Source organism: Gastrolobium bilobum, unplaced genomic scaffold (assembly GCF_033153095.1).
Source record: "Gastrolobium bilobum isolate Gb01-03AN ecotype WA unplaced genomic scaffold, APGP_CSIRO_Gbil_v1 utg3161, whole genome shotgun sequence".
Classification (NCBI taxonomy): Eukaryota; Viridiplantae; Streptophyta; class Magnoliopsida; order Fabales; family Fabaceae; genus Gastrolobium; species Gastrolobium bilobum.
The window spans coordinates 711588-783676 of NW_026899561.1; the positions used below are offsets into that span (position 1 = coordinate 711588).

Here is a 72089-nt window from a genome sequence, read left to right on the forward strand (position 1 = left end):
CTGCATAACCGGTCTAAGTACCCGCTCGGACCGGAGAACTCACCGGGTCACCGAGTCCCGGGTCGACCCGACCGGTTCGAGCCGAGTTTTAAAACATTGGTAAAAACTAACAGTGTGTTACTTAATTTTACTATCAGACATCAAAATAATTCTTGATGTAACATTTTGCTTCAAAACTATCAAACATGTTAGTTTATAAGAACAAATATGTTTTCAATCTCAAGCGTGATTCTTAAAAAGAACTTGGTGAAACTTAACAAAGGACTAAGGGTGCATTGTAAAAGCTCAAGACTTAAAATACAGTCAAAAGCGCCACACACTCTCACCGAAGGCCCGGAGCAAAATTAATTTGTAACTTAATATATGGTGATTAATTAAACAACTGAAACTTCAACAATAGTTAGGTAGTTGTTTTCCCTTGCAGGCACAAAAACTATATCCACATATTTTACTAATAAATTAATTTTCAAATATTTTTTTTTAGAAGTAGGTTATACTTACAATTTTTTTACCACCTCTTATAACCATATCTTAACACTGTTGATTTTCGTCAATCAACGGTTATGATTTTCACAAATTAAATTCATTAATTAATTATTAATTCACAATAAATAATAATTATTGATTGGTGGAAATCAACATTGTTAAGATATGGTTGTAAGAGGTTGTAAAAAATAAAATAAAAGAAATATCTAGAAATGATGATAATAAAAGAAATATCTTCACGACCATTGTTGGTCTTGGTCATGCTTGAAGTGACGAAACCACGAGTAACTGCCAAATATGATATTCTGGTTTCTTCATTTTCTTTGTTGCCGTCAGGCTCAAAGGTGCTATGATGACTGATGAGTGATGGCCATCCCCACTTTCCATGTGTTCCCGCTCTTCTCCGTTTAGTGGCTGATTGTGGAGCACCGCGTAGAGTGCCTGTCATTTTCTTTTTCTTTTTCTCTTTTTTTTTTGAATAAAACACATAATCAATCATGTCCAAGCTGAAAACATGCGCTTCATGGCGCGATTAACTCTCCTAGAGTAAATTATTTTAGGGAAATTATACTCTTATTTTACCTTCTGACAAACTTAAAACCTTACCGAAATCAAGTATATACTATTTACACCAACTTTTTGGTAAGTGCCGGTCATTTTTTCAATTCATATAAATGTACTTAGCACACAATCATGACACTTTTTTTTTTCCCAAAACCTGAAAAGGGTTTGTGAAATAATAGGGATTATGCCATATCCAGGAGAAAAAAAATTCTGTATTCTTATTTAGAAATTATATATTATATAATTATTTAAAATATAATTTCTATTGTAATTTTGTTATTAAAGATTTTTAATCCTATATAAATGAATTAAATGGGACTATAGAGAATTTCACAAATCCTTACCGTTGTGTTTGGTTCGCATGTGAGTAATTGAGTTCTCCACGTTTGGTTGAGGAATTACTCAAAATTTAGCAATCAAAGTTCCTTCCCCAGCTATGTGCGTTTTAGTGTAAATGAGGGCAATTTCTACTGTTGAAGAAACCCTTTTCAACCATGGTATTATTCAATAATACCGGACAACTTGAAAAGGGGACAAAATTTTTGAGAAAGTTACCCCTCATCACTCCATCTTTTCACTTCTTACGACTTAAAAGCACCACCAGACAAAATTATTTCCCATTGAAGCACCACCACGAACTGATACTAATATATTCACAAACCAATTAAGTTTTCAGGCAAGAAAGCTAAAGACTTTAAAACAAAAAAATACGGGTTCACATATGAACAGCCATACCTATGGCTGATATTTTAAATGCATAAAAATGAGTTCTAAAGTCTTGAAACTCAAATTTGGTGCACAAAACCGTCACCATACACAGATAACAAACCAATAACAAAGTCAAAAGCATCACTACCAGGTACCACAAACACAAAATCAGAAACTTCCAATCAAGATTAAAACTTTTCATATAAACGAGTTTTTAACAAATACAGGGTTATTTCAATTGGGGTTCTTTTGTAATTTGATTAAATTTTTTCATCTATATTTTATCTTCAACCAAACACACATTCAGTAATTTAACTCAATTTTTCTGATAAAATTTTGCCCAACCAAATAACATTTTTTAAACTTTCCTATATAACTCATTTTCCCCTCAGATACCTAGTAATTATATTTTCCTAGCGAAAAAAAATTTCTCCCGAACCAAACACTACCTACTAATATTAAGAGTTAAAAGTCGATTAACATGTGAAGAAATCTTAAAAAAAGAAGAAAAAAAATGGGCAAACAAACCCTAAATAGAAGATAACTATTACCCAACAAAATTCATGGAGAAAAGGATATGCCACCGTCTTAATTTCGTCACCAAGAGGAGTCAAACCATCGTAATTCCGTGTGCAACTTTTTTTTCTCCACACACTTTTGGGAAATAATTTCCACATTTTATTTATGCCTACCAACATTATCTATATAAATCCACCCTATGTATACAGGGTCCTGCATAGCCCCATCTCTGCCATCATTGTTGAACCACAAAACAACAGCAAAGAGTGCTTGATCTCTAAATACAACAGGGAAAATGGTGGTAGCAGAGTTCACAAGTGGTGGTCTTGGTGACTGGAGAAGAATGAAGAGCTTCACCTACCACGTTCTCACAGGCCGTTGGTTCATGGTGTTTGCCTCTCTACTAATCATGGCCGTTGCTGGGGCAACCTATATGTTTGGTTTATACTCTAACCAGATCAAAACCTCTTTGGGCTATGACCAATCCACTCTCAACTTGCTCAGCTTCTTCAAAGATCTTGGTGCAAACGTTGGAGTTATATCCGGGTTAATCAATGAGATAACTCCACCTTGGGTGGTTCTCTCAATTGGTGCTATTATGAACTTCTTCGGCTACTTCATGATATGGCTTGCCGTCACTGGTCGAATTGCCAAACCCCAAGTTTGGCAAATGTGTCTCTACATTTGCATTGGCGCAAATTCACAGTCTTTTGCCAATACCGGTGCTTTAGTCACATGTGTCAAAAACTTCCCAGAAAGCCGTGGCAATATCTTGGGCCTTCTCAAGGGTTATGTTGGTCTAAGTGGTGCCATTATCACACAACTCTACCATGCTTTCTATGGTGACGACTCACAGTCTCTTATCTTACTCATTGCTTGGCTCCCTGCAGCTATTTCCTTCCTTTTCCTCCCAACAATTCGGATATTGAACACACTACAAAAACCCAACAAGGAACTCAAAGTTTTCTATCACCTTTTATATATCTCACTTGGCCTAGCTGGGTTTCTCATGGTATTGATCATTATCCAGAACAAGCTGAGTTTTTCAAGGATTGAATACATTACCGATGGCCTTGTGGTGTTTTTCTTACTTCTTCTCCCACTTGTTGTTGTATTTAGAGAGGAATTCAACCTCTGGAAGAACAAAACCCAAGGTTTGACCGATCCATCTCAAGTGAAAGTAGTCACTGAAGTTGTTCCATCTCCAAATATGGTTTTACCATCCCAGCCAGAACCAGCTACAACTAGCTCGCAGAAGAAAAGTTCTTGTTTGGCCAACGTATTCAAACCCCCAAACAGGGGCGAGGACTATACAATTTTGCAAGCCCTGTTCAGTATTGACATGTTGATTCTGTTCACCGCAACAACGTTTGGTGTTGGGGGAACATTAACGGCCATTGACAATCTTGGACAGATTGGGCACTCGTTGGGATACCCGAAGAAGAGCACAACCACCTTTGTGTCCCTAGTGAGCATATGGAACTACCTGGGACGAGTAGTTGCTGGTTTTGCATCAGAAATCTTCTTGACCAAATACAAACTCCCTCGTCCCATAATGCTTACTCTAGTTATGTTTCTCTCTTGTGTTGGCCATATTTTAATTGCCATTGGTATCCCAAACTCTCTTTACTTCGCTTCAGTGATTATTGGGTTTTGTTTTGGAGCTCAATGGCCGTTAATGTTTGCAATCATATCAGAAATATTTGGCCTTAAATACTACTCCACGTTATACAACTTTGGAGCCGTGGCAAGCCCTGTTGGAGCTTACATACTAAACGTGAGAGTCGCTGGTTATTTGTATGATAAAGAGGCTTTGAAACAATTGGAGGCTAAGGGACTCACGAGACAAGCAGGGAAGGACCTAACTTGCTTAGGAGTCCAATGTTACAGGATGTCTTTTATCATAATTGCAGCATCAACGCTGATTGGGTGTTTTGTTTCGTTCATTTTGGTGCTAAGGACTAGAAAATTTTACAAAGGTGACGTCTATAGAAAGTTCAGAGCGGAACTTGAAGCAGCAGAGACTCAGATGGGGAGTACCAAAAGCGATAATATTTTGTTTGAAACAGAAGACCATACAACCTTAAGTGGCACTGGGGGTACTCCCGCCACCACATGAGGCTCAGAGGAATCAGATAAATACAATGTAAAGTGACGTGTGTTTAAGACATAATTACACTTGATCGTGTAAAATTATTAATAAATAGTTACGTGTGTCATGTTCTCTAGATAATATAAATAGTAAAGCTGCATGCAATGAAGTGTTTGATTAAATTTTGGTATTCCAGTATTTGATACACATTGGAGTATTTAAAAATATTAATTGCTATAATTTTAATCATAATTTTTAACTAAAAAATACTTTAAAAAAAAAAACTAAGTACAAACAAACGAGTGAAAGACTTGTTAATGATAGGAAAACGCACTGCTTGAAGGAGTGGACTACGTTTATGCGGCATGCCATATGGGTATTTTTTATTTTATTTTTTTGAGATATTCCAATCAAATCATCGCAAGTTCGATTCGGGATGGATATCAGGATTATGACTTTAAATCTCTTCAAAGACGATATCGAAGAAGATCAAATACATAGTCTTACCCCAACTACTCAATTCTTTGACACCAACTGAACTACAATCATTTAATACAATATGGGTATTTAATTGTTGTGAGCGCTGATTTGTCTAAAAATAAATGTGAAAAACCAAGATCCTGTAGCTGTTGCTATCGTATTCCATCATTGTCTGAACTCAGAATATTTACACGTGTTCAGTTATAATAAAGTTTTGAGAAAATTATTTTCTCTATTTTATATTTCGTATAGATATTAAACATTTAATGTGGCATATATTTATCAATTTCATTCCTTAAACCTGTGATCAAAATTCTCACGAGTGGCAAGTGTGTCGTGCATCTTTTTGCACATTCTGACATGCACCACCATTTGGTGATGACCCGTTGTAGGAATTCAAGTCAAACCTCAATGCAACATGCCCCACACTGATTTGACGGAAGTTAACAAAATAAGAACGTTTGGCGAGAAAGTGAACCTCGCGCTATTCCAATACACCTAACATGACATTGACAAAGATCACGAAGACGAGTAACAAGATCAAATATTATAGCCTCACTCCGCGTGCGTTCGAGGCTCATCACTGATCAGCCACAAGAAAATTGCAGTCACCAATCAAGACTTGGTAGTTGGTATTGATAAATGATAATGACAAAATAATGTGGATGGGACCAAAATTATGACATTGATAACACATCCATGCCAAGCCGTGCGGGGAAGCTTGGTTATGTATGGACAAGATAATGATGCTCGGTACTATCAGCATTTTCTAACCACATGCTAAATAAATACAACACGATACTGCTTACTTATTATTATTATTATGAATTCAATATATCATGGTAATACATTTTTTCTTCTAATTTTTCCCTTTTTTAAAAAGGATATAATTAAAATTCCTTAAACGTATCACTTTAAAGATAAGGTCTCTCTTAAATACCATCAGGATTTAGTATATATTTAAAAAAGACGCACATTAACTGGCCAAGATTGATTCCCCTTTCCGTTCGTTTTACTCATTTTTAGCCAATTGAAAACCAAGTGTAGTAGAATTGATTATTGTTTTATTCCCCTTGGCATCGTAATGACGATATTATATTTCCATACACAGGACCCTTGACTTATGTCTATGCACATATTTCATGGTTAGATTAAAGGCTTGAATTGAAAATTTGAAACGCATTCTCAAAGTAAAGCCTCCTGGTGTAATAGTTTTCGTCGTTTTCACCCAGAGGATGCGTCCCAAAAATAAGGTCTATAGGAGATAAGAGGAATACATTAAATATGGTGAATTGGTGTCGATTTTAGGGATGCACAAAATAATTGGTTCATTTGCTCCGCCCTTGACCTAACTCATAAATACCTATTTTTTTTTTGAACTGAATTTAATACTGACCCACTTTATTTGGGTCAGATTTTAGACCTGACTCATTTAATAATTAACTCATTAACCCAAAACTTGACCCATACCCATTATGTGAAAAAAAAAAGAAAAAAAAATCACAATTACATTAAAAGAAAAGTTTTAACGTAAAACAATTACGTCAAAATTTTTTACGGAAAATATTTCCACAAAAAAATTTTGCAAAAAATATTTTCATCGATATTTGTGACTAAAAACATTTCTGTAAAAAAACTTTGACGAAATATTTTTTTTGTCAAATTTTTTTACAGAATCTAAATTTCGTCAAAGTATTTCACAAAAAAATATATTCATCAAAAATTTCGACGAAACACATTTCCATCGAAATTTTTTGACGGAAAAAATTTCATCAAAATTCTTTACAAATTTCAAATTTCGGCGAAAGTTTTTGATGAAAATATTTTCGTTAAACTTTTTGACAAAAAAAAAATTTCGTCGAAATTTTTAGCGAAACACATTTCTATCGAAAATTTTCGACTAAATATTTTCGTCAAGTTTTTTGATAAAAAATATTTCCATCAAAATTTTCAACGGAACACATTTCTGTAAAAAAAATTCGTAAAAATTTTTGACAAAAAATATTTCGATAAAAAAATTTGACGGAAAAAATATTCTGTCAAAATTCTTTAGAGAATCTAAATTTCGTCGAAAGTTTCGAATGAAACATTTCCCTCAACACAATTTCCATCGAAACTTTTGACGGAAACTAAATATTTGTAAAATTTTCATTAGAGAAAAAATTTCGTCGCTTTTCGACAAAAAGTATTCTGACGAAAAAAGAATTTTGTGACGAAATTTTTGTCATTTGCAACGTAGAAATTTTGACGAAATTTTGTGAGGAAACCAAGTCAGACTCACTTCAGAAACCAAGTCAGGTCAGATCTGATCCAGTTCTGAACTAGTTCAACAAAATCTAAACCAAGTCAGACCTGACTTGGATCAAATTAAAGCGGGTCGGGTAAAAATACCTGACCTATAAAAATCAAGTTGGGTCAAGTCGGACAAAAACCTGACTCGACCTGACCCATGCACAACCCTAGTCGATTTCCCTAATTTCGGATGCAATTGTGACGGGTAATGACATGTCGTTACTTTAATTTCTGGGCAAAATATCTTATCGCCCGTGGTAAAAAAATTTACACTCTATATCATGAAGGAGATTAGTCTCATCCAAATGAATGGGGATATATCTGAAAAACCAATAAATAAAAATTAAAAAAATTAATATCCTTGAATTTGGTAAGATCAAAACTTGTGTAGTTGTCTATCAATGAAGTAGTGAGATAAGCCTTTTCAAATATAACAAGATACTATGTACACTGTAACAGCCCGTTGTACACCGGTATTGTTAACATTAATATGATATTAAGCGCAGTTACAATCACAGCAATTCATTTATAAAAATGCGAATAAACTTTTTACGATTATTACGCGAGCATTTAAAACAATAAAAGCGTAATAATTAAAAAGCTGTGACCGTAACTGAAAATTTTTGCGGAATACTTATTTTAACTACTTTTAATTCTTACTTTACTTATTATAAGTTACTAAGGAGTCCCCATAAACCCACTTAGCCAATTACTCAATTTTACGTTTTTACTTCTTTGAACATGGTTCAGTAATTAATTTTCTGCGAACACATCGCTCACAACCAGACCTTCTTCTCAGTTTATATTTTTTTTTCTTACTTAATTCCCTTTCTAATAAGCTATCACACGCTATGATCGGAGCACGTTTGCTCCGGATATCGCCGTTTGAAGTTGGATAAGCAAAACAGCCAACCAACCCCAAAACAGCTCAAAACCTCTCTCACTCCTCGAATTACTGCAGAAAATTCACTCATCCAATTGCTCTCAAATTTTTATTCTACAAACTAGACACCTCAATGTTCGATTTGATATATCATACGCTTAATTTGACCAAGAAATGAAGCAGGAATAAAATTCCCAAAACTGGACCAAAACAGCCCCCAAGTGCAGGGCAAAACAGGGCAGTTGTGTTCACTGACTTCCACAGGGCTGCGCACAACCTATAAAATTCTAATATTTTTACACAATGTAGGGGACATCTCAAGCTTCAAAACGGCGTATGGCACGTCCCTATCGGACCTCTATGGAGGGAGATATGCTCTCCCGAAGTTCACCTAAAATCTGCCAATTCTACAGAAAATTCGCCAGAGTTTCCTTTGTTTTTCCTTAAATCCCCAAATTTACATAAGCTTGCTAATACCACAAATATACCTAATAATCCAATGGGTGGCACACACAAGGACCAGCAATGCCTTGGGGCTCTTACAACCCACAATATACAACAATTTCATATCATATACAGTAGTATACATACATGATCCATAACTCTATATATATCATATCAAAAAGGTGGCTCTGTGCCATAACTACAACATCCTACATCAACCTACATAAACATAATACATCACAGTGTCACAAATATATACAACAGACTCCCAAAATAAGCAGGCAACATCTATGCTCAGATCTACTCATCAACCACGGGCCTCTTGCCCCGAGAACGATCGTCAACTGCTGCGATACCTGAAATATGTCCCCATAACGCGGGGTGAGAATGAATCTCAATAAACTTGGGGTTTATGGAGCAGTCTCCACCCAAGAGTCCACTTCCTGCAAGAAAATATCAAGTACCAAGACATAGATAACACCATATAATCCATATTAGAATTTATGTATCATATATCTTTTCTGATAATTCTCATTTATTCTTATAACGTACTTTCTATTAATCTTAAGTATGTTCATGTCTTATGTATAAATAAGGCTTTCATCTTATATTCGTAATATCGTATCACATTCAATAGCATACTCATAATGATCAGAGAACTAAAGTTTCCTCGGCTATACCTTATGTATACCGTGATCATATCCATAATTGTTTCCTCTGTTCAGAAACCATAACTACACCTCCAAGGCTTTATTTCATTGAAGATCATATCATATTAACTTATCATAACATAAATAATATCATATGCATGCACTATATGAATGCAACTACGCAAAGTATCAATATTAACAACAATTATATCCATACGGAAACCATAATCGCCACTGATCATGGCGGAACAAAAAGGCTGAGAAAACTCCTAAACCGAAAGCTTACCTGTCACCTCTTTCCTGCTGCTAACTTGTTATTTAATACGCTGTACACTTGGTTGTCTCCAAGTTGTTCGTCCACCTACTTCGTTTGATTACACTCTGTTACCGTATATATAAAAGTACCATTAAGTTCCAATGAAACATACATTACTTGAAATCCAAATAATTATATTTCATATGTTAATTTCATAACCAACTTGACAATTTTATTTCCCTTGACAACTCATGCCATACCACAAATCTACCACTTAATTTATACTTCATAAATTAAACCCTCAACTAGTTAATTAACTTACCCTTTTTATAGTGGAATTTCATACACTTTAACATAGCTTCACATATCATAACCCACTTGAATCATACTTGATTATTCTAGGCAAATGCTATTAAACATTCACTTTAATTGAAACCACATAATCTATGCCCATTATTTCTTTATGGTCGAAGCCTATATATAACATAATACACAATTCTTTTGTTGTCATGTTTAACCAATTAGCTTAATTCACATGCAACTATTCTTGACATAGAATTTCTATTAACTTGACCTAATCAACACCACATAATTTAAACCTCACATGATCGTAAAACTTCTTTCAATGATCATGTATTTATTTGTTCCCCAATTTTCATTAAACCTTGTATTAATCCACACTAACATATACCATGTAGCTATAAACCACATTAAGTCACTTTAAACCATCTCTAACCTTCTTTAATGCAATTTCCACATATTAACCTAATCCTAACTCACAAGGTTACATCTTTGTTTTAAGTGAAATTCTCACAATCCAAATTATCAATACTAAATCATGATTTATAATTAACATTTATGTCCATCAAACCTCAACTTACACACTCATTATCTTAATTAGCCTAATAGGCATATAAATGGATCCAATGACCTTTTTATCCTTTTCTCTCAATTAGGAAATATTCCATATTGATATATCATATCAAGTGAACACTAAACAACATTTAAATATCAAGAAACTCAATTCCAATGCTATCCATTCCATGTAGTCCGAATTATGACAACATAGATTTTTATAAAACAAAAATTTTTCTATCCTTTTTAGTCACTTGTTTATCATTTATTCAAGTTCCAATCATCATTAACTTAATGAACAACCAATTAATAACTTCAAACCCAAAAATAGGCCATAAAGCCAAGACACCTCATAGAGAGGTAAAACGTGATTCATTTCCAATTTAAGCCATAGAACCGTTATATAGCTCAAACACATGAATCTTTAATCTATCATGATCTTATTATAAACCCACAAATTCACTTCCACACACATTATCATTCTTAGGGAAGATTTGCCTTAAATAGGATTACACTACAATCTTGTGACTCAACATCATTTTCTTCATTTAAATCATCCTTAGGTCACTTAAATTTTGGTAGTTCTATTTAGGCATTTTATCAAACAAGTGATTTGCATAATTCACCACTACATGGCTGATTTGTTCTTTGTATATACAAGGTTCCTCTATTTTTATTTTCAATAATTTCATGCATAACAAACTTCAAACAACATAACAACTAATCTTCACACATATATCTCATCAAATAGTCAATATACAACCCAACAACAACAGCCCCAACACCCATCGTAGACTAATTTCCATTCACCATAAATAAGATATATTACCTTCTTTAGCTTCTCACACAACTATTCATCAATTTCCAAGCTTTAGAAGTGAAGAAGACCACTTGAAACCCCTTTTGACAGCATGTGTATCGCATTACAGGGAGAGGATTTTCTCACTATAGAGAGTTTCTTTCAATGAACTACACCTAGGGATATGTTAACAACATCGTAACCTTTACTTTCTATGAAGAAACCTAAGTAGGAAGATGACTAGAAAACAAGTTGCACTCTTGCCCTTTTCTTTCATAGAGGTTCGATGCACATGGAGAGTAGAAAAGAAAAGAATGAGCTTGGGAGGCCAACATAAGAGGGCTGTCGACTTATGGGGCTAGAATAGCAAAATATATGTATTTTATATCAAGTTCCTTTTTGACTTATCCACATTAATTCTTATTGACTAACTTAAACCACTGGGACCTTCTTTTTTTTTAAAAAAAAATAACGTTAGCTGCACATTAAGGGATAAAATGAATAAAAGAGCATGAAACACAAAGCTAAATGTAACTAAATTAATATTTCTTCTACTTAGTAAAACTTTGACTTTTCAAACCTTATTCTTATTGGTTCAACTATTTGTAACTTTTATTGGTTACTTAAAACACACAATTAAAAGAATGTAGCATGGAATGGAATGCTACAATGAAAAACACAACAACTTAATAGTCTTAAAAGAACTAGATGATTGCATTTTTTTTAAAGCTTTTTGACCTTTCACCACTTAAATGGGTACCTATTAGTCTCACCAAAAAATAAACTACACGGGCCATTCTAATTTCATAGCACAATGGGCTTCACCAAAAATTCATGTGAACACCAATAATTTAATAACCAATCCACTAAGTTTAAAGATATCTCATAACTTGTTAATTCACACAAGTAATTTGACCTATTTAAAATTCCCTATTAGTTGATATTAAATCAATTCCAACTTAAATAAATAAATCTCTCTACACATTATTGGATCAAATTAAATTCACATTTATCCCACTAAATTTACTAGATAAATTAATTAAATCATCTCATTCAAGTTTCGACTTAATTTTGCTAAACTATAAAATATCCCTTAATTCCCACTATATATACTTTTTCATATTCTAATTCATATTTCATAATTATATCTAGGTCATATTAGACTTGTCTAACATAAACTGTATATTCCCATTAATTATCATGAACCCACATTATTAATTTTGTTGATTCATATAATTTATTTAACATAATAGTACGTTTAAACAAGTATTTATAACTCAACGATAATCAAATTCTAAGTAAATACAAAATTTTAATGAAATATTACTTTTTAAAATAACAAATAAAGATCAAATTAAAGAAAAAATAAAATCAAAGAAAGATAACAAAACTTTCAAATAATAAATTGAAATATCATAAATTATCGTAATTATTTTAAAGACAAAATTAAAAAACTATCAGAATAACAATAAAATGATAAATTATCCTGTATTTTTTTTTTTGGAAACAATTATCCTGTATTTTAAAAACAATCACTCAAGTTCTGTACTAGATTCTTATCCATACATGACACGTCTTCCATCATTTCGATGATGCATTTACAGGGTGAATGGACGGAAGAGTGACCATTTTGCCACATTTGGCAAAAAAATTTACCAGATTGTCACGCCAATAGTAAATTTTGCCAGAATGCCACGCTGCACCCTTAGCCGTCGTTGAAGAAGTCTGAAAATATAACTAATTCGCATTATCTTATCTTAACTCTTAATTATTTTCAGACTTCTTCAACGATGACTAAGGGTGCAGTGTGGTATTTTGGCAAAATTTACTGTTGGCGTGGCAGTTTGGTAAATTTTTTTGCCAAGTGTGGTAAAATGGTCACTCTTCCGTGAATGGACTGGGTGTCAATGGGGTACTATTAAAGGATTAAATTGGAATTTGATATACTTATTACACCTATATGTAAATAAATTTATGAATTATATTATAAATTAGGGATAACTTCCAAAAAATAAAAAATAAAATTTCCCTAATTTTTTTAAAGATTAAACCATGATTATCTTAATCTATAAATTTTATGTGACTATAAAAAATAATGTAATGCCAGCAAGGTTATAAGGACAGACTTTTTATATATTTTTTCTTGCCAAGATATATAGAATGGGCCTTCTTCTTTACGTCAATTAAATTAACATAATACGAGCAACAATATTGGACGTACAGACTTTCAGACATTAGGAAGACCGCAATTTTGATACTGATCAAAACCATTTACATTTGGACTGATTCTGTGATCTTTCTCTACGCAAATAATTTGATACAGCTTTAAGTGTTAGCAGCTTTAACCTATTGAACTTCAATGGAACAAGGTAAGGGGTATACTTGCAAGACACTCTGACGTTTAAGTCAGATTTGATTCAAACAGGTCTCTTCATATAGAAAAATATATGTACCTTGGGTTAACACATGAATTTATAGCGTAGAGATGACCAGTTTTGTGGAGAGATGTTTCCCAAGTTGGTTGCAAGTTGTGAAGCAGCAAGTTTTTCCAATTGGTTATTATGGGTGATTGAGATAAGCTTGTTGCAGAAGTGTCTTGGAGGTGAAATATACTTGGAGTGAAGTAGGCTTGAAAAGTTTGTGGAAAATATAGTAGCCTTTGTTGACTTGTCCTTTCTTAGTGATGAAGACTTTGAATGTGAGTTTCATATTAATTTGGGCCTTGTATTTATATTATTAATCCATATCAGAAGTCCCCCAGCTCGTTATTTATGCTAAAGGCATGAGTAGCGAGATGTATAAGTTCGCGGGATGATTTGTCTTCTTATCAACCAGGAAGATTCATTTCATTGTTCTTTTATTTGCACTATGGTATGTATTTTGCTAGTGCTTCAAAGTTTTCTCAATAATCATTTTTATCCTTCACCTTACATATACTTTTCATAATTCATATATTTGTGTACCTTGATATTTTGCATTCTCGTGGTTTTGATGCCGCTTGTGTGATTTTTTATGTCACTTTTGGGCGAAATGGTTGGAAGTCTTTTGGCATCTTGCTATTCGGGACTCAATGTCATATATTTGATATCGATTGGTTTGCACTTGATGTCATTTACAAACTTAAGGTTTTAACAAGTTAAGGTTTTACCCTTAATATTTTCTTCAACTTAAGGTTTTATCCTTAAGATTTTCTTCAACTTAAGGTTTTAACCAGTTAAGATTTTACCCTTAAGATTTTCTTCAACTTGAATTTTTAACTTTTTTAGGCTTTACCCTCAAGTATTGCCTGGAGTTTTTAACCTTTTTAGGCTTTACCCTCAAGTACTGGTACGAGGGTTCAGGTGCCTGCATACCATATTTTCTCCACCTTGAGTTTTTAACATTTTTAGGCTTTACCCTCAAGTGTCTTCAAACCTAAGCTTAAGAGTTGTAGGCATTGTTGGAAGGTTCAAAAGAGCTTCATATATCTCGCTTGTGCATTAGAACCTGCAATCTGTATGGATCTCAAAGAATAAAGTCATATCACTTAAGAATAATAAAAATGAGATTAGTTTAAATCAGTTCAAGATAATTCATAATAACTTTGTAGATATCAACTGTAAAATTTTCTAAGTTTATCTGCTTTCCAGGCAAGATTCATGTCTTCGCCTTTCATCATTCATGGATCCTTGCAATCTCTCATGGATTTCAATGCAGAGACATTCAGGAAAAGTTTAAGATATTTCAAGATAAGTCATATAACCTTGCAGATATTTAACTATAAAACTTGCGGAATTTATTTTCATTCCTAGTGTTCATATCTTGACTGTTCATCATTCATGGATCTATACAGGCGAGATTCATATCTTCTCCTTTCATCATTCATGGGTCCTTGCAACTTTCATGAATTTCACAGTAGAGACATAAAATTGTCAAAGTAAGTCAAATATATATCACGATTTTTTTACGTGGTTATCATGCAAGTTATGTAATTCTCGCAAGAAATATGATCGCAGTTGTGATTCAAGCAGTCATAATAACTTCTGTCAATATGCTATTTGCTGCTTTCACAATGTAAAATTCATAGAGATTTAATACATGATAGCGTGTTAAGCATTTATTTCACGTTTGTCATAATTCAACCCTTGTAGCAAAAGTAGGATGATTCACAAGGATGATTCATGTACCTAGGATGTGGTCAGATTAGACTATATCAATTTCAAAATGTTAATTTCATAGACATCTATCTGATGCCTTTTATGGTAATCCTCCCTTTCAAGTGACATTCACTGATCCTCGTTGTCTGATACATTAAATAGTAGGGATTAATTATATTATATTAGTGGGGGTGGACCCTCTCATTAAAATTTCACATGATCAAGTCATGTTAAGTATTTGTTTATCTCTCTCTTTAGATGCATTAAATAGGTAGGGTTTAATTTTCACTAATGAAGAAAGAGATAAACTTAAAAATTTCACACCAAATTATGTGAAATTTTAACATGCGAGGTCAATTCCCACAACATTTATACAAAATTTTAACATTGTTATTTTCTTCTACCACGCTACAACTTCAAACTCATCATTCTTCACTCCCAATGGGGAAAATTTTAGAATAGAGCATGGTGCTCTCGGAGCACCAAAAAAGCTCTCCAAGGGAGAAAATATTCAGTGCTCCAAGACCATCAATAATTGGGTGGTCCTTTTCCTAAAATGAAAAAAAGTAGTTCCGATTAAATCTCTTCCTTTTTCTATTTTTAGAAGGGGACATAGTGCTCCAGGACCACAATAATTCGATGATCCTTTTCTCAAAATTCATAAAAGATGTTCCATTTAAATCTCTCCTTTTTTCATAATCTCTCCCAATACCTCATTTTTTTTATTTTTAAAAGGGAGTATAGTGCTCCATCCAAAAGCGAAAATTTTCAGTGCTTCAGGTCCACCAATAATTGAGTGATCTTTTTTCCAAAATTCCAAAAAGTGGTTCCACTCAAATTCCTCCTTTTTTTTAATAATTCTCTTGCAATCCCTCCCATTTTCTATTTTTAGGAGGGATGGCAGTGTTCACGGAGCACCAAAAATGTTTTCTAAGGGAGAAAATTTTTCGTGCTCCAAGACCACCAATAATTGGGTGGTCCTTTCCCAAAATTGAGAAAAAAATTGTACCATTTAAATACTTTCTTTTTTCATAATCCCTCCCCTTTTCTATTTTAAGAAGGGAGTATGGTGCTCCAGGAGCTCCAAAAAAGCATTCTAAATGAGAAAGTTTCAGTGTTCTCTGACCACAAATAATTTGGTGGTCCTTTTCCCAAAATAGAAAATAGTGGTTCCACTTAAATAAATCATTTTTTCATAATTCCCTCCAAATCCCTCCATTTTCTATTTTTAGATAGGAGCACGGTGCTCTCGGAGTACCAAACTAGCTCTTCAAGGGCAAAATTTTTTATTGCTCCAGAACCACCAGTAATTAGGTGGTTCTTTTCAGAAAACGGTAAAAAAAGTTGTTCCATTTAAATCCATCACTTTTTTCATAACTCTATCTCAATCCCTCCCTTTTTCTATTTTTAGAAGGGAGTATGGTGCTCCCGGAGAACCAAAAAAGCTCTCCAAAAGAGAAAATTTTTCAATGCTCCAGAACCACCAACAAACGGGTGGTCCTTTTCCCAAAATTCAAAAGTATGGTTCCATTAAAATCCCTCTCTTTTTTCATAATTATGTGTTAATCCCTCCCTTTTCCTTTTTCTAGATAGGAGCCGTGCACCAAAAAAGCTCCCCAAGGGAACAAATTTTTCGTGCTCCGGACTAACAATAATTGGGTGGTTCTTTTCCAGAAATAAGGAAAAGTGAATCCATTTAAATTCCTCCTTTTTTCATAATCATCTCCCAATCCCTTCCCTTTTCTAAATTTAGAAGAGAGCATGGTGCTCCCGAAGCACCAAAAAACTCTTTAAGGGAGAAAGTTTACAGTGTTTCAAGATAACAAATAATTGGGTGGTCTTTTCCCAAAATGAAAAAAGTGATTTCATGTAAATCCCTCCATTTTTTCTTAATTTCCTCCCAAACCCTCCTCTTTTCTATTTTAAGAAGGGCGTATAATGCTTCCAAAGCACCAAAAAAGCTCTCCAAGGGCGCATAAAGTGCTGCCATTTAAATCCCTCACTTTTTCTTAATTCCCTCCCAATTCCTCCATTTTATATTTAGAAAGGAGCATGGTGCTCCCAAAGCACTAAAAAAGCTCTCCAAAGGAAAAAAAAAAAAAAACTTTCAATGCTCCAAGACCACCGATAATTGGGTGGTCCTTTTCCCAAAATGAAAAAAATGGTTCCATTTAAATTCCTCATTTTTTAATAATTTCTTCTAAATCTCTGACATTTTCTATTTTTGGAAAGGAGCATGGTGCTCCCGTAACACAAAAATTGCTCTCCAACGGAGAAAACTTTTATTGCTCCGGGATCATCAATAAATGGGTGATCATTTCTCAAAAAGGAAAAAAGATGTTCCATTTAAATCCCTCCATTTTTTTATAATTGTTTCTTAATTCCTTCAATTTTCTATTTTTAGAAGGGAAATACTACTCCCGGACCAAAAAAGCTCTCCAAAGGAAAAAGTTTCAAGTGCTCTTGGACCACCAATTATTTGGTGGGCTTTTTTCCAAAAAGAAAAATGTGGTTCCATTTAAATTCCTCATTTTTTCATAATTCTTTCCCAATCCCTTTCATTTTCTATTTTTTGAAGGGAGCATGATGTTGTCGTAGCAACAAAATAACTCTCCAAAGGATAACATTTCCAGTGATCCAAAACCACTTGTAATATGGTGATCTTTTCCCTAAAAGGGAAAAAAGTAGTTTCGTTTAAATCCCTCCCTTTTTCTACTTTTAGAAGGGAACATGGTGCTACGGGAGCACCTAAAAAACTCTTCAATGGTTAAAATTTTCGTTGCTCTAAGATAATCAATAATTGGATGGTCCTTTTCTCAAATTGGAAAAAAAGGGTTCCATCTAAATCCCTCCCTTTTAAAAAAAAATATCTCTTGCAACCCCTTTCCTTTTCTAATTTTAGAAGGGAGCCTAATGCTCCCCACGAAAAAAGCTCTCTTAGGGAGAAAATTTTTAGTGCTCCACGACGACCAATAATTGGGTGATCTTTTTCCCAAAAAGAAAAAAGTGGTGCCACGTAAATCCCTCATTTTTTTCTTAATCCCTCTCCTCCAATCCCCCTTTTTTATTTTTAGAAAGGAGCATAGTATCACTGAAGCACCAAAAAGGCTCTCTAAGGAAGAAAGTTTTCGTTGCTTCTGGACCATCAATAATTGGGTGATCCTTTTTTCAAAATAAAAAAGTTTTTTCTTTTAAATCTCTCCCTTTTTTTTCTAAATTCTCTCCCAATCAATTCCCTTTTTTATTTTAAGAAGGAGCATAATGCTCCCAGAGCGTCAAAAAGACTTTTCAAGGGAGAAAATTTTCAGTGCTCCATGATCACCAAGAATTGGGTGGTCCATTTCACAAAATGAAAAAAAAGTGGTTACATTTAAATCCCTCCTTTTTTATAATTTCCTTGTAATCTCTCCCATTTTCTATTTTAGAAAGGAGCATGGTGCTCTCGAACATCATAAAAGCTTTACAACAGAGAAAAGTTACAATGCTTCAGGACCACCAATAATTATGTAGTCCTTTCCCAAAAAGGAAAACAAATTCCACTTAAATTCCTCCATTTTTTTCAAATCTCCCCTTTTTTCTTCTTTTAGAAAGGAGCATGGTGTCCGCGGAGCAACCAAAAAACTCTGTAAGAAAGAAAGTTTCTAGTGCTACAGGAACACTAATAATTGGGTGATCTTTTTCCCAAAATGGAAAAAGTGATTCTTTTTAAATTCCTTATTTTTTTCACAATTCCCTCGTAATCCCCCCTTTCTATTTTTAGAAGGGAGCTAGATGCTCCTGGAGCACCAAAAAATCTCTAAATAGGAGAAAATTTTCAGTGTTCCAGGACCACTAATAATTAGGAGATCATTTTCCTAAAATGAAAAAAGTGGTTCAATTTAAATCCCTCCCTTTTTCGTAATTTCTTCCTCATCCCTCCCTATTTGTATTTTTAGAAAGCAACATGGTGCTCTCAGAGAACCAAAAAAGCTCTAAAAAGGAGAAAATTTTCAGATATCCGAGACAACCAATAATTGGGTGGTCCCTTTTTACAAAATGGAAAAAAATAATTTCATTTAAATCCCTTCATTTTTCGGAATTCTCTACCAATCTATCCCATTTTCTATTTTTAAAAGGTAGCATGATGCTCCCAGAGCACTAATAAGCCCTCCAAGGGAGAAAATTTTGCGTTCTACATTACCAACGATAATTTGGTGGTCTTTTCCCAAAATTGAAAAAAAAAAGTTCCATTTAAGTCTCTCCATTTTTCATGATTCCCTCCTAATCCCTTCCTTTTTCTATTTTTAGAAGGGAGTATGGTGCTCCCGGAACACCAAAACAAAAATTAAGGGAGAAAATTTGCAATTTTTCAAGACCACAAATAATTGGGTGCTCCTTTTCCTAAAAAGAAAAAAAGTGATGTCATTTAAATTTTTCATTTTTTCATAATTTTTTTCCTAATCCCTCCCCTTTTCTATTTTTAGAAGGAAGCATGGTAATACCGAGTGCCAAAAAAGCTCTCTAAGGGAGAAAATTTCAAGTGCTTCAGGACTTCCAATAATTAGATAGTCTTTTTCCCAAAATGAAAAAAAATTATTTCAATTACATCCCTCCATTTTTTATAATTTCCTCTCAATCCCTTCCCTTTTTTATTTTACGATGGGAGCATAATGTTCCTGGGGTTCCAAAAATGAAATTACCAATAATTGGGTGGTCTTTTTCCCAAAATGAAAAATATGGTGCCATTTACATCCTTCTTTTTCTTTTTTTAATTCCCTCCTGCTCCCTCCCCTTTTATTTGTTAGAAGGCAGGATGGTGCTTCCGAAGCACCAAAAAAAGCTCTAAGGGATGAAGTTTCCAATGCTTCAGGACCACCAATAATTAAGTGGTTTCATTTAAATCCCTCCATTTTTTTAAAATTTCCCTTCGAATTCCTTCTCTTTTCTATTTTAAGAAGGGAGCATAATGCTTCCGGATCTTAAAAAAAGCTCTCGAAGGGAGAAATTTTTAGTGCTCCAAGAGCACCAATATTTGGGTGGTCCTTTTCCAAAATGGAAAAAATTATGCTTTTTAAAATATTCATTTTTTCTTAATTCCCTCCCAATCTCCCCCTTTTTATTTTTAGAAAAGAGCATGGTACCTCTGGACTACCAATAATTGGACGATTCTTTTCCCAAAATGCAAAAAGGGCTACATTTAAATCCTCCCGTTTTAATAAATTCCTCCCAATTTCTCATATTTTCTATTTTTAGAATGTAGTATCGTGCTCCCAAACATCAAAAAAGCTCTACAACCAAAAAAAATTCATTGATTCAGGACCACCAATAATTGTGTTGTCTTTTACCAAATGGAAAAAAGTTTTTCACTTAAATCCCTCTATTTTTTCATAATTTTCTCCAAACCTCCTATTTGTGTATTTTTAGAAGGGAGCATAGTGCTCGCGGAGAACCAAAAAAGCTCTCAAAGGGAGAAGTTTCCAGTGCTACAGGACAACCAATAATTGGGTGAATTTTTTTCTAAAAAGGAAAAAGTGATTCTTTTTAAATCCCTCATTTTTTTCATATTTCCCTCCCAATCCTTCTTCCTTTCTATTTTTAGAATGGAGTATGTGTTAATAGAGCACCAAAAAAGCTCTAAACAGGAGAAAATTTTCAGTGCTCTGGGACAACTAATAATTGGGAGGTCATTCTCCCAAATGAAAAAAATTGGTTCAATTTAAATCCCTCCCTTTTTCGTATGACGTTCCCCATGCCTTCCCATTTCTATTTTTAGAAGGCAGCATGGTGCTCACAGACAACTAAAAAAGCTCTAAAAGGGAGAAATTTTTCAATTTTTCGGCACCACCAATAATTGGGCGATCATTCCCCAAAATGAAAAATAATGATTCCATTTAAATCCCTCCATTTTTTCATAATTCTCACCCAATCCATCCCCTTTTCTATTTTTAGAAGGTAGCATAGTGCTCCTGGAATACTAAAAAAGCTTTCTAAAGGAGAAATTTTTTTGTTCTACACGAGCACCGATAATTTGGTGATCCTTTTCCCAAATTTGAAAAAAGAGATTCCATTTAATACCTATTCCAATCTGTTTTAAAACAAATTAACCCACCATATCTTGCTTTTGAAGGTGGGTTAAAAATCGCATCCCACTCAGTCCCATCCCCACCTGCTCCACCAACCTGTCTATATATTGAAAATGTGGTTTTTTTTTTAAAAATACTTTGTGTTGCCTAAAAAAATAATAGGTATTAAATTAAGAGCAAAGAGGTATAAACAAATCAATTATTAATGTTTTATTAAAAAATACTACAGGTCAACTTGCCTTCAGTGGCGGAACCACTTAGTAATCAGTTGGTGCCTTGGCACCAGCTGGTTTTCAAAAATAGTAAATATATTCTTTAAAAATCATAGTACATTCTTGATATTAGTTGAGTTTTTTAAAATGGTACAACCTTGACATTGATTGGGCTCTATCTAATTGAATTTTTTTGGCACTAACTGAATTTATTTCCTTGCTTCACCACTACCTACCCTGGGACGGATTCATTTCATTTTGACCTAGACTTCTATGAGCTACATTATAATGGTTTATGGATTGAGAATCTAAACTCAACCCACTATATTTAACAATTAAATGGTCAACCGACGGATTTAACTCTTTTACCCCTATAAAAGTGAGAAAGAGTTTACAAAGCTGCATCATCGCCATTATTTACATTGCGCATTTACCTTTTAGGGCATTTTACTTCTACGGAGTGAAGCCTCGTACGCCACAAAACAAAGGTAATACAATTGTTCACAAATAATATAATATTGTTTATTCTGTTATTGCATGCCATTTTACTTGGTAAATGTTATATACCAGCCAATTTGTACTTATTTTTTTGGATACAAGCCAATTTGTATTCTGTCTCAATCTTGCTTCGGATTTGCATATCTTTTTAGGGAAAAATATTTCTGCAGTTAATGCAGATAAGTTATCTGCAATTATTCCCAAAACGATGTTGTTTTGATATTGAAATCTTAAAAAATTATAAATATAAAGACTATTATAACCCTGAAATAAATTAAAATTACAAATACACCATGATTTTCGCCCCAAAACGACGTCGTATTGAGCTTACTGCAGATAATTTATCTGCAGTAACTGCAGAAAAAGAGAACCCATCTTTTTATTTGTAAATAAATAATAAAAATGTTGCATGGAAATTTTAAAATTTTTACTATTTAACTGCGTAGACCTCAAAATGGGTAAAATGAGATCTTAGGAGTTTTCAAGTGTGCGTTTATCTAAATAAGATAAAACTTTCTCATACTATATAGTTGTATGAGAAGAATACATTTTTCTACACACATTAAATATATGGATCCCATTAAAAAGAGAAAAGGGAAATTTTTTTGATGAAATGAAACTCATATATTTATCAAGTGTAATAAAAGAAATTCTTTTTATATAACTTGAGAATTCTTTAAACGTAAATATAATATATGGAAGGATACTCCTGCTAGAGAATCTAAATTAAACCAAACAAGAAACCTTACTCAGCCGCTATACAAAAAATTTCCACTTTCAATATTCTCTTTACTAGTTCACTACGACTTCCTGAACATTGTGGACAAAAATTTCTTACAGATGAATATGGTAACACTAAGGGTGTGCATGGCAACTATTCTATTCCCTAGCACTGTTTCTGAAAAGAAACAATTCTTTTCTATTTATATGCCTTGTAATAGTTTCTGAGAAAAAAAATGTGTTTGATAACATGTTCTATTTTTATTCCGAGAATGAGAATTGTGTTTGATAACACAAAAAATAAGATAATAAAAAATAATTTCTGTTAAATATAAAAAAATTTCGGATCATCACTTTCCTTTCCATATGGTGTGGTGGTGGTGGCGGCGGGGGGCATGGTGGTGGTAGTGGTGGGGATGGTGGTGGTGGTTGTGACGGTAGTGGCTGCGACGATGGCGGTGGTAATGGTGGAGGCGATGGTGGTAGTGGTGGAGGACTGGAGGTGACGGTAGTGGCTGCGTCAATGGTGGTGGTTATGGTGGTTGGTGGCGGCAACAATGGTAGCAGTGGCATGGTGGTGGTGGTGGCAGTGGCTGCAGCGGTGGTGGTAGGTGACAGTGGTGGTGGTGATGGTGGCGGTGGTGGCGATGACGTGGTGATGGTTGTGGCGGGGGATGTGTAATGGTGGCGATGGTGGTGGTCGTGACGGTAATGGCTGTAACGATGGTGGTGGTGGTTGGTGCGGCGGCGGCGACGACAATGGTGGTGACGGTAGTGGTTGCAGCAATGGTAATGGTGGTTGGTGACAGTGGTGGTGATGGTAGTGGTGACGATGGGGGTGGTGGTAGTTGTGGCGATGGGGATGGGGATGGTAGCAGTGGCGTGTGATGTCAATGGTGGTGGTGACGGCAGTGGTTCTGATGATTGTGGTGATGGTTTATGGCGGTAGTGGTGGTAATGTCAGCGGTGGTAGTTATGGTGGTGGTGACAGTGGCATGGTGGTAGTGATGGGTGGAGGTGGTGGTAATGATGGTGGTGAGAGGTGGTGACAACAGAACTAGTGGTACGATGACGGCAGCGACGAAGGTGGCGGCAGTTGTGTCAGGTTGATGGTGGTGGTGGTGAAGATGGTAGAGGTGGAGAGTGATTGAGAGAGATAAGTGTTTCTCATTTTGTGCCCGGGAACAAAAAAACAGAAATTTTCTGACTCTTTTTTCTGCTCCCCAGCACAAAAATTAAACCGGTTCATCCCGGGAACAAAAAAATAAACTGATTTTACCAAACGAATTTCCTATCATTTATGTTCTCAAGAACAGAAATTAAAAAAGAATTGATTCCGAAAAAGTTGTCATGCACACCCTAAGTACAAAAACTTATATAAAGAGTTTTCTATTTAAAGCTGTTAAAATTAACTTAAATTTAAGCAAAAAGTTATTAACAACAACTTATACGTTAAAAGTAATTTTTAATAAATGTAAAATATTTTTTTCTTTTGTTTACTACTATCTATGTACTAAAGTTAAACTGATAAAACCACATGCATCAAAAAATAAAAAATTACATAAAAAAGTCATATATATATATATATATATATATACACATAAATATCGGGTTCATCTAATCTTCTGTTGCATGAGAGAAGATTTCTCATATTGTATACACAGATATAGTGAGCCCGCCGCCATTTACAAAAAAGAGGAAAAAAAATTAAAAAAAGAGTGTCATGGTCTTCAATAAGTCTATTGGAGATAAAACTACTCTTATGTTGCATAAGAGTAGCTTTTCACACACACACATATATATATAGAAAAAATAAATCTTATGTTGTAGTAGAATTCTAATCTCACGCCATAGATACATCAAGTGTGGGACCCATCTATTTAAAAAAAAAACAAAAAACAAAAAACAAAAAAATGAGTGGCACATTTTTTTATGGTGTGTGTAGGAAATGTTTGTTTTCTCATGTAATATGAGAAGAACAAACCCTATATATATATATAGAGGTAGGATCCTTTGATATCTCATTTGAGAGCCGTTAGATAAAAAAACTCAATGGTGTCACATGCTTACAAATCAGAGTCGTTTATCTTTTTTGATCTAATGACACTAAGATGAGGTGTCAAATTTTAAATTTGACTCTGGTGTCAAAGGATCCTACCTCATATATATATATATATATATATATATATATATATATATATATATATATATATATATATATAACCTATTAATATATAATTGTTTTAATTTATTAATTGCTTAATAATGAATAAAAAACTTATTTAGACATATATAAACCCATTAATATATAACTGTTTTAATTTATTAATTGCTTAATAATGAATAAAAAACTTATTTAGACAAGAATGTGTTGTAAAAGTTGTTTCCGTGATGTGCTTACTCAACCTAACCAGTAATCCTTATCAATATTTGGTCATCAATTATACTTTGATCATCTTCAACATCCATTTGAAAATAGAACACTATTATGGGATGTTTAGTAGAAAGAAATTTTTTAAAATTATGGGAAAGTGAGATTGAGAATTTGATTTACCCACATTTGATACGAGGATTATAATTTTTTTTAAGGAAAGTCGGATTCCCAGGATTCGTGTTTATGAAGAAAAAATTTATCTTAAAATACCACCAAATTGGTGGTATGTTGAGATTCGATCCCATGTGATGAGAATATTTAATTTTATTGGGACATAATTAACCTCAATTCACATTTCCAGCAATATTTTACAATCAACCAAATATAGCGGGCTTTTTGATCACTATAGCCTTTTTTTAATAATTAATTACCAAATTGACCATATTTATAAACTATTTCAAAAATTTAACCTCTCTAGAAAACATAACACCAATCTGTCCATGTTTGACCGTTGACCATAAAGCCTACCTAGGTACACCATAACACCATTAATATATACCCCTCTCTACCCGGGTAAATAATTCAAACATTTTTTTAGATTCAAGAAATATACCCGGGTAGGGAGGGGTGTACCCGGGTAGGTAAAGAATTTCAAAATATACCTGGGTAGGTAGGGGTGTACCCGGGTAGGCTTCATGGTCAACGGTCAAACAGGGGCAGATTGGTGTTGGAGAGGTTAAATTTTTAAAATAGTTTATAAATAGGGTCAATTTGGTAATTAATTATTAAAAAAAGGCTAGAGTGGTCAAAAAGCCAAATATAGCGTCAAGAAAAATTAACCCAATATTTCCATAAATATTTTAGCCTTCCAAACAACTTTTTGGTAACATTTATGGGAAACTCACTTTTCGACCATATTCCCAGGAATCGTGATTTCTGGATAAAAAAATTTTTCTCCTTTGTCAAGCATCCCCTTAAAGTCACATTTATGAGTTTAGGGAACTAAATTTTCACGTCATTTGTTAAATGCATGTACTATAACATATAATTTTTGGGAAAAATTACTCTTATATTGTAGGAGATTAGTTTTTCTTCCTACATACTTTTCAAAAATTATGTTGCATTTTGTTTTTCTTTTTAAAATGATGGGTCCATCACTATATATGTGTGTGATAGAAGATAATTTCTCTCTTACAACATGAGAAAAGATAACCACATCATTTATTATGCTTTTAATGCTACGTTCTCTTTGTACATTAATTTACCCTCTAAACAAAGTATTGATTTTAACTTTATACCTACAGCAAATTATTTTGTAAATTTTTTATTTTTGTAATTAATTCGCTTAAACTTAGACTTTTAGTTCCTCAAATTTTTTATTACAATTGATGCTTTTGGATATGTTTGGTGCACAAAATATTATAAGGCCTGATAATATAAAATCTGATAGTATAAGATCTAATTATATAAGGCCTAATTAAATTTTAATATTATCCAACATTTGATATAGTATTACATAAGATAATATATTATATAAGATAATAGTATTCAATATTTGGTAATGCACTGTAAAATATGAAACAAGATAAAAATAAATATTTTTGACAAAAATACCCTTTAATAAAGAATTTATATAATTCTTTCAAATATGTCATATTGTCTTATTTTTTATAAAAATCTATCAATCGACATGTTCAAAAAGTATATTAATTATTTTAGAAATAAAAATCACCAATATTTATTAAAAAAAAAGTTCATAACTACTATATATATTGAATTAAAAAATCGATAGGCATAAAATCAAATATAAGGCCCGTTGACTGCAATTCAAAATAGTACCATCAAGATTTGAAAACCATTTTCCTTTTACTTTGAATTTATGATGTCGTTGATGATAGCAATTGACAATTTTCATCTTTTGGAACTGGTGGCTCATCACCTAAATGTCATTGTATAGTTCCAAGGTGTTACCAATCATAATTTCTTGCATCATTCGAAAAAGTACACTATGATCTTGAATGGACTGAATGCCTTATTATGCAATTCTGAGCTTGTATTCATTGCATAGGAAATTTAGCAACTTGTTTCATTTGATATTCTAACCAAGATTAAGTTTTCCCCCTCCTTTCTAAGACCCCTTTAATGCTTGTCAAGTATTTTGGATTTGTAATTGAACTAAAACTTTTGCTTGCAGATTGTTATAAGTGTCTTGTTAATTGCTTTATTTGTTGTTCTTCATAGCTCTACTGAACATTTGTCTATTTAGTTCTTGTATCAGGTTGACCTAACAAATAATCTCTGCACTAGCATATAAGATATGTAATTGCGTATTTGATGTACAAAGTATGAAGAGATATATTGGACAACTTTTCTGGTGTCTATAAGTTGGCTTCTGAAGTTGTACTTATTATTGTGTTAAGTGAGTGTGTGCCTACATATGTGTCTGTTTTGTTTTAGGGGTTATAACATGGTTGAGTTATGTAACCTTTATTTATCTTCGTAAGGAGCATTTAAATTATAGCATGTTGTTAGGAAAAAAAGATCAATATTGAAAAATTATGCTAAACAGTTTAATCCTCTTTACATTGAATATTCCTTTCATACATTAAAATATAAAGATAGTCTGGAGGCAAGACCTGAATGAGCTAATGTTAGTTTACATGGAACCACTAAAGGCAAGGACTATTGTTTCTGCTTTAATAGTAACAAGTTGGCATAAATGAAGAAATATGAACTAAAGTAACAGAATCAGGAAGAACAAATGTATTTCCACCCACCACATGGAAATATGATCCAAAATTTAGACTCTCCATTAGTGTTACTAAAATTATATTATAGTCTATATTATTCTTTCCATTGTACAAAACAGCTTATCCATCCGCCTAGCTACTGATCATAAACATAAACACTTTCAAAAGAGCTTCAGCTTTGAAGGAATGCTTCCTATTGTTGCCTGAGGGCAGTGACGGAGCTAGTCTCCCAACTCAGCTAGGGCTAAAGAGAATTTAGTTGGTGTTAAATATTAAAACATGGAAGGTTATTTAACCACATTTATTTAGCCACGTTTAAAACGTGGCTAATTTTTCAAAATAAGGCACCCTCTCCACCCAAAGTGACCCAAAGTGGCTCGACCACTGCCTGAGGGGTACTGGGCTTGGTAAACCAAGCGGTATAGAGGAACTGCTTATGAGCCCCTACATGGTTGCCAACAAGACGAAGCTTTTGTCTCTCTCTCATCCATCTCAACACTCTTTTCATATGATTCTTGCTCGTCAAATCTTTCAACCCAACCTCCTAAAAACTTTGAAAATGATGATCACTCAACAAGTCAATACAAATCCAAGACATGTAAAATTTTATAAGATTCATACGGATTTCAATAATCTCCAAGACTAAGCAAACCAGAGGGTCTATTATAGGGAGAAAAATTAGGTTGCTTTCAACATTCTTATATTCATCTTCTCCTCAACCTAAAAAGTTGAAAGATTTAGGCTCTGTTTGATTTCTGTTTTGCAAAACAGTTTTTTAGTTTTCAGAACAAAAAAACTAAAAAACTCGTTTAGTAAGACATGTTTTGTAAAAAATATTTTGAAAACTATAACTGCTTTTTTGTTTTTAAAATCAAATTTAGAGAACATGTCTGACTTGTTTTTGTTTTCTGTTTTGATTTTTAACTTTCGAAAAGAAAAAAATATAAAAAATAATTGTTTTCATAACTATTTTACAAAACAGTTTTAAGAACAAAAAAACCAAAACACAATCAAAAGACCCTTAATTTTGATCATTGACACTATCGATATCCCATATGGGTTCCACTATTTTCAAAAATAGAACAAATTTACTGAAAGTGAACATCAACAAACCTTAATTACCGCTATGCTACGATAATTGACAATGTACCTTGACACGTTTCCAGATGTTAGGACCAGTGATGGGATCATGTTCTTTAACGACATAAAAAGGACCTTTGCATTTGTGTTCCTCTGCTCTGGCGGTATTTTGAGGACTATAAGGCGCGTTTGGTAGAGAAATTTTTTTCTTTTTGTCCGGAAATCTCGATTTTTAAAAATATGATTTTTATATTCAGTTTATGATAATATTCAAAAATTAAAATTTTTAAAAAAATCAGTTTTCCGAGAATTCTACAAAATGATGCGTGCCAAACGGCCCCTAGGTTCCATCTTCTGCTTCAATTTCTTCGCTAAACATCTAATCCCTGTCCCGAACATTTCTTTCCTATCCTCACCTCAACTGAAACAAAACCCAAATCATTATAGGGCTTATGTTTTCTTCTGCAGCAGGAATTGAGATTTTTTTCCTGCACTCACAGCAACAGTGTCCATTTGTTTTTTTCTTTTTGTTTTTTTAATTATAAAGTTGGCTCCACATAAAAAATTGTCTCACTCACATCAGATAAGATATTTCCAGCAAAATAAGATAACTATTTCCCATCATTATAACTCTCTTCTACAAACATATCATATTACTTAATATCTATGAATGGATATGAATCAACATTATATTCTAATGTTTTCAAATTAACTAAAATCCCTTGGCGTAATCTCATTTCACTGGGCCTAATTAAATAATACATCATTTTAGTATGTATTAAAAAATTCTGCTGTATAATTTATATTATATAATAGTCAATTAAGAAGGTCATTATATATAATATATGCTTATACTATTGGATCTTATATATCACAGTATATATAGACTATACAACTTAATGCTAAAAATTGTTTGGATCAAGGAAAAAATAAATATCATCGTGTTTAGCGTCAAAACTATGAAAGAGAATTAATTACAAATAGTTATTAGATAAATGATTACAGTACAACTGGATAAGTTGTTAACATTAAATTTTCAAGAAAATTTGGTAGAGACCGAAGATTAAAGGGGATAGGATCTGTTTACAATTTTTTTTTGCAATTACATTAATGTAAGACCGGTCGTAAACTGTGTGATTAATGTAAGACCGATCCTACATAGTGTAATTTGTAATAGTTTGTAAACAAAAAAATTTGTAAATATAACCTGCCATAGATTAAAGTAAGTAATTTACAATTTAACCTAAAAATAATAGTCAATTTTTCTTTGATACCTTTTATCTTTATGAAGTTACCAATGTTATTGAACTAATAACAAATATTTAACTGCATATCATATTTAAATGAAATAATGTTCGTAAATACATATTAACCACTAGTAATATCCTCGTAAAAAATAAAGGTATCGAAAAACCTTCCTGATTATGTTTTATTTCATATATCCTCGTAAAAAGCTCGTGAGTTGATAGGACGTTTTTTTTTTTAATATGATAGTGATTAGTGACATGCAAATTATCAAAGTGTCTAGCCGGTAGCGGTGTTAATCCATTCTTAATGACTTATTTTATGCAAACACGTTTTCGGGTGGTGAGTAGCAGTAGCACATATTAACGCTCATACTCCCCTTTTGAGAAAATTAATAAAATTAACACAAGATTTTAAGAAATTATTGAAAATAAAATATTAATGAATGAGTTATTATCATTTTTTATTAGCTATTCAATTTATTTTTATTTTTATTTATATCTGACCCTTGTATGTCTCTAATCATAATTGGTTACTAAATAGTGATAACAACTTTTAAACAAAATTTTAACGTTGCTGTTTTCTTCTGCCACGCGGCAACTTCAAACTCCTCATTCTTCTCTCCCAAGGCAACGTATGCTACACACTGCAATCACACTCGGGCTTTTGCTTCAAACATCTCTCATTTCTCACTTTAATCCATTTTCTTTCTTTAATTAACACAGATTGAATTTAATGGGACGAGTTTTTATCATTTTTTTTTTTTTTTGCGAGTAAATAAATCTATGGACTACAAAGCACCGAGTAACAAAATAAACAAATAAAAGAGAAAGTAAAGAAGCTAAACGAAAAAGCGATTCTTTGTGTTGAAAAAAAAAAAAAAAAAAAGCAAACAAGCTCAACGAAAAAGCAGCTGAATTTGAATTCAATATTTCAATTGACAATTTGGATGACAAAAATGCTCGTCAAACTCAAAGAATCACTGTTTCTAAAATGGATTATTGTAATCTATAATCCTTTCCTTTCATTTCCATTACTATATGCACCTCTCTATCTTCCTTAATTCTCCCCCCAAAACTTACGTCTCTGTATCTGCCATTCCTTTTATCGCCGGAAAGCATCTCCGACCGATCAACCACCGCCATTCCGGTGATCGCACTCCGATGATTTGCCGCTTTGATCCTTTCGGAGAACTTTGCACTGCAGCACCCGATCCTCCTCCTTTGTTTTCTCAGATCCACTGTCGTTTTAGCTGTGATGCGAAAATTGAGGGAGGAGAAGCATTCATGGATTAGGGTTAGGGTTTCTAGCGTTCTCAGATCCTTTGTTTTCTGAATTCGTTAGCTTAGGGTTAGGGTTTGTAGCATTCTCGAAAATGTTCAAGAGAATCATGAAGGGAGGGCAAAAGAAGCCCTCCAAGTCGGAGCCAAACGATGCTTTTGGTCCCGCCGGGAACAACCACGTCAATCCGGAGGTGGCGGTGGCGGCGGCGGTGCCTCCTCCTTCCGCCACCATGGAACCGCTTCCTCTATTCCGCGTCGTGGCGGTTTCCGAGAGGCAGAACCTGTTCCTTCGGAAGTTGCAGATTTGCTGCTTCGTGTTGGATTTCTCGGATACGCTAAAATCGGTTCGGGAGAAGGAAATCAAGAGGCAGACGCTAATGGAGCTGGTGGATTTCATTCAATCAGGTTCGGGGAAGATAACGGAGAATTGCCAGGAAGAGATGATCAGAATGGTATCGGTGAATATTTTCCGGTGCTTGCCGCCGGCGTCTCACGAGAACACGGGGCAAGAGAGCAACGATCAAGAAGAGGAGGAACCGTGTCTGGAGCCAGCGTGGCCACATTTGCAGCTCGTGTACGAGCTTCTCCTCAGATACGTTGTTTCATCCGATACTGATACCAAAGTTGCAAAGCGGTACATTGATCATTCTTTTGTGCTGAAATTGCTTGATTTGTTTGACTCTGAGGACCCCCGTGAGCGCGAGTATTTGAAAACTATCTTGCATCGTATATATGGCAAATTCATGGTTCATAGGCCATTTATTAGGAAGGCAATTAATAATATCTTTTTTCGGTTTATATATGAGACGGAGAGGCATAATGGTATTGGGGAGCTTCTGGAGATTCTTGGGAGCATCATTAATGGTTTTGCGCTTCCCATGAAGGAGGAGCACAAGTTGTTTCTGGTGAGGGCGCTTCTGCCTTTGCATAAACCTAAGCCCGTCGCTATGTACCATCAGCAATTGTCGTACTGCATCTCTCAGTTTGTTGAGAAGGATTACAAGCTGGCGGATACCGTTATTAGGGGTTTGTTGAAGTATTGGCCCATCACCAATTGCCAGAAGGAAGTTCTCTTCCTTGGGGAACTGGAAGAGGTGCTTGAGGCCACACAAGCTGCAGAATTCCAACGCTCCATGGTTCCTCTTTTCAGACAGATTGCCCGCTGCCTCAATAGTTATCACTTTCAGGTTTGTGGTAAACTGTTTTTCAAGATGTTGCGTTTGATTAATACAAGCTTTTTTTCTTTTTCGATTCCTTTATGTAACAAATTGGCAATGCTTCTTGTTGAATTGTTTCTTTCTCTGTGAGGATACATCTAAACTAGTCCCGTATATAGTATAATTAGCTAAGGGTATTACAAGGTTTGGATGCCTAGTTAGTAAACTTCAATATCCTCCAAGTCTCAAATTCTCTGTGATTGTATTGAATCCAATATTTTTAGTTTTGTGGATAGTTCGTTGTAGTTTTGCATCTTAATGATGTGTCAGTTGATGGGGAAAAGCAAAAAAAAATTATATTATTTCATTATCTATTTATGTGGGAAGATACATTATGTTCTATCTCACTTAATTGTATTCAACCCTTATGTACAGAAATGCAAAATTAGTTATTTACATGCACATACTTTTCTCACGTACTGGGGTCAGGGGTTATAAATTCATTTTTTTCTTCTTCTTCTGCTTGAAAGCTTAGTGTTGAACTGGTAAAGTTAGCCAGAATTGAAATTCAACTGATGGTTATTTGTTTACCTTTAGTTTATGAAATTTATAAGTGTATATTGTATCTTTTAAATGGTTAAAAAATCTTGCATTAGTAAAAAAAGATTTTATGGTTAATGTCTTATGTTTGCAATTGTATTGTAAATTTTCTGTTTAATAACTGTAATAGGGAATTTGTGGTTTGACTTATGCACTATTTAAGAAATCTCTGTTATAGATATGTTTCTTTCTTAATATCACCATTATTTTTTTATTTTTTTTGGTGAGGTAAATGTGATGATATTTTAAGAGTGATGACAAAGCTGAAGGTTGACACTGAATTTTGATTTCAGCAGAACTGGTTTTTATTTTTAGGGTCAACTGCACTTTTCCTTCTGATTAAACTCACACTTCACAATGTCCGTCGTGATGTAAGAAATTGAAGACATTCCTGTATAATTTAACATGATCATTTGTAGTGTCTCCTGTCCAAATCAGGGATTAACTTTGATGGCACGTAATTCACGTGCAAGTCATATGACCAATGGGCTGGGAACAAAAAAACCCTTAATGCACTTAATTCCTGGAAAGTTACACATGCTTCCCAATGCATTGTCATTTATGTCCTCTATTTCGTCCTCAAGGAAAGAGGGGGAATATTTCGAAAGGCATAATCTGTACTTATAAGCTGACTGGCATCACCTGACATCTTCCTATCCACAAATTCACCCACAAAAGAAAGACTGGCCTTTTATGAGAATGGTGACTCAAACTAGTAAATTTATATACCTTTCAATTTTAGAAAGCCCGAAAACTGATATGGCTGAGCTTTTAATATATTAGAATCTAATGTTTGCGGGTTTGGCACATTCAAATCATTGAAACCTAATGTGATAACATTTTAACCCATGTTCTATATTATAATGCTTTTGAATTTAAAACATTTGTAGGTGTCTGTTCAAAATTCTTACGTTGTGTATTGATTCAATTTCTTTGCTTAAAGAATTGTTCCCTTCTCTTTTTCATTGAGATCATTATGCTGCAGTATCAGCTTTTATATTTTCATGTGCAGATAAGTAATTTACTCCGTTGCATCATGTCTCTCAGTTTAAAAGCAATTGATGCATATTTGTCTCTTGGAAAAAAATTCTAGATTCTACAAGTTTGTCCTAATATATAATCTTTTTTATTAACGTGACTGGATATAAGGCTTGTGAAATTTAAGTTTCCACCATGGGCTGAAAAGTGGTTCTTCTTTGACATTAAATATCTCTTACTTGTTAAAATAAGAAATATATTAAAGAAGAAAATGAAAGAAGAAACCTATGAACGTGTTTGGTTGGTTATTTTGTTCTCATATTTAGTTTTCACTATTTCCTTAACAATATTTTGAAAATAGGAAATTGAATGAATTGAAAACAAGGTAGCATTTTTGTAATTATAATGAAATCATATCAAATGAAAATTAAAACAAGAAAACTTACCAAACATGCTATAAAAATTCAAAATCATGAAAAAACAAGAGAATCACATACTAATCAAATCTCACCAGTCTCTTTAGATGTCTAACTTACAAACCCCTTAGTACCTGTTTGGATATGAGTGAGAAAATGAAAGTAGGATTTAATATGTACCTTACCAAGGAATCTCGAGTCCACATTCTACCTAGGCTTCAAATATTCTGATTGTCTGCATCAATTGGAAATTTCTGTCTTTAAAATGAATTGGTAGTTTTTGTTACATTGCTAAATATCAGCACAATGCTCGGGAGAAAGAATTTGATTGAATAGCATTTCTATGGATATGCCTTGCATACCGTCTTGGTACTGCAGCTTGGCAGTAATCAATGTTACCAGAAAGCTACGGAGAACCATGAGGTTTTTATTATTAAAAACCTCTATATACCTTCAATGCTCTTATTTCCTTCATGGACACAAAAGTCGGGTGATACTTTGTAAAAATGAAGACACGGAGGAAGGAGTGAATCTGTTCTCCTGTTTCAAGATTCCAAGCTCATTATAACTTAATTCCTTCCTATTTTCAGCTTTCCCAAATGTGGTCCTGGTCATTAATGATAATTTGAGCATAAGTCATCAGATCAGGATAACTTTAAAGGGTTTTGGCACAACCTTCTAATGCTCGTGGAAATGAAAATAGTGTGCATTTGCCATAATATGGGTTTCTCTGCTTAAGGAAATTTAAGGTTATTTTCATTTAATTCTTTCAATACGGTGCTTTTCCCCCTGGCCTGCTGTCAATATGGCCTTTAGTCATTACAACATCCAGGATTTTCTACAGTTTCGTAATATTTAGATTTAAAAAATCTGAACTGGTTTTGTGAATATCTTTGGCAAATCTATTCTTTCAAGTCATAATCAGCATACTGAATTGAGAATCCTGATCGCTTGGAATGTTTCTTTTTCTTTTTTCTTTTCCAAATTTATAAATCTTGGATTATATTTCATGGTTTGTTGATGTAATTGGTTTGAAATCATCCCATGAGAGTCTATGCTTATGCACACTTTCAACGCAGGTTGCAGAACGAGCCCTCTTTTTGTGGAATAATGAGCACATTGTCAGTTTAATTGCCCAAAACAGAACGGTAGTATTACCCATAATATTTGAAGCATTGGAGAAAAATATCCAGGGTCATTGGAACCAGGCTGTTCACGGGCTGACAGTGAATGTTCGGAAAATGTTCCTGGAAATGGACGCGGAATTGTTTGAAGAGTGCCAGAGGCAGTATGCAGAGAGAGAGGCTAAGGCCAAAGATGTGGAAGCGCAGCGGGAATTGAATTGGCAGAGACTGGCAGATGCAGCTGCGCAGAATGGTTCAGATATGGTCACAGTTTAGCCAAATTACTTTACTGTCGTAACTGGGAGTGTGAATTGGATAGGTGAAGATTATATATGCTCCTCGCCATTTTGGTGCCATTATTTATTAGTTTCTTTCCTGCCTGCTTAATTTATTTTTCCTCTTCATTTTCTCAGTTGGATAATCAGCAAGTTGAATATAGCAGTGATTAATGTAACTTAAAATGTATTGGACGTTGTTAGCAATGTCTGCGGATTAAGAATCTTTTGTGAAATATTTTCTTGTATTTTTTCCCCTTACAGAGAGAAATATGGAAATTTTCTTTTCCTTCTGGAAACTAGACAAACCTTTTTGTTTATTCTTGATTGGAAGCATTCTGCAGTAAAACCGTAAAAATCCTGGCCAAGGTCGGTTGTGGAAAGGGCTGGGCTGAATATCAGTATCACCTTGATTTAGTGGCATACTATCTGTTTATTTATATAAAAGCCAAAACGAAACGGTTCCTGATCTCTGAGCAGTGTTTGTTTGTCTTCCGTTCAATAAACTTGTTCAGCTTGAATTCAAGTCAGTTTTCTGCTGTAAAAGTAAAAGGGTGGGGGTCATTTGCTGATTGATGCTAAATTTTACCTCAAATCTCAAGAAATTATACAAGTTATGGATGGTTGACTTCAATGGGAATGCATTATTATAAATGTGTTTGGGATGTTTAGTAGAGGATAAATTTTTATGTGTTTAGGAGGGTATAGAATTATCTTGAGAATGTTAAAGCTTTTATTTGTCAACGGGGATAAGATATCTTCTGTGAGTCTAAAATAATGTCGTTTTGAGGTGGAAATTAAGTATTTTTGTAATTCTAATTTATTTTATGGTTATATTAATCTTTATCATTATAATTTTATAATTCCAAAACGATATCGTTTTGAATTCACTTGAGATAATTTTATCTCGAGTGATTGGAAAAATATTTTTTCCTTTTTAAAATAATTTTATATTTACAATTTAACCTTTTGAAATTTAATAATATGTACTTGAATCTTAAATTCATAAAATTAACATCAATTCAGTTATTTTGAAAGAATAAAGTGAAAAAAAAAGGATTGAATTAATATAAATTTTATAAATTTAAAGATTTATTTATATACATATAAAATTCAATTAATTATGTTGGTGACAAAACGACATGCCGTGCATTAGATTGGACCAAGCTAAAAAGAAAAGGATTAAATTAAGAATAGAGATGGGGGAAAAAAAAAATTCAATATTTCTGTCTATGAGAGCCTCATGCACTTCATCTATCATATGTGCTTGTGAGGTGTGAAGGAGAGGAGGAGGAGGAGGAGGAAGAAGAGATTAGAAAAGGTTATACTAAGAAAAAAGAACAAAGTGGGAATGTCGAAGAAAGGTGGAGGTGCCGCTTCGTTTCAAAAGGATGTCCCATGGAGAGCATCGTCTTCTTCTGTGAAGCCAGTACCCAAAATTCACCAATCTCCAGTTCTTCGCATTTCCCAGACACCCTTTTCCGATTATGCCCTCTACACAATGAGGGTATCTCTTTTGCTATCTGCTTTTCACTTTTCATCAATGATTTTGTTGCATCCTGCACTAGTTCATTAACCAGGTTTTTTTTTTTTTTTGGGATTTTTGGAATTTCTCAGAATCCGGACCCTATAGGGAGTGGTTTGGGTGAGGAGGCCATAGTGGAAGCAGCTGGTCCTGACTGCATCGTACCAGGCCAGATTATGCCCCTCAAACTACTTGGCGTCAAGGTCCTCTTCTTGTTCTTGCTGTTCAATTTTTGTAACTAAAATCAAATTATAAGAAATCTAACTAATGAAATGTTGGTTCTTATGATATTATTAAATGTTTTCTTTTCATTTGATTGCTTTCTGTTTCAGTAATTAGAAACCAGATATTAACCTTATTGATTGTGTAGGATCAATTTGCATGGAATTAGCTCCTTTAGTGTGGAATTAGTTCTCATGTTACTTCGTATATTCTAGGACCGATTTGCATTACCATTTATCCTTTTAAATGCTATGTGGTGGTTGCTTCATTTGTGGCATATTTTTCTCACATATGCTTGTATCAATCTTAGTTTTCCTTTTCACGGCTTCAATTTTGCTATGATACCAATTCCACTATTTTGAAGTGGACATTTTTATCTGTGTTATGTAGAGCTAGAACATCTTAAATATTTTGCCAAATCTTAATTGATAATTATCTTGATATGTGAAAAAATATCCTTAGATGCCAATTCATCTCTCATAACATCCTGATTTCTACTGAACTCAATTTTGAGTTATTGTCTATCAAAAGCTCTCCATTAGAACATGAAGAACAGGAAAAGTATGCTCCTGTTTCAAAAATGTCCTTCAAACCTGAATGCTTCTCTTCGTTTCTTCTGAAGCAACCAAAAGTTCATAAATATCTTTGAAAAACACAATGTGTTATGGAGTATTTTCCTGGTCAGAATCGTTATTCCATCTCTTTGCTTGCATGCCAAATCCCTTTTTGCTGCACTTTTTATATGCAAAATATTATTATAACCGGACGTTGTTAGCTTGAGCTGGTCTTGGCTTTAGACAGAGCATGCACACTCACATTCATGCCATTAAGCCTTGTGTAATGTGCATTTATCAAACATTTTATTCTTTAAGATAATTCTATTTTTTTTTTTATAAAAATGAAGTTAATTTTCATTTTAACTCTCTTGCTACCTCAATCCTTGCATTCATGCCAAATGGGCCAGAGGCAATGGATCTTTGCCCTGTTTTGGAATTAAAAGTGTTTTATGTTCATTAATGCCAAGCTTTCCTTCTCACACCATGTGTTTTCACGTTTTCCCCCTTGGAGTTTATGTTTACATTTGTCTAATATTTATGTTTCTCTTTTGGGGTATTGCTCTTTAGAAAGATTATGTTTTTGCAAAGAAATGCAGTTTAACATTTTTCTTTTCGGCTTCTTGTTTGGACAGGTCTGGCCTATCAGTGTTGACCTGAAATTTTTGGAACCAGTTGGGCGAGAACTTAAGATGCTTGGGAAGGTGAAGTCCTTTTTATATTTTTCATGCACGCAAGTGAAAAGATTGGCCTTTCTTGAAGTTGAGCTTAATGAGTTCATTGCATTTGATATTTGATGAATCGTTTAATAGAATACTGAGTTACTTACGTATTTGTCAACCAATACACTGCATTCAAATCCTGAATTTGAATCCAATTTATTTGTACATTAACTTGCAGAGAGAATTAGGAACAATGAAAACTGTTGCTACTAGCCACATATGTGCCCTTATACTTCTGAAAATTGAGATGACAATGATTTGTATTGCACTGTTAAAACAACTACGTTAATCATTATGAAATAATTGTGCTGAAAGATATCTATATGCTGTTTATTATATAAGTACTGCCTTCTTTGTCAGACCGACCAATAGTATTTTAGTGAGTTGAATTCTGAAGTTACAATGTTGCTATGATGCATGATGTGGTTCAAGGTTTGCTTCACCGGTCTTTTACTGTAGTTTTGTGCAGACATAGCTAGAATGCATAAACCGATACTCTTTTGTTGCAAATTTTGTCTAAAACATCTTGTTCCTGGAAATGCCTGGAATTGGTCAAGCGCATTCTTGGTGCTCCTGGTGAACTAGTTGAACCAAAAATACATAAATCAACTCTAATCTTAAATATCACGGTAGCTTATGTTTGGATTTATTTATCTTGCCTGGTTGCTCTTATTGCTGATTTATAATTTGTCTTTATTTTATTTTATTTTTTTCATATTAAAGGTTTATATGTCCAGGTGAGACATTGCAGTTCTAAATATGCGATGAACTGTCATGATTAATGCAGTTGTTTTTCTACATGCAGTTCATGGATGACGCTGTGGATCTTATGAACAAATCGTTCATAGAGCGTTGATAGTACGGCCTATGTGAAAAGATGAAGCAGCAGCAATTTGAATTAAAGAGACCAGAAGTATAGGCAAGCCGAGTGACTGCAACATTTGGCTCATTTTGTATTTAGTCTTGCTTATATTTTCCCAAGCAGCAGCAATCTATAGTTTTGTTCCGTACTTCCCCCGGCCCCCTTTCGTTTATGCTAAATAAGAGAATATTTTATAAAATCCGATGTTTTACTTTTTCGTCTGCATGCAATAATGCAGTTGGTTGCATTACTTGGATTGAGAAACATAACATAGTTTGAACTGTATGTTGCTAGTGCACTGCACTTCTATCCTATGCTGCCTTTTCCTTTTGGATGGAGTTCAAGTTTGAGATGTGTTTGCAATTCCAAATAAGATGAAACTATATGAGGATTTTCCTCCTTGTATCCCGCACCACTTAAAAATTGTTCATATGCCAAACCGTCATTACTCTGATATGAACTTCATTGATGATGGGCAAAGTGGACAGCCCGCCTCACCTCGTCATCAAACCGCCAAAAAATGAATCAGTCCGTCCCACCTCACTTTTGAAAGTGGGCAGAAAAACTCAGCTTGTCCTGCCCCGTTTGGCGGGTTGGACAGGTTGGTCCGCTAGCCCGAACCTATTTTACACTGACCCGTCTCGGCCTATGTATATCCGTTATCAACTCGTCAAAAAATGAGTCTGTCCCGCTCTGCTTTTGAGATGAGTTGAAAAACTCAGTCCGTTCCGCTCCATTTGGCGGGTTGGGCTGGTTGACCCGCCAAGTCGAGCTCGTTTTATCGGCTCTAGGTGGAAGTTGCAAGATTTGAGTAATTTGATCATTGAGGAAGTCAACTGACTAAGCAAACCAAAACAGAGCTTAAATGAAAAATCGCAAAGGAGGAGAATATATATACAGAGTCTAAATGGTGCCTGATCTTAAAAGACTTGAGGAGCAGGCCCTTTTCATTCCAATGAAGAGAATACAGAAACAGCGTCACATTTTGACATTGAAGACGCTTGATTCTTGAAATTGTTATAGAATAACAGTCAATGGTATTATTGTATAACACAAGAAGCACAACAACAGAAAAGATGCCGACACAACCACCCTTGCAGTCGTGGACATATCGTCGGTGTACTCCGGACCGGACTCTAAAATACCATCACCTCCACCGTCGGATCCTCTGCTCCACATTCCGAGGTTGTTGTCCCTGTTCATTCACCACCCATGAAAACCTAAGAATCTCTCTTGACTTTGAAACCTTTTACTAATGATATTTACTATATGTTTGTTACATTACATACCTGGCAACACCGAGAACGCCGGCGGACATGGTGAGGAGAGCAATGCGGTCGGCGGATTTAGGTTCAACGCTGTAGGCCTTCTCGTACTTAACCTCAACACCTTCACCCGAAGCAACGAAGAAAGCACCATTGACCATGATGTCACCCTCTGATCTCCAATTCCAACCCTTCCACTTGCCTTGATCGGTATCAACCCTCTTAGTGACTTCCTTAGCGAAAGTGTTGGTCGGTGCGGTGTAACGGTTCCCCTGGCTGTTAATGGTGGGTTCACCGCTTCCACCAATGGCGTACATCTCCCACTGTGTGAAGTCGTTGTTGACGACGTGAATGTAACCCCTCCTGCAACGTGGCATCCTCTGAACGAGCTTCTCACCGAAGTGGTTGAAGGCGATGGTGACTTGCATACCTGAGTCTGGTAGATAGTCATCGCTGTGTCCAAGAAGCATGACCTCGTTGTGGTGTGACATGAAGTTGTTGGATATTGTTATCCCAGTGGACCCCATAATGGCGTCTATGAGTCCGTCCTTGCACCGTGAAAGCGTGCAGTGGTCTATCCATATGTCCTTCGCTCCGAATAAGGATATTCCGTCTCCGTCTGATAACGTACGATACCCGTAGTGCTCTGGACTCGACCTCACGTTTGTGTTTCCTGCACATGCATTCACACCATCTTGTTTACTATATTATATCACGTGTTTAGTGTGTGTCATTTAAAAGGATACAAGTTGTGTCTTTTTTTAATGATTTACACAGAGTATGACCAGTCATGATCTATGTAGTTTTGAAAAGTTATATTTTTTTTTTCACTTTACATGTCTGTCAGTGATCTGACTGAAGAGAGAGAGAAAAAAATCAACTTTTTAAATTGATACAAAATATGACCGGTCATACTTTACTTTGTGTAAACCATAGAAAAGAACACAACTTGTATCCTTTTAAATGATAGTTTTTTTTCCCTTATGTTATATTTGCAATAAGCTCGCGGCCTCTTTGACCCATATACGGCATAATCAGAAATATTTTACTTGTTTATTTTTATTTTTTTCAAATAATTTATTAATGTAATATGAAAAGATGCCCAAGAAGAACCCAATGGGTGCAGCTCAGTTGGTAACTTGGCGCTGAGTTAGTGGGGTTGGATATGTGTTCGATTCCCGCTGAATGCATTCTTGGGGAGGGGGCTAAATCTTTAGTCATCACTGTTTCCCCGCACTCCGGATTAGTCCCATAGCCGGCTCAAAGAGTCGAAGCTCGTAGGGATACCGGAAAGAGCCAACTCGTCTCAAAGAGATAATTAGGGTTGGGTAACTCAAAAAAAAAAAATCCCAAGAAAAAGTGCTTGTTCAAGTTCTGCATCACTGCATATGAACAGGCACACCTCATAAACATATAAAAGTCAACAAGAGTTTCCCTTCTCACATTAAATGAGTTAAAAAGTCTCGGGTGTTTCTCAAAATTTCCTCCAATGTTAATTCCTTTTTGAAAATGTGTGGATCTCTTGAGATTGTTTTATCCTTAACTTTTTTATTTATTTCTCCACTGATTCATGCTAATCTGGTTCAAATCCTTTTGGAGCCATTCTCTCCCAATACCATCTCATGACATAATTAAGTAACTTTTCAAACAATTATTTTCTTTAGAATTTAAATTTTGATCTTCTCTCTTAGATCTTGCCTCGTTTAGCACTCTGTTTAACCTTTATTAGTTCTTGGAGATTTGGAGATTTCCTAACAGCATTTATAATTTTATTTTTGTTAAAAAGAAAGAGGAAGGTTATACTTACAACCTTTTTTTTTACAACCTCTTACAACTATATATCATAATCGTTGAATTCCGTCAATCAATGATTGTCATTTATTATGAATTAATAATTAATTAATGAGTTTAATTTGCGAAAATCTTAACCGTTGATTGACAGAAATCAACGGTTATGATATATGGTTGTAAGAGGTTGTAAAAAAAAAATTGTAATTATAACCTCTCCCAAAAAGAAAACATTTACTGATAACATCACTCTAAAATATCTAAAAATTTAGTGTTTAAATTTTCTCATATTTTTTATATACTTATAAAAGTGTGTAGAATTTATATAACCATATGAGACAAAAAAAACAACTATACTCCACACATTTTTATATGTCTATAAGATGAAAAACTTTAAATCCAAAAATATATCACTTGAAATTACTCTGAAGCAATTAATTAAGCAGTATAAGTGAGCTAAAAGAACTAGGATTTTTATATAAACTTATTGTACCTCATATTCTCATTTGAGTTAATAAAGTATTAATGTAATATCAATTATCATTTTATTAGTATAATAATGATGTCCACAGTACACCCTTATACTGAGAGCATGTTTTGATTATATAAACTTCTGGAAAAAAAAAAATTTACTTTTTTCTAAAATGTTTTAAACTTAAAATAAAGAAATAAAGAAATATTCTTGAAACATAATATAAAAATCTCTCCACAAAACAAACAGATATTTTTTTAATTCTTCACAGAAATTATCCTCATTCACAATATAGTTCGATCCGAGTCAAGTAAGTTCAGGAAAAGAAAACAACTAAACTTACCTGAGGGATGACAATGATGGACGTGAATGTTGTGTATGATGATGTTGCTTATATACTGCAAAGTGATGCACCCTCCTCCAACAATGTGCACATCAGCACCTCGCCCATCAAGTGTCTTGTAGCTGTTAAATATCAGTTCCTGAGAAAGCTTAATCATCATGTTACTTGGGAACACTATCCACAGTGGCTCATTCTGTATCACTGCGTATCTCAGCGTTCCTGGTTTTGGGTTCACAGCATCATTATCTGATGAGTCTGTCACTATGTAAAACTCACCACCTTTCCCTCCTTTTGCATATTGACCGAACCCAATGGCACAATCAGCTAGCCTCTGGCGATTGTTGGGCCAATCTGGGTCGCATTTCCAACAATCGTCGATGGGGTTCCCTGTTAGGCACGACGACTCATCTTTCAGTGAAATTGCTAGCATTTCCCTTCTTGCAATTGAAGCATTAACCTTCCTACACAACAAAATGGGGGTAAACATCAAAAGAAAGAAAAAAGAAATTTTGACATAGCCCAGATCTACCCTTTACCCTCTAAATTCATGTAATGTAGGCAACTACATTGAGATGTAGGGTCACCTAGAGTCTCAATTGAGAGGGTATTTTGTATCAGACACCCAAGAAACAGAGGAGAGTGTGAGTGTGAGTGTGAGTGTGAGTGTGAAAGGAGTACCTATGAACTTCGTGAGCAACAGCTTCAGGGTCAGGATGTTGACCGGGAAGAGTTAGGTTCAGCATTGCTGTTCCAAACGGCGAAAACGAACACAGAACAAAGATTAATAAAATGCAGGTTGTTTGGAGCATCGTTGAGTGAGTGCTACTTTTTGTTTCTGAAAGAGTTCTTACACTGTGCAGTGGCTGCTTCTCCAGAAGTGTTAGCTAGTGTTCAATTACGTGAATTAATAAGCAGATAAAATAATTGATTATAATAATATGGAACGAGGTTGAGTGTGAAAAGAAACAGGGGATAATCTTTTTGTATTCTAGTATTATACATGATAATACATCCTCCTCGCTCCTTATTAAACTGTCTGTGTTATTGTGCTTTATGGTATATTTACCATATTCGGTGCTCATTAATAATAATGATTGTGGAGAAATTCTTTTGATTAATTTAATGATAGAAAAAGGCAAAAGAGGAAACGGTGAGAGAGGGAGAGAGAGAGAGAGAGAGAGAGAGGTGTTCTGATTTGTCAAGGAATCATCCTGCTCTCGAGGAAATGGTCTCATTGCGGGACAGACAGTCAGTGTCACTGTTGGAAAGAAAGTTGCTCAATTTCACTACTGCCCCCACCCCAATCATGTAATACTGCCACCGTATTGTGTTGTAGAGACGGGAATCGATTCTCTCGTGTAAAAAAGTGGTCATGTTATTTGATCACAATCACTCGTTTAAAAATTATATATTTTTCTCTCTCTTATCTCATCAACAATGAGTGGTTGTGATCAAATAACATGACCACATGATCACTTTTATACATGAGAGAATTCACTCCCTGTAGAGACAAAGGACTTATGTCAGCACGAAAATCGAATGGTACATAAGAAAATTTCTCTCTCATATTGAATGAGAATTATAAAACTCATAATAAAATGGGGTTTTCATTAGTAATTTAACAAGATATGGTAAAGTTTCTTACACACATGATATTTTATGGGGTTCGTATTTTTTGAAGCAAAAAAAAAAATTAAGACACGAAAAATGAATCTCAATAATATGACTTAGTTACTTTTCCTATAACCTAACTCTTATAAATCCCTAATAAAATACGCTTGATTTTCGTTTGATGTTACATATGGCGTATGCTATTTAGTTTGTTCCGTGAAAAATAGAAGTGAAGGATGAATATATCCATAGGTTTCTCGTTTTTGTTGTTAGATAGAAAAATTTGCTGCAAACTTATTAATATTAGAATACAGAGTCATATCCTACAATAAAAAAAAGTTCAGGATACCAAACAGTACGTTGGTAAAAACAAGTATTGCTATAAGTTTTCTGATAGCGACAGAAGAGCAATTAAACCTATGAATATATAAATAAATGTTTTGTATATTTAGTTATTGTATATGGGGACGATAAAATGATTTAAATCATATCTTGTAATGGAAAAATATTTTCATTTCAAAATTATAATTTAGACAACTTTAAAAAATGGGTTTTATAATTCTCATTTAATATGAGAATTTGAATTTTTCTACACACATTTTGATTTCTGTGTCAACGTAGATCTTACACATAATTTTTTTTAACATACGAGTCCCACATATTTTTTGTCTCTACACATATTTTTTGAATGAGAAATATAAAATCTTTAAAAATATCATATAATATAATAGAAACCAAAATAAATATTTGAGCTTTACCCAATTAACTGTTACAGGTCGTTGACAAAGACCATAACAGAAACTACCCAAAAGCATTGAGAAGGGTTGGTGAGAGAAAATAAAATAAAAATGAAGAGTTAAAATGATATTGCGTAAAATTTCTGAGAGTTTTTGCTTCTAATTCTGACCAGTAACGTGACTTCATGAATGAACCATAGAATTGCAGGAGGAGTAGGTAGGTAGGGCGAGGAAAGTTCTTCCCAATCGATGAACTAGCCTTTTGACTTTGGACCTACACCTATTTTTTTTATGTTTTTTTTGGGTACGTGGACCTACACCTATTGTTAGCACTAATCACGACATTTTAGCGTTTTTAAAAAGAATTAATATTTTTATGTCACAATAAATAAAATTATTTTATTAATACACATAAAAATTTATGAAATTCATGTGAAATTATAAAAAAAAAATATAAAAATATAAATCTCTTACACTTTTATGTATTTTTAAAAGATTTTCTTATAGCACGAGTATTAATTTTTTTTAAAACATGCGAACATTAATCCCTCTTTAAAATCTTCAAACTATAACAAAGCGCTGATTTCGAATGTGGACAAGAAATTTTTTTTAATCTTTGAAAGAACTATATGTGCTTCTTTTTCTTTTTCATTAATCTAGTCATATTTTATAGGGTTTTATAAGAGTTATGTTGTAGGAAAAGTGATTGTGTAATGTTATAGAGATTCGTTTTGCGTGCTTAATTTTTTTTTTTTTTTTTTTGCTTTAGAAAATGTGGGCCCCACAAAATGTTGTGTGTGTAGGAAAGTTGTTGATGTCATGTGACATGATAGATGTAAATCCCTATTTTATAACTTAGTAACTGTTTAAGTGGATTTCATTATCTTAACCTCCTCGAACTCTTTATTAAATTCATCTATGAAGATTTATCATTAAGATTTCCTATAATGCAAGAAAATAAATAATTTGTTCTTATTGTAAATGATTTTATTTAAATGTACAGTATATAAAATTTAATATTATTATTTAATAATATATTGTTGCATTTTAAATAATTATAATAATCTGTACCAAAAGTCAAACAATCTTTAATAAATTTATTTTGTTCAATTATCTTTAGCTATATCATTAAAATATTAAAATTTCGTATAATGCAAGAAAATAAATAATGTTATACGGGACACATGTTTATAAATATATTACGTGGGTCCAGTTTTTCTACGGTCAATGTAGATAACTTATCTACAGTGAGCCTAAAACGACGTTGTTTTGAGGCGGAAATCAATGTATTTTTGTAATTATAATTTATTTCAGGATTATAATAGTCTTTTTTATTATAATTTTTTAATTTTTTAACTCAAAACGACGCGTTTTGAAAACGAATGTAGATAACTTATCTACATTCACTTTAGAAACATTAAAGCCATATTACTTAGGCTTTAATGTTTCTAAAACGAATGTAGATAAATTATCTATATTCGCTCCCAAAACGACGTCGTTTTGGGTTAAAAAATTAAAAAATTATAATAAAAAAGACTATTATAACCCTGAAATAAATTATAATTACAAAGATACATTGATTTTTGTCTCAAAATTACGTCATTTTGGGCTCAATTTAGATAAGTTATCTACATTGACCGTAGAAAAATCGGATCCTATTACTAGAGGTGTCAATATAGGTTTTGACACACGGGTCGACCTGCGACACGACACGAAAATTCGTGTTCGGGTTGACCCGCAAAAAAATTCGTGTCGTGTTCGTGTTGAAAAAAGTGACACGTAAAAAATTCGTGTCGTGTTCGTATTGATGTATTCGTGTTCGTGTCGACCTGTATTTTTTTAAAATTATTTTATTTTTAAATTTTTATTATTATTTTTTTAAATTTTTTTTTCGATCCATTTTTTTTAAATTTTTTTGTTAATTACCGTTTTGACCCCTATTTTGCGTGTTATTCGTGTCATGTCGTGTCAACCCGCAAAAAATTTGTGTCGTGTCAGTGTTGAAAATTTTGACACGAATAAAAATTTGTCTCGTGTTAGTGTTGAGGTATTCGTGTCGTGTCGAATTCGTGTCGTGTCAACCCGTTTTGACACCCCTACCTATTACTTATGTAAGGAAATGTAAAACCTCTCTTTTACGCACACATATAAAGATACGGGATCCATTTCTATTCTCTCTCTTCTATATTCTCTTATATCTCTCCTCTAAATGTATATATAGGAGAGATTTTATCTTATGTGAAAACAATTCCCCTTACTTAATATTTGTAAAGTTTTTATTATCTGATTAGAGTGTAGTCATTTAATTTTTTTTGCGTAGTTTTATCCCAATTATAAGAAAAAAATTCGTTTACAAATTACACTAAGTATGACCGGTCATATTTAATGTAATTTATAAGAGTTTAAAAACAAAATAATTTATAAAAATTTAAAAAAAAAAAATTTATAAATATAACTTTTCCCCGTTATAACACCTAAAGACAAACATTTTCCATATGATAACTAAACATTTTCCGTATTTCTGCCCCAGTCAGTGTCACACTCTTTTAATAATGTGTTAAAATAATAGTGACAAAACTACAAAACATCTTACTAAGTTGAAAACTTATTGTGAAGTAGACCCAACAATTACGACTTTTTGTTATTTTATCTAGTTTTAGGGATTTATTATTTTTCTGCCAACAATATTCTTTTTCTGCAAACTGAAAAATGATGTGGGGTCTATTTATTTTTTTTTCTTTTTTTTTTGGTGAGTTTCATTGCTAGTTTGTATGTGCAGCTGAAGAAAAGATGAGACTAATAAACCCTTTTTATCTACTCTATATAATAATAATTTCACTAGAGAGATTTAGAAGGTTTGCAAGTTATCTCTTTCTAATTTCACATTTTGTCCGTAACCCCTCTCTCTCTCTCTCTACTTTTTATGTATGAATTAAGTTTTTCTTTTACAAATAAAAGCAAGGTTACACAACAAAAAAAGACAAAAAAAAAGAGTCAAAATGTTAACATAATATGAGAATGGTTATTAGATGAAATAAAGTGGTAGTAACCTTAAAAATAAACAATGAACAAACATGTCTTACTATTTTAACAATAATTCTGACACTAATAATTTTTCTTAAATTACATAATCAAGGAAATTTACAATTAAGAAATGTGGAATAACATTTAAAACCACAATAAAAACTTGTGTTTTACCTATAGCGAATCATATATTTTTTCATTATAATTAACGGATTAATCACAATGATTGCTCAGTTGAAAGTAAAAACAAAAAATTAAATACTGATAATTAACTATTTACCTTCATTTTATGGAAAAATAATCTTTCTTTTAATATAATTTTCGCATGCTTATATTGAATTAATCGGATAATTGATGAATCATTGGATATATCTAGAAAATAATATATATTTTTGCCCTTGTTCAATGCAAGAGGTAGCTTCATGCGTATTAAAAAAATTGTTGTTCTGGTAAATTTACTTGGCCCTTAGAGTGCTGCTATATGTATACTCAGTAAAAAGAAAAAGAAAAAGGAATAGTATATACAGGTACATCATATACAATATTATACATCCGGCATGATTCTTTATTTTTAAGCATTTCGATAACGTAATTTACGGAAGTCTATACTTTACGATAATAATTAAGCCAAGAAGCATGAAACTAAGAGAAAACTTTTTTTTTTTTTTTTGAAAACCAAACTAAGAGAAAACTTTGACCCTTTAATTTTCACGTTTAGCTTTTCGAATCAACCCGTTGTTCTGATTGGCAGACCAAATAGCAACGTTCTTTTCTTATCCTTTTTTCTTTTTTAAAATTGCCAATGGCATGAAGGGAAATGAACTGAATTCCTACAAATCTAAATTTTATTATTATTATTATTATTTTGGCCATAAACAAATAGGCGTGATTGAGTGAAAAAAATAAAGTAACGGAAGTGTATATACGAATAATTCCCCGCTTAGTTAAATAAATTGGGGACGACATGGAGCTACATTCTTGTAGTGCAAACGGATGAGTGCGCATACTATCTATTCAGCCTTTTCTTTTCACGGACATTTGGGGGGCCATAACTAAAGCAAAAGGTCACAAGTTCTCACAAAAGATAAATGTAACTAAAATATACGAATCTATAAAATAAACAGTAATCATACAGTTGCTTTTGAAGCATCGCCTTTATGGATTGGAAACTCAATAGTTTTTATTCAACGTGATGTTAACATGTTTTGCAAGAGAATTATCACTTGTTTTGTTGCCCCCGCATTTCTACGATTCCGGAAGGTTGCATCTTAGGAAGGGATTACCGAGCTGAAAATATAAGTAATATATGCTGCATATTCCATTCATATATATATATATATATATATGAGATAGGATCCTTTGACACTGGTGTTAAATTTAAAATTTGACACCTCATATGAGAGCCAAAAAAGATCAACGACTCATATTTCATTCATATATATATATATATATATATTATTTTCGTATCTAATGTGTAAAGTAAAAAACAAAAAACACATCCATATACCCTCTTTAGTCTTTCCCATAGCTGAAATGTGGGCCTACCTCACTAAATATCAAAATGGATTCATTTACTTCCATGATCGAAAATGGGAGTGCATTGGTTTTGACAAATAGGTAGCTACATACATACATAGAATCAGATAAGAGCGAACCTTCTTAAATATCAAAACATCCAATGCTAACACACGTGCTCGAGAGTATTAAATGTGATTGACAGACCATTTTTTTGTTAGGCACTGTACAATATTGTAGGGAAACCACGAGTGAGTGATAAAATATTTTTTTTATTGGAAAGGAATGAATTCAACATGATATATGTAACTTAAATGACTTGTAAATCTAATATTTTAAAATTTTAGTTTGAGATATAATGTCATAATTTTTTATGTCACTATCCAATTTTGATATCAGAATTAGTGGTTGATTGACTCTTGAATATCGATTTCAAATGTAAGTGATATAAAATATCATATCACCAAAGAATAGGTTACGCATGGTAAATATAAGTGAAAGAATCCACAAATCTAATGTTTTAAAGTTTTGTTGAGATATGGTATCAAATTCATTTGTTGTGATGGATTGTTCCTTATCCATTAATTATAATTCTCCCATACTTATTATATGCATCCTTACCAGTTATGAGAGAAATATTTATCACTTGGAGAACTTTGCCGTTTATATAATTCTATTTAGTTTAAATTGAACTAATCGAATAATTGATATATTAGAGGAATACCTACAAGTGATTTTCACATCCTATCATAACTAAAAATTATAAGGCATTGAAATTATTGATCCTTTTGCTCATATAGTTCTTTTAATTTAGTCCTAATTAATAATTATTCATCACTTAAATTTGCTTACACTTCTTAATTACTCGGGTGGACTCTTCAAAATCATTTGTCAATCTTGGTTTGATTCAATTCTATCCGAGGGAGGGAATATAGGATCTTGGTTTGATAGACAATTATTGACATTTGAAGCAAAGCTATTAAGGAGAACATGCATCGCACTGCTGCACTGCCACTATTAAGTGCACTTTTTTGACTCTGTTATAACCATATGGGGTCCATCACTTTTTGCTAAACACAGTGATCCCCAATTTCAGCCGCTTCGTGGGGTCAGTATTGTCAACCACAAATGGAGAAAACTTTGGTCCCCCTTGTCAAAATCCTTTTTCCAAGTAGAAATAGAAGGAAATGGTAAAAATGAAAATAGTGAAAACAACACAAAACACGTAAAGTTTTTATTACTTAAGTTCAATAAACAACTTCATATTTAAAAGATAAAAGTTACATAACTATATAAGACGTAAGTCCAAAAACACAAAAAAGTTTAACAACTCATACAATTAAGTTTCAAAACATCAAAAAAATAAGAAAAAAGTGTATGTTATTTTAAAGGATGTAAAGTTGTGTCATTTTAAGAGATAGATAAAGGAGGAGAGAGAGTTGACAAAAAATAAGGGTGTGGATCCCACCTCTTTGTGAGAGTAAAATGATATAAGTTGTGTAATTTAAAAGGATAAATATTTTTTCCAAAGAATAAAGTTAACAACTACTAAATTATGTCAATTGATTCAAATCAAACACATCATATTGCATGAGTTGTATGTCCTCAATGTCTTTTTTTCTTGCTCCTATAACAAATTCATTTGCAATAAAACATAATATATTGATTCAAATCCCACTTCAATTTGGTGCTCAAACTTTTCACTAGTGACTCCATTCTCTTCTTTCTCTGCAATAGCGACATAGCGCGAGGGTTTTCCCCCCAGATAATTAGAAGAAGATACTGTGCATTTTGATTTGGAGGAAATAAAAATAGGTTTTTTTAAAACAAAAAAAAGCTGGGTCATGGGTTAAAAGTTAACCCGATTCAAGTTTTTTTTTTTTTAAGACCCGATTCAGTTTTTTTTTTCAAGTAAAAATGTAGAAACTCATGTTTCTATCGTTTTTACTGAGAATAGTTTTTACTTGCGTTTTAACACATATCACTTCAGTAAAAACGTAAGTTTTTACATTTTTACACTAGCTTTTGACAACAATTGTTGTAGGTATATCCATTTTAAAAGAGAGAAAAAAGTTGGACTTCAAAAGAATTATTAAAAAAAATTGAGTAAAGATGGAAAAAAAAATACCGAATTCGGTCCCAATAACTACGTAAAACAAGAAAGGAAAATGTTTGCTTCAATTCTGACCATTAGAGAAAATTTAAGGTTACATTTGGATTGTTTTTTATTTTTATTTTTCGTTAACATATTTTTAGTAATATTTACATATATGTCATTTTTAATATTTTTAAAAAATATTAAAAGTAGTATTGGAAAATTTTGAAAATAAGGTTATCAATTTTCGTAATTATCAATAAAAATGTATTAATATAATATAGAAACCGATGGACCATATAATTAATGAGATGAAGCCCATGCTCGCTAACGTACTAGTCAAGAGTGTCAATTTGGTTTACCTCACGCATTTGGGCCAGTCTATATTAACCTCACCTTATGACTATGTGAGCTGTAAATAGGTTAGTTTGTAATTTTTTTTTATTTAAATAATTGGAGTCTAAAATTTTTAATTTAAAATGATTTACTTAATTAAACTACAATAAAATATTAAAAATTAATTTATACTAAAATAATTACGATATATAATATTTGTTTTGTGATGACATTTCCATAATCTTTTTAGAAAAAAATACTAACTTTAGTAATCAATTTGTATACTTTTTTAAACTTGTCAAAAATCAAATCAGCCTATGACTAAATCTACCCTTTTTATTCAAATCAGTTCGGTGACGCTCAAGTCATTTGGATGCTGTTAATATTAGCCTACAGCTCAACTCATTATTATGTTTAGATCACGATTATTTATGTCTTGAAGTATTCCTTTCACATTTATATTTAAAAATAACTATGGATAAAATTCATAAAAATAAGTAATTAGAATGTTAAGACCTAAAGAGAAAAAGTAATAATATTTTAAAGTAAAATGTGTATGTTTAATAAAGTACCATAAGAAATTAGTTTATTTGAAAATAAATATATTTAAATTTAACATATTATATTGTTGAATTGCTTTTGCTGATTTTCCTACACCCGTAACACCCAAGTTATTGTATTCAATTGTGAAGAGTCATGTTTCCTTTTTTTATTTTAAAAGAAGATGATGATGCAGTCCAATACCTAATCTTTGTGTTTGATGCTTTTAACGAACTAATCTAATTAAACTTTTTTTTTGGTGAATGTAATCTAATTGAACTTAATATAATTTGTATTTGTCAAACTAACATAAAATTGTGAATTACCATAATCAAATCTAATCGAACGTTGCGACTTGTGACAGCTTTTGGGTGTTAATTTCACAAATTGCAGAAAATTTTAATACTCCTTATAACTATGAGCTTCTGGTAGAGCACTGTAAAAAGGAGACTAAATAACTATAAGCAAGGAAGCGAATTTGAATTCTGATTTTTTTTCTTCTCATCTCCTTATATTTTATTTACATAGTAATTGCGAGAGATCCAAACTATTTCTTATAACTTGGAGAAAATAAGTAACAATTCATAAAACAAAAGTTATAAATATGTGCTTCCACTCGGGAAAACTTATCATTACACAAATGAATAAATTGAAAACGGATATAGAACCAAACTAATTTAAAAGGAAAAATAAATAAATACAATAATGCATAAATTAATTTTGAGGGATATTCTTTGCCTTTGGGTCGTTGAGTTGTATCTCTCGCTGATTAAGAAGCTGCACCGGCCTTGCATTCCTTTTTGCATACTGAGGCGGAGTACATAATAGATTAGTTAACATTGAGTTAAACTAACATCTTCAAGAAATAAAAGGCTTTCCTTTTTTAATAGTGACTTAAGTTTTTATCTAAGAAAAAGTAAAATTCATAAGATTTATTATATGGGGAATGATCTGTTTACAAATTACACTATCTTCTCTTGGGAGAACATAGTGTCACCTAGTGTTCTCCCGGGAGAAGACAGTGTAGTTTGTAAACAAAAAAGTTTGTAAATATAATCTGCTCCTTTATTATATATGGGATAAGATATTATGTCTATCTTTTTTTATGCCTACCTTACTTTTCAATCTCCAAATTAGATCAGAATATCAAGAGGATAGATAAATAATAAAATTTAATCGAGATTCTAATCTAATAATATTGAAGATAAGTAGGTAGAATAGGCATAAATAAAAGGTAAGTAAAATAACCTATCACAATATATATTGATACTAATATTTATGATTCATTCAAAGAGATGTGTGAAAACGTTCATATTTAAACTAAGTACGCGGGATTCTTGGAGAATATCGGGAAATTGAATTTTTTTAAATTTTTAATTTTCAGATATTATCGTAAACTGAACGTGAAAATCATATTTTTGAAAACTGAAATTTTCGGATAAAAAAAATTTTCTCATCTACCAAACGCCCCCTAATTGTCATTTGTTATTGGTCTCAAAGCATTCTTGATTGGATTATAGAATTCAAATCTCGCATATGAAAAAATAAAGTTCTTTATATATATGACATGAATTTAAGATTCTTAAGAGTACATTACAGATTATAAACTATTTGTATAATTATTATTTTTTCTAAAAATATAATGAACATGTTCAAGAGTAAGAGCCAAATCAAGAGATCAGTTATACTATATAAATGTATTAAGAGTTATTCTCTTAATTTCCCAAAAAAAAAAAAGTTATTCTCTTAAAGAGTACACTTGTTCAAATTATATAATGTGTATGCACCTTAACGATGGGTTCTATTTGAAAGAAAATAAAATTTCCTTTAAGAGTCAGTTTACTTACATATTTAAGTACCGAATCCTCCAGTAACTTCACTTGTCCCCTTGAAACCGTTCTTACCTAATGACATAAGTTAAAATGGACATATTAATTAAAAGACAATCCTAATTAATGATGGCCAAGGAAATTCGAAAACATTAAGGAATCCATGTTGTGTGTAGGTGAACATAATAATTAATGAGAAGGAATATTATACATAGAAAAAGTATTACTATACCTTCTTATTAATGGTCCAAATGATCCCTTCAGTGCAAGGAGGTGTTGTGAGTGAACCCATGTATCTGTAATACATCTTGCCACCCAACTTGATTTCTTTGGGATCAATCACCCCTATGCTTTTCTCTTCTTCCTCATCAGGAACGTCCATTATGTATTTTCCCAACTGAAATGTATAAATAAATATACATTCAAATTTTGGTAACTGCTTTCTCCTCTTTTATTCTTAATTAGTTATTCTCAACAATTCGTAGTTATTCCACGTACCTTATGGAGAAATGGATCGGGCGAACCATACTTGTACAAAAGACCAACAACAGCAGTCTTGTTTTCTCCATTTGGCTGAGGACTAACATGAAGCATGTGCATCTCCAAGTCATACCTAACAATTAAAGACGAAAATTAGAGCTTGCAATTATATTGAAATAATGGAACTACACTTCTTTAGTTTGTACTTTGTAGTTCCAATATTATAAATGTTTGTATTTAAGAAAAGAAAGAAAAATGAAATGGTTCTGAGGAAGGTAAATTAACCTGCGGCCATTGATGGTATGTTCGGAAGGCCAGTGCCAATGGCATTGTTGGAGGAAGAATCGTGTTCCATTGATGTCAATTGAGCCTGCATCCCCTTCCCAGTTGACCTGCAACCATTACACACACATATATATAGGGATATTCTACGTACATGACCAACCATTAACCATAGCAATTGTGCATTAATTAGAAGAGTTAGATGTAAATAAATATGATGGACCATTTTTGAACTTACCGCAATATCATGACCCCTGTTCAAGACATTAGCATTTTGAGGCTTATAGCACCTCTTTAGCTCCCCTAACTTGGGTATCACTGTAACTCTGTTACTGGACAAATCAATAGGAGATTGCATGTCCCCATTTTTACAGGTTGCCCATTCTTTTTTGAGATCACCCCAGTGTTCGGGCCCCTTTTTACTCCTTTCATTGTACAGGTACCCTGCACAAATATATATTAAGATCAATTGTACCAAAATTAGGTTCATCTTTTTAGTTTTTACATACCTTATCATGCAAGAGCTTTTTAAAATTAAAACGTTAATATGTATTAAATTTGGGTACAGTGTGTGTCCTTTTAAAGTATGTAAGTTGTGTCAGTTTTTTATTATTTTATGTACTCTCAGTAATACATAGTTATAATATAAAAAGTTTTTTTTTTTTTTTTACTTTCCATGTCAGCTGAATGTGACTGAAGAGATAGAAAAAAAAAATTATGTTATAACTATGTACTACCAAGGATACATTGAATAAAAAAACTAAAAAGACACAAATACATCCTTTTAAAGCACAAATAGTTTGCCCATTAAATTTATCATAGATTTTTCTTTCTAATAGAAAAAAGTTTAATGAGAGAGGAGGTTGTTCCATTCTAACTTCAAGAAATGCAAATGCCGTAATAAGTTTCAATGAAAGCTTATAGTAGTATTTGTAAGAATAAATTAACATGGTATATATAACTATATAAAACACCAAATATATCAAAACTAACGTACAAAAAATTGAGCGAGAAAATGATTGCAATACCAGGATCATCAAATGCTCTGGTTAATGTGGAATGAAATAGGATGGTTATTGATATTAGCAAAATTGCAATCAAAGTGTGGCTCTGTCGCTGCATGTTTCAGATCAAAAGATTCTGGCTTGTAAGTAGATTGTCAGGTGCCAAAGATCTTGGTATGATGTTTGAGAGATTTCGTGCATGTGCTAGGGATTTTATACATGCCAAGGATAGAAGTGCTTGTGGATTTGGTCAGGAGCTAATTAATTCAGGGGAAATTTTCTTTGACGTTTCTTTCAATGAATGCGACCAATGTTTTGTATTTAATTAATTATTTTCTTCAGATTCATTCATGATCTAAGCGTGTTTAATGCGTTTTGGATAGAAACCAAATGAATTTTTTTATCTTTCTTTTTGGTTGACCCAGTTCCATATTTTGTCCTTGTGGAAATATTCATAGAGAAGAAGCACAAAAGAAAAGAAAAAATTTGGGAGGGTTTTGGTCTTTCTCAAGACAAGGATTTTAATTTGTCTCTGTTTGTTAATCCCCTTGCTGTGGACATGGTCATAAATCATAATGATCTCTACGAGGAAGGTTAACAGCATTGACTTCGATTTTCATTGTGCATACAACATTTTTAGTACAAAACAAAAGCGTTAGTTAATGTAACGTAAGGATAAAAATTAAGTTAAATTAATGAACAAATTGCTGCAGTTGTTGAAGGCGTCAGATTGTTTAACATGCAGGTAAATATAATATTGTTGAAGGCGTCGGATTGTTTAACAGGTAAACATAATATTGTTGAAGGCGTCAGATTATTTAACAGGTAAATATTTCTTAATTAGTATGGTTGAACAGATTTAATTGAATATTTGATAACTTTAGAACGAGCTTGTACGTATATTTTATTTAATTATTTACGTCTTTGTTAAACAAAGGTTTGCGGGTAGAAATAATCTGCCTTCCTTTCGCAGACTCAACCTCCCCATAATAAGAACAAAAATCTTATGCGGCTAACGAGGCGGCTTCAGCATGCCGTTAGCACTTAGCATGCCGTTTTCCTTGTAGTGAAACTAGGCCACAATTTGAGAAAGTTTTGGCTTGTCTGCTGAAACTACGTCACATTTTGATTCTACACTTTTTTTTCCATTCATTTATATGATTTTTTTTAGTATTTTTATTTATATAATATGATAGAAAAAACTACTCTTATGCTACATGTGATAACTTTCTCTCCTACACACTCTTCGATAACTGTGTCACCTTTTTCTTTTCTGTTCTTTTTATTTTTCAGGTAGTGGAGCTCACAAATTTATCTCTATGACATGAGATAACTTATCTCCTTTAATATGAGAATAATAAAACCCTAATATGATTTATATATTGTAAGTATTTTTATTTGATTATATAACTTTTTATAGTAGTTATTGTTGTTTAGAAGACAATGGGTGATATTAAATCACTCAGAGGTTTGAACTCATGTATGGAATAGAAAAGATTAATGATCAGAATTATCAAATACAGTGCAATAAAAAAATTAGAACAGACTTACAGGATGTCAGATGATGAAACAAAATGATCAATGTATGTAGGATAGTGTAGAAAATCCGAGCCCACAAAATATATCTCCTTAAGACAATTTGTCCCCTCACTAATGCCGAAGGTTGATGGACACTTGTCTCCCAGGATAGAACGAATTGCGTCTGAAGATTGGTGACACTACCAGTCAACAGCGTGAATGAACACAACAAGATGCCAGAGGAATTACACCAAAAAAATAGAAGGAAGTATGCAAAACCGGATGAAGGAAAAAATCCGACAGAGTAATGGTGCAGAAAATTGAATAATATTTTTTACAGTGAATGTAGATAAGTTATCTACATACACTCCCAAAACGATATCGTTTTATGTTGAAAAATTAAAAAATTATAATGAAAAAGACTATTATAACCTGAAATAAATTATAATTATAAAAATATCTTAATTCTACCTCAAAACGACGTCGTTTTGAGTGCAATGTAGATAAATTATCTACATTGACGATAAAAAAACGAATCCTTCATTTATATGATTTTTTTTTAGTATTTTTATTTGGGTTTTATAAGAGTTATGTTGTAGAAAAAGTGATTGTGTTATGTTATAAAGATTCGTTTTGCGTGCCAGAGTTTTTTTTTTTTTTTTGTTGCGAGCCCCACAAAATGTTGTAAGTGTAGAAAAATTTTTGTAGTCATGTTAAATGATAGATGATAAACCTTTTTATTTATATAATATGATTTATATATTGTAGGTATTTTTATTTGATTATATAACTTTTTATAGTAGTTATACATTTAAAATATATATAATTTCGCCTCCCTTCCTAAAAAATTCTGAATTTTTAGGCCGTTTGTCAATCTACACTAATATAATAGTTTAATTTTTCATCATATATGATTATTGCTGCAAATATTATAATTGCTTGGCGTGTAATAGGGAGGAATCTCTATTCTTTATTCTTATTAAGTACAAGACAGGGACATTCTTGGATAGAGATTGTCCTATGACGAACGAGGTATTTGGAGGGCTCGATCTTCAGTCAAGTTCAACAAGGGCTTTTCCCTTTTTACCGAATGGCTCAGAACGCTTCCATGTTAGGTATTAGGTATCGTAACGGTAGATTCGATTCGTTAAATAATGTATGAGTCCAGATAGCCGGTAAAGTATTGATATATCATTAATTCTTATTAAACAAATATTATACGCAGGGGCTTACTAAAGTATTAATGATACATTAATATTTTACTTAATCTACTCAAATTAGGTATACCAAATTTATTCCCATATAACAAAAAAAAAAATGGTAAGTCTCATATAACACATTTGAATTCTTACTTTTTTCCTCTTACAATCCTGTGTTACATGTCTTTTGAATTTTGATATTTAATCAAATTAATATTTTTTTTCTCTATAATTAATTATTCATTCTTGGAAACAAGTTACATTCTTTAATAATTTTTCAGTCAAAATTAATTATAATAGAATATTAATAAATCATTAAAAAAAGCAATTTTCAATTAAATGAACTATTTCAAATACTTGTAGTTTTATATTTAAATTTAATAATTTTTTTACTAATAAAATATTCTATCAATTAATTTATAAACTACTCATGAATATTTTTTAATATATATTTTTGAATTTCACTTATTTAAAAGTACTCATACAACGCACATAATTGCTAGTTAATTTATACAAAAAAAAGTTCTCCTCCAATAAGGTCCTTCTCATAAGAATCGATATCAGTCTTAACATTATAATTAATGAAAAAGAGGATGAGACTCACACTTTTATAATTTTTTGTCCACTCTCTCTTTTTCTTTATTTATTTTTTTCTCACTTAAAATGACACAACTTTACATTCTTTAAAATGTAGACACTTTTTCCTATAATTAATGTTAGCTTTACGGTTTCAATTTCATATTAGCTTATTTTTCTGGGAATATAATTTGCTGCAAACTAAGATGACAATTGAGTAAAAAACCACTCCAGTATGCAAGTGGCGGATTTAGAAAAAATTATTTATATCCGCCAATTTAATGATGGGATTCGATGGCAACGCCTTCAAATTTTTTTTAAAGAAATTTTTAAACGCATTAAAAAACAAAAAGTATAAATAAAAAAAAAACTTCAACATAACATAAAAAATTAACAATTTTTTTTTTAAATTAAGCTGATTTGTTATATGACATCATAAAATATCCAATAAAATATGACATCTCATTCTATCCCTCCGTATTCCATTCATTTCTATTCAATCGCTTATTATATATACAAGCAAAGTCTAATTTAACCAACATTATACTTTATTACTATTTTAAAAAAATAAAAATAAAAATTAAATTGTTATTTATGCTACCAACCAGGTCCGCCACTGGCGGTATGTAGTTTTGTAAACAAGCCGAGTCAACCAGTTACATTAATATATGGGTTTGTAGATAATTTATCTCTTATCTCAAAATAATGTCATTTTAAGGTCGAGAGAAAGTTACTTTTATAATTATAATTTATTCTTGAATTATATTAATTTTTACTATTTTTTTCTTGAGATTATTTTATCTCTAATTACTGAAAAACATTAAATCGTCTATATATTTATATATTTTTTTAAACCGTTTATATATATATATGTGTGTGTGAAAAATATATCTTCAGCCACTTAAGATAAGTTTTTCTCAAGTTACCCCTTTTAACTATCTATTACGAGTAGTACATAATTATAATACTAAAGTTATTTTTTTTTTCTCTCTGGACGTCAACAAACAAGTTCTAAAAAATGAATGAGGAAAGAGAAAAAAAAAATCAACTTTAACGTTGTAACTATGTACTACCCGTAGTACATAGTTAAAAGGGATAACTTGAGATAAGTTTATCTCAAATGGCCAGAGAAATATTAATCCCTATATATATACATATATGTGAGGAAGATTATATTTACAAATTTTTTGTTTACAAACTACACTAAGTATGACCAGTCATACTTCAATTAAGAGTGTATGATCGATCATATTTAGTATAATTTAAAAAAAAAATTGTAAACAGATCATTTCCTTATATATATATATATATATATATATATATATATATAGGACTTATCGTTTCTCAAGCTGCTTGAGATAATTTTATCTCCGGTTACTAAATCGTACAAAGATGGATCAATGGTGATAAAAGAAGAGGGAGAAAAAAGAATCATAACCATTCGAAGGTGAATCAATTAATATAAGGAAATAAATAAATAAAACGACGTAATTCTGGGGTGGCCAGAGATAAACTTATCTCAAGCTGCTTGAGAAATGTTTTTCATATATATATATATAGAGGCAGGATCCTTTGACACCGGTGTCAAATTTGAAGTTTAACACCTCATCTGAGAGCCGTTAGATCAAAAAAGATCAACGACTCTGATTTGTAAGCATGTGACACCATTGATCTTTTTTTATCTAATGGCCCTCGGATGAGGTATCAAACTTCAAATTTGACACTGGTGTCAAAAGATCCTACCTCATATATATATATATATAGGTAAAATCATTTCTACATATATATATATATAGGTAAAATCATTTCTACAGATATATATAGGTAAAATCATTTCTACAGCCGCTTTACGTACAACAATGACAGGTGTATGATTATGATCCCCCACAGTTATGTTACATAACATAATTTTATTTTCCTACACACACAACAAATAGGAGAGAAAAAATATGTAGACCTCATCTCTTTGTTGTGTGTGTAGGAACGTGGAGTTATGTTATGTAACATTATATATATTTTACAAACTATATTATGTCTTACGGTAAGACTTTACTTGATAGTGTCTTATTCGTAAGACATAATATAATTTATAAGAATTTTTACAAACTATATTATTACGGTAAGAGTTTACTTGAGAGTGTCTTATTCGTAAGACATAATGTAATTTATAAAGATTTATAAACAAAAAGTTTGTAAATATAACCTTCCCCGTACATACATATATATATATATAGAGAGAGAGAGAGAGTTTACTTGAGAGTGTCTTATTCGTAAGACATAATGTAATTTATAAACAAAAAGTTTATAAATATAACTTCCCCGTATATATATATATATATATATATATATATATATATATATATATATATATATATAGTATATAAAGTAAGAATAATAAGCCTAATAATAACGATAAGAGGCTAGTTATTGTATAAAGCAATTACCATCTGTCCAAGGGTGAGCTTAACGAAGTAATCAGGCACGATTGCTTTTTTTTTTTTTAGGCATGATTGCTTTTATTCCAACGTGAAGATAATAAAATTGATATTCAACAACAGTTTCAAACAAGCATCTTGATAATAAAATCAATCATCTAACCATCTCTTCAATCCTCGATGAGCATGAAGCAGAGGCAGCTTGCGTCTTTCTCGTGTTGTAGGATTTGCATTTAAGGCACTTGTGCGCCACAATATGAAAACTTACTTCAGATGTTTCTCCGCAGTCATTGCAAAGAATCCAAACCTTCACACATATAACATACAGATTGAGTGTTTTGGAAGCTAACCACTGTTGCAGCTATAGACAAAATATATTGGCAAATATTTATTTACCATCTTATTTTGATACATTTCAGGCATAGGCGTTGATGCAACCTGAAAATTTGTTAAGCAAATAGAGAAAATATTACTTTATAAAGGAGAATGCTTTTTCTTAAATAACTATTTAAGAAAAAGAATAAAATAAATGTAAATCATGATAACTTAAGGTGACTAATTTTTTACACAAGCTACCTCCTCATCCAGTTTCTCCCACACACGTGACATATCACAAAAGGACTTTGAACAAACAGGGCATGAATATCTGTAAAGTGCAAATATTTAAACCAAGATAGAGAAGCAATTCTTAAATATGTGTACAGTCACTGAAAAACACAAAGTAGCCTTTAGTTGTGTAACTAACTGGAAATGCTGTTCCATTTCTTTCACACATCCCAAATGTATGGTGTGACCACATGGCAATACAGTAATGTCTTTCGTTGTATCAAAAAGAAACTGCACAGATGAGAAGAGTGGATCAAATGATATGTACAGTAAAAAAATCTACCAAGGTATCATGACACCTACCCTACCAATATTACCTCAAAGCAAACTGGGCAATTGTGATGCATTGCTTTTTCAATACAGTGGTGTGAATCCTTCAACATTGACGAATAACAACATCCTAGGGACAGGAAGAGATCATGACCGGCCATTTAATTTAAAGAAAAACAAGTTTGAACACTGAATAGGCACACATAAAAGGGTTTATTAGTCAAAGGAATTGAAGTTCAATCAGGAGCTTACCACATTTGTTACAGTGGAAAAAGTTCTCTTGACCTCCAATTCTGCAATTATCAAACATAGAATATCAACATACAAATGAAAAATTGTAGATATGTTTGCCAAAAATGAAACAGTTAATATGAAGAATTAAAGGAATGGAAAAAGTTTGGACCTGCAGATACCACATTCATCACAATGGTATTGATTTTTTGATACCTGGAGATACAAATAACTCTTCGGTTATACAAAAATCAAGAGAGAAGGCTCAAGATTTTAGAAATAAAATGAGACAAAAGGCTAACATCGTCATCGAAAAACTTGCATTTGGAGCAGAAGTATCTCCCCATGCAAACACCACAGTGAATGCACATCTGTTGAACCTGCAAAGTAAACATATAAGGGGAAAGGGATTAAAATTGCTTGCATCTACTGTAATTTTTAACTAGGCAGTATGACACTTACATCTTGCTCAGTGTTACACAAGCAGCAGATGACCTGAAAATGAACGGCAGAAACAATATACTCATCAGTACTTCCTATTTCTGGTTGCATGATGATTGGATGCTAGCTTTTTCATTCAAGATAACAGCCGATAGAAAACAAAACAGAAAAATCAATCTGAAACCCATGTTTATATAAACCTTTTTTCTTATCAAGTTACATTCCCTAGTTTTTATTTATGTCAAGTGCAGATAACCAAATAGCAGAATTGATCCAAAATAAAATACCTTGTCCATTTTATTTTTTGTAATGCGAAGTATTACCAACCAATTGGTGTCAATGGGGAGATTGAGCGCTACAAGACTCGATTGGTTGCAAAGAGATATTCACAGACAGAAGGGGTTGATTATGGTGAGGTATTTTCACCTGTTGCAAAGTTAAATTCCATAAGACTGGTTTTGTCTGTAGCAGCTGTATATGACGACCTAGAGGTGGAGCAACTGGATGTGAAGACGACTTTCCTTCATGGTGATTTGGAGGAGGTTATTTTCCTTCGAAGTACTCATACCCAATTATATACCCAACATTTTGTAGCGCTACAAGGCCCAAAGTACTCAATCCGCCTCTAGGCAATCACCAGGCTAGCTCGAGCCCAACCCGACTCTGATACCAATGTCAGGCGGGTCCAGGGGGAAGCCCGTGGCGGGGGGACCACCACCAATGAGCTAAGCTACACCAACCGTAGCAAGTGGATCCGACACCATGTCTCAACCCAAAACCTTAAGGCATTGGGTTCATGAGTCCCTTCCACGTATATACTCTTCACTTAGCCCATTACCAACCAATGTGAGACTCATCACACTTGAATATCCCAACACATTTGTCTATACTTCAATAACACAAATCCTTAAATACCATAAAATAGAGATTATGCATAAATGGAAAACAAAATGTAACACAAATATTAATATACATATTAAAATAATTATTACAGCAAAATTGTAGAATTGCTATACTTACTCTCTTCACATCATGTCGAGGAATATCATGCCGGTCAACAGGATCAACTTCAATCGAATTCTGTTGCAAAACCATTGAAATTATGTATATATTTTCTAATCCAACTAACAAACGGTTATATGGTAACTTTCACCAAATGGGGGGGAAAGGAATGAAAATGACATCGTGCAGGAAAAACAAATATAAAAGGAAAGAATATTAGACAGGTTACAAGTAACAACCTTAGATTCGTTATGGCAATGTCTGCAATGGAAAGTTTCATTGCAACAGGGCGCTATGATCTTGCATCTCCTTTTATAGTGTGAGCACCTTAAATTTACAACAAAAAATCCTTCAAATCAGCTTCTTATTTTTATTTTTATTTTACCCTTTTCATCAATACTCAATCCCATAAAAATAAATTTGATTCGGATGAAACAAGAGAGTAAAAAAATACCCGTAATGTCCATATCCGAGTTCCGATGGAGACCCATCAACGTGGTAGTGATGAGAAACTCCATTACTTGACAACTGGGGTTCCATTTTGGTATCCATTAAAGTGAGGTTTACCTTGAATACTTCGAAGCTGGCCTGAGATTCATAAGAAAGACTCAATTTTGATGAAGAGAGATAAAGATAATATCTATTTAAAAAATGGATAAGATAAGAACAATGAGAGGGAAGGTTTTACCCCGTTGTTTTGATGAGGGACATAGATAAGATATGCGATATAGCACTCGAATGAGAAAAAGGAAGAACTTTAAAGGTGGCTCCGAAAATATCAGTCCCAACCACGAACAAAGTTGAATCCCTACATTTTATGTTTGTTTTTTCATGTTCACCCTATCATGTGGCGACACGCCACCCCCTCTTCATATATCTCTTTCCAATAATTCAATCAATTCCAAAAAGCAGATTCTAACTCAAGTGATTGACATTTCAAGTTATCAACTATGATTCTCATTAAGAAATTATAGGTCACTTAATCTTATCATCAATTTATATTTATTATCTTTTATTATCATTTCTGATATAGTAGTTTGATTAAATTTAGATCTAATAACTGCCACATCTCATTTACTTCTTATAGATCTAACACTGTAATCAAGATAGAAGATAATAATAAAAGATGGTAAATATAAATTGATGATAAATATAACCGTATCTTTTTATAAGGAATTAAATAAATAATTTAATACATTTACAATTAATTATACATGTGTATAATAAATATGAGATTTAGATTTGAATCCATTTGGGTTTAGTGTGTAAGAAAAATTCAAAAAGTCTAGGAGTAAAGTTTCTTGGTACATAAATATATATCCACTTTAATCATTAGTCTCTAGGTAGTGTTTGGTTGAAGGTTTATTTTAGGATTGATGAGAAAGTGTAGGTGGATATTGAAAAATACCACGCTTGGTTCAGGTTTTTTCAAAAAATACCAGACAAATAGGATAGATGGGAGAATGACTTTTGTATTGATTTTTGGATGAAATTCACTGTTACAGAATACCACTTGAGATGTGGTATTGTGAGATGACTGGGGAAGTGAAAAAACAGGTGCAAAGTTTCTCCCGAACATAGATTTTGCATATTTAAATAAATTTCTCTGGTAATATTTGGGTCAACCAAACAACTTTTTTTACATTTTCCTATCAAACTCATTTTTCAACCATTTTCCTATCAATTACATTTCCCTAGTAAAAAAAAATTCTCCCGAACCAAACACTACCTAGGAGTGCTGTTATTGAAGTAAGTTCATATCTGAAAGAAGTAGTGTCCACACACTTTCCCTTCTCTCTTAAGAATAGTCTGGAAGGTTTGCCAAGAGCACAAGGTAAAAGACCAGTTCATGAATTTGTGATGGCCGATGGGCATTCATACACAAGAAGATTCCTCACAGATCTATGCTATAAGAGATATGTCTTATGAGATTAAAAAATAATTATGATTCGATAAGTATACAGATGTAGTGTATACTAAATTTTTCATTTATATGAGTGTATGAAAGTTGAAATGTTCAATTCTTTTACTTTTATGAGCAAATCTAGCTTTAATTATGAATCTTGCTCTCGTATATAGCCCTACAAATTTTGAGCTTACACAGATCCACTTCTAGTAAAAAAGAGCAATTCAACTCTGACAATACAATTTCTTTATAAGTACGTAATGCTAATAATAGAGTTGTACAAAGTTATTTTTTTTTAAAAATTATGCAATTTATATATATATATATATATATATATATATATATATATATATATATATACATACATATATAATTCAAATACTTAGATTTATTTATTTATTTTTAATTAACAGCTATACTTCAACTTTTGCAACTAACCTTTAAATTTTTTCATGTATTTTGTAACAAATATGATCCTCTTATGTTTTGTTTTAATTGATCATGTCGTGCGAAATTTTTTATTTATTTATTTATATATTAGTTGTCATTTTAATAAAAAAATGTGTAAATGAGAAAATAAACCATTAATCTAAGAATGAATAATTACATTTTTTCATAAAATGTGAATTTGGTAAAAAATATTTTAGAATATCCATTCCCAGTATAATTTGAATACAAATCACGTCGTGTATGTGGTTCTTTATGTTTATTTCAATCCTTTTCTACCTCTTTGTAGTTTTTGAATTGTTTTTTCTTTCTGAAAGCTCTTGTCATATAAAGTCTTTTTAAGAAGATTAATTGCTCGGCTATTGTTTTGTCCAATAATAATAGGGTTTAACTTTGTTGTAGGATTGTAAGAGAGAAAAAAAGTAGAGAGAAATTAAATGTGGGTCCCATATTTTATATTAAAAAAGAAAAAAAAATTATTTGGCACAGAAAATGAATTTGTGTAGAAAAATGAGAGTATCTCATGTGGCATGAGAGTATTATTTCTCATAATAATAATAGAAAATTCACCACTAATTTATGCAAACGAGTTTAATTTTTCGTAGTTTCAACGTTTAATATGTTGTAAGGTTATCCTATTTAGAGACAAGTACAAATGTACAGTTGACGTAGACTTTCGTATTGGAGACGGATAGAGCAGAGCATCAATCAGAAAGCCAAATGCTTTTTGGAAAATAAAAACAAAAGAAAATGTGGAGTAATTATGAAAATTAATATATACATTACATTTAAAAAGTGTTTGGATAAAAAATTCAAATGATAAAATGCTGTTATATGACCAAATTCGAATTTTTAAAATTCATAAAATTCAATGATAAAATTCGAGTTTATTCCAACCAAGCATTTTAGCTGCAATCACACTCGTTACCACAAATTGTGCTCATGATCCATTACACTATCTTGAGTCCAGTAGTCTAGTCTAGTCTAGATATTGTTAGTTACATTTAGGTTAAACCACGTGGCAACATAGATGGACACATGTAGATAATAAAGTAGTAGACATTAAAAAAAGGGGAAAAAGAAAGAAAGAAAAGAAAAGATACTTTGCAAAATGTGACGCATAGTCGAAACGACCAAGGGAACAAGTAAAACGACTGCTGCTAATAGATGCGATACAACCACGTTCACATGGAAGTGAATTTGTTAAAATTTCATATAATCTTTAATAATAATTAAATTTTACTTATTTAATGCATATAAAGAAATAAATAGATACAAAAAATTCACATAACTAAATCATATATGATTTTAATACGAAAAAATCGAAGTAAAACGAGAACTAAGTTAAACGGCAAAATAAAACAGCAGCCAACCACTGTGTTGGCCAACCTGGCACCTGGGTCATTGGATTAGATTCCTCGTATTACGTGTCAGCAACATATCTAACGCGTCAAAGTTGACACACATATTATATTTTTGCTTTAAATTAAATTAGAATAATTTTATATAATTTTGTTTTGAAAATTATAATCATATATATTCTATTGAATTGGAACAGGAATAAAAAAACAAATGGTATGGTTGATGATTGGTGGCTATGCATGAATCGAGCTTCTTGATTATGGTCATTACTCCGTTTTGAAAAAATAAATAAAAGATAATATCATTTTTATTTAAATATTAAAAATGCATAACTATTAGATAAAAATAGTTTAGGATTTTTATTATCTACTAAACCAGCTTATAATACAAAAAAAAAAGAGTGAAAGTAATACACAACACAAGAATTATTTTGATAAATTTGCAATATTTCTACCTATAATACGATAAACCATTTTAATTATTTTTTTTGTATAGAAACCTTTTAATTTTACGAGTCAGTGGATACACTACTAAAAACAGGTAAAGTCAAACATTTGTCATAAATAATATTTTGCATTATTTAATGCCGATGACATATTTTATAATGGCTGTATATAGTAAATAACATGCTAGAAAAAATATTTCTTATATTTATTAATTTATATTTCTGAATAAACATCTAAATAAATATTTTATCAAATAGACAAATACTATATTTTTGTTTCCATATTAGAGATAAAGAAAAAGAGCATTTGTGAAAAGTATGCACACCCAAAATTAACTCAACAATAAATGCGATCACAAGAAGTGGTTGGTGTTTCCGCCCCTTTATTTATTAATCAAAACTCGAACGAGGTTGGTATACAAGAAAGTAAATTCTGAATTTTGTAATAAACGATGATATTTTAGTTGGCATAAAAAAAATTAAATTTAAATAAATGAGATAGGTATTTGATTTTTTTTAAATATTATCTGTGGGAGAAAATTTAAAACATTAATTTTAAAACTTAACCGTAATCAATCTAATCGCGAAAAGAAGCTATCAATCAATTGAAATATTAAAAAAAAAAAAAAAACTCAAGAGTCTGTCACCAACAAAGACCAAACAAGAAAACCGAAGCTAATCCGAACTATAATTTACTTGGCATCTGCACCTGCACGCCTCCAACACCAACACCAACAGTAACAGTTTGTTCTTGTTCTTGTTCTTCGATGGCAGTAACATCAACTTCACTTGCCTCCCAACTCTACATTGGGCTCCGCTGCCCCTCCCCAAAACTTGATTCTTTCAATTCTCAATCTTTCTCTGGCAACCCTTCCTTCTTTCACACCCTTCATTCCAATCTTCGCTTATCTGTCTCTCCTCCCAAACCCTCCCGTGCTATCGTCGCCATGGCTGGCACTGGCAAGGTATTCTTCTTCTTCTTTCAATTTTTTGCCGTTTTGGAAGAAATTTTTCAACTTTATTATTATTCCCATTACAAAATTTATACCCTTGATCTTTAAATTAAACGTGTCACAGTAACCTCAGTGTGGTCTGGAACGATTTACCGCATAATCCTCTATAGCTAGTATCTATTTAATTTTTGTAGCGTATTATCCACTCATTAGCCCTGACATTTTGCCACTTTGTATATTGATTTTTTCCTTCTTCTTTTTTTTGTGGTTGCAGTTCTTTGTTGGTGGCAACTGGAAGTGTGTAAGTATCTTTCCCCTCAATGTTCTTTTCTCTTCCACTGTTTGCGAGGTTTTTATTCACTATTGAAATGCAATGCTTCATTTAGGTGGTTGAGTACTTTAGTTCTTGTTTTGACTTTTTATTTTTAACATAAGAATTTTACGTTTATAGCACCACATTATTGGAATGTAAATTGCACATAATAACTCTCAACATATATTTTTCACTTTGTCTTAATATTTTTAAGAAACAAAGCTTCATGTCACAAGATATCTGGCTGTAATATGAATTTCCTTCATGGTTCATTTATTATACTGTCGACCGATCAGTTTATTTGTGTATGTAAAATAACAAAGTTATTGTCAATTAAGGTCTTATCAGATTTTTTAAAATGGGCACTTCCTTTCTCTATTGCTTTATTCAGTAGTATTTATTCTTTTTGTTCAATGCCCTTAACCACTTATAAGCACAGATGAAGGATTAAATTCTCATGTTTCAATCAATTACCTCTTCAGTTGGCAACAGCATTGCATGCAATATTATTTTATCCTTCTAAACTCTACATATTTCTCAATTTGATTTTTATTAATTTTGTTGTTATCTCTAGAACGGAACAAAAGACTCCATCAGTAAGCTTGTCTCTGACTTGAACAGTGCAAAATTGGAGCCTGATGTTGGTGAGCCGTGTTCAATCTTCAATTTTAAAACTATAGAAGACAGCAAAAAGTTATATTATGCTTCTTCCGACTCCTAAAATCTAAAATAATCTGCTGACATTGATCAAATGCTGATGAAATGATCAAATGTAATCCAAATGGTGTAATACATCAGAGTGCTGTCCAGCACATAGATGGTTTTAAGTGTTCCAAATTATTTGTGTTCGATGGAATTGTCCCCTTTGCTATGAAACTCACCAACACAACTCATTGAACTTACCAAACCCTACATATGTTTTCCCTCTATGGGTTTTTTCTGCACATGCACAAGGGGGTCAATTTGCACTACTATTCATTGTTTGGTTAGTCTACGAGAATTGTTAGTGAGTTTTTAAGCACAGGGAGATTTTCAGCACATGATCCATAGTCAGAGGGGATCCCTTGAATTTTGCCCCCAAAAGTACAAATTTTGTATGTAGCTTATAATAACCTTGTTAATATATTTTTTATATTCAATTTTCATAACTTTCGCATTTTTTGTGAGAAGTACAGATGTTGTTGTTGCCCCTCCCTTTCTGTACATCGATCAGGTGAAAAACTCAATTACAGATAGGATTG

General features: G+C 32.5%; 7 protein-coding genes across 8 annotated transcripts in view; 4 read left to right on the top strand and 3 right to left on the bottom strand.

Annotated features, from left to right (window-relative positions):
* The first annotated feature begins 2487 nt into the window (after positions 1-2487).
* LOC133291514 (protein NUCLEAR FUSION DEFECTIVE 4-like) lies at positions 2488-4559 on the top strand. Its single transcript, XM_061489786.1, has one exon. It carries the CDS (start codon positions 2573-2575, stop codon positions 4394-4396), a length of 1824 nt encoding a protein of 607 aa, XP_061345770.1. The 5' UTR covers positions 2488-2572; the 3' UTR covers positions 4397-4559.
* Positions 4560-30980: 26421 nt separating this feature from the next.
* LOC133291496 (serine/threonine protein phosphatase 2A 57 kDa regulatory subunit B' beta isoform-like) lies at positions 30981-36263 on the top strand. Its single transcript, XM_061489767.1, has 2 exons — positions 30981-32575; positions 35619-36263. The coding sequence occupies exons 1-2, from the start codon at positions 31481-31483 to the stop codon at positions 35937-35939; spliced, it is 1416 nt and encodes a 471-aa protein (XP_061345751.1). The 5' UTR covers positions 30981-31480; the 3' UTR covers positions 35940-36263.
* Positions 36264-37145: 882 nt separating this feature from the next.
* On the top strand, positions 37146-40151 carry LOC133291539 (uncharacterized). Its single transcript, XM_061489819.1, has 4 exons — positions 37146-37445; positions 37556-37666; positions 38875-38943; positions 39767-40151. The coding sequence occupies exons 1-4, from the start codon at positions 37290-37292 to the stop codon at positions 39815-39817; spliced, it is 387 nt and encodes a 128-aa protein (XP_061345803.1). The 5' UTR covers positions 37146-37289; the 3' UTR covers positions 39818-40151.
* A 293-nt stretch (positions 40152-40444) lies between these two features.
* On the bottom strand, positions 40445-44500 carry LOC133291489 (probable pectate lyase 12). The gene is made up of 5 exons (XM_061489756.1): positions 44370-44500; positions 43692-44152; positions 41113-41761; positions 40916-41018; positions 40445-40663 (listed from the first exon to the last, which is right to left on the bottom strand). The coding sequence occupies exons 1-5, from the start codon at positions 44498-44500 to the stop codon at positions 40445-40447; spliced, it is 1563 nt and encodes a 520-aa protein (XP_061345740.1).
* Positions 44501-55604: 11104 nt separating this feature from the next.
* LOC133291491 (alpha carbonic anhydrase 7-like) lies at positions 55605-57262 on the bottom strand. Its single transcript, XM_061489757.1, has 5 exons — positions 57169-57262; positions 56379-56584; positions 56144-56250; positions 55877-55991; positions 55605-55775 (listed from the first exon to the last, which is right to left on the bottom strand). Exons 1-5 carry the CDS (start codon positions 57260-57262, stop codon positions 55605-55607), a joined length of 693 nt encoding a protein of 230 aa, XP_061345741.1.
* A 5599-nt stretch (positions 57263-62861) lies between these two features.
* On the bottom strand, positions 62862-66206 carry LOC133291540 (E3 ubiquitin-protein ligase RZFP34-like). The gene is made up of 13 exons (XM_061489820.1): positions 66111-66206; positions 65877-66010; positions 65662-65749; positions 65441-65500; positions 64442-64474; positions 64282-64359; positions 64152-64195; positions 64001-64041; positions 63796-63878; positions 63618-63709; positions 63449-63518; positions 63269-63310; positions 62862-63179 (listed from the first exon to the last, which is right to left on the bottom strand). The coding sequence occupies exons 2-13, from the start codon at positions 65972-65974 to the stop codon at positions 63027-63029; spliced, it is 882 nt and encodes a 293-aa protein (XP_061345804.1). The 5' UTR covers positions 65975-66010; positions 66111-66206; the 3' UTR covers positions 62862-63026.
* Positions 66207-70219: 4013 nt separating this feature from the next.
* LOC133291495 (triosephosphate isomerase, chloroplastic) overlaps positions 70220-72089 on the top strand; it is a 4295-nt gene continuing 2425 nt past the window's right edge. Inside the window, exons 1-4 of one of the 2 annotated variants that reach the window (XM_061489764.1) lie at positions 70221-70547; positions 70810-70836; positions 71423-71492; positions 72024-72089. The exon at positions 72024-72089 is cut by the window's right edge and continues 58 nt beyond it. In XM_061489764.1, coding sequence (XP_061345748.1) covers positions 70350-70547; positions 70810-70836; positions 71423-71492; positions 72024-72089 — 361 coding nt within the window. In that variant the 5' untranslated portion in view covers positions 70221-70349. Of the gene's footprint in view, positions 70548-70809; positions 70837-71422; positions 71493-72023 lie in introns of both variants that reach the window. The other variant, XM_061489766.1, reaches the window with a different exon arrangement.

Bases quoted from the DNA above. Each gene is read 5' to 3' on its own strand.
- LOC133291489 (XM_061489756.1), bottom strand. From the start codon at position 44,500: ATGCTCCAAACAACCTGCATTTTATTAATCTTTGTTCTGTGTTCGTTT. The intron at 44,153-44,369 runs GTACTCCTTTCA...TTTGTTGTGTAG, and splicing joins GTTGCTCACGAAGTTCATAG to GAAGGTTAATGCTTCAATTG. The intron at 41,019-41,112 runs GTATGTAATGTA...GTGAATGAACAG, and splicing joins GGCGTTCTCGGTGTTGCCAG to GGACAACAACCTCGGAATGT.
- LOC133291491 (XM_061489757.1), bottom strand. From the start codon at position 57,262: ATGCAGCGACAGAGCCACACTTTGATTGCAATTTTGCTAATATCAATA. The intron at 56,585-57,168 runs GTATTGCAATCA...ATATTTGTGCAG, and splicing joins CAGAGCATTTGATGATCCTG to GGTACCTGTACAATGAAAGG. The intron at 55,992-56,143 runs GTTAATTTACCT...TTTAATTGTTAG, and splicing joins CATACCATCAATGGCCGCAG to GTATGACTTGGAGATGCACA.
- LOC133291539 (XM_061489819.1), top strand. From the start codon at position 37,290: ATGTCGAAGAAAGGTGGAGGTGCCGCTTCGTTTCAAAAGGATGTCCCA. The intron at 37,667-38,874 runs GTCCTCTTCTTG...TTGTTTGGACAG, and splicing joins TCAAACTACTTGGCGTCAAG to GTCTGGCCTATCAGTGTTGA. The intron at 38,944-39,766 runs GTGAAGTCCTTT...TTCTACATGCAG, and splicing joins AACTTAAGATGCTTGGGAAG to TTCATGGATGACGCTGTGGA.
- LOC133291514 (XM_061489786.1), top strand. From the start codon at position 2,573: ATGGTGGTAGCAGAGTTCACAAGTGGTGGTCTTGGTGACTGGAGAAGA.
- LOC133291496 (XM_061489767.1), top strand. From the start codon at position 31,481: ATGTTCAAGAGAATCATGAAGGGAGGGCAAAAGAAGCCCTCCAAGTCG. The intron at 32,576-35,618 runs GTTTGTGGTAAA...CTTTCAACGCAG, and splicing joins TCAATAGTTATCACTTTCAG to GTTGCAGAACGAGCCCTCTT.
- LOC133291540 (XM_061489820.1), bottom strand. From the start codon at position 65,974: ATGGATACCAAAATGGAACCCCAGTTGTCAAGTAATGGAGTTTCTCAT. The intron at 65,501-65,661 runs GTTGTTACTTGT...GTTTTGCAACAG, and splicing joins ATTGCCATAACGAATCTAAG to AATTCGATTGAAGTTGATCC. The intron at 64,360-64,441 runs GTAAGTGTCATA...TTTACTTTGCAG, and splicing joins TGTGTAACACTGAGCAAGAT to GTTCAACAGATGTGCATTCA.